Below are 72,089 nucleotides of genomic sequence, written 5' to 3' on the forward strand. Positions count from 1 at the left end.
GCTAAGAATATATCAGACTCCGAGTGTTTGAAGTCTGTGTTTGACCTGTAGCATTTCATATTTCCTGCCGACCTTCTGGTGTAGATCTGTGTTTGCTCTGCTATTTAGCATTTTCTTTTCTTCAGAAACACATGTACGGTTGTTGAAAATGTATATTAAACCTGCTGTGCCGTGATATTTGGTACTCTGATTAATTACTCTGGCTTGTTGATGGAGATAAAAAGCAGCCAATTATGTTTATACACGTGTCATCTTGTACTATACAATGGTAACGTTGTTTCATGTACATCAACGGTATTCGTATATTTCGACACACATCATTAAATTTTTAATCAATGAATTTATCCAAAGCTAGGGAACTTCTAAATGGAATCTTCTCACTCCAGAAAATCTCAACTAGGAGGACGAATTAAATTTTATTGAACTGATTTTCAATTTAAGTATGTATTCCATCATGCTTCTACCTCTATTGGTCAATATTTCAGCGTTGCATCGTTTTACAAAATTCCATCAAAATGAAATTTTGGCCAATAGTTTGCATCTTTAAAATATAAGCAAATCGTTAATATTTCACACGTGTTAAAGCAGAAACTAGCATTGTCTTCTTTAAGCTTAGAAAATTTTTCATACATTTTCTGTCAAAAGAATTGAGAAAGTAACGACATTTACTTGTTAATTTACATCGTTGTTGACCCTTGTGAGAAGTCACGTGATTCCTTACCTTGTCCCTGGCGATTGAACAAACAAACCATGCTCAACAGAAGAAAAAAAACGCCTGGAATGAAAACGTTTGTGTTACTGGTCACAGATACCTGCAATAATGTATATTGTCAATATTCTTGACCTCTGTTGGCATCAATCAGTCAAAGCACTACCTTTGATAACAGCCCTAAATTTTCTTTCTGTTGACCATGGTCTGTTCGTTCAAGCATCACATAGAGCTATTACGAAAATATGTAAATAAGCATAATGGAACACATACTAAAATCAAAAATCAGCATAAAATGCGTACGATAATTTGCTTTCACCAATGTCAGAATACAAAATTTAATCGTCAAATGTTATCTTACGCATTCACTCTATTTTCCAGACACATAAACACACGTATATTATGTATTTACCTCTCCGCTATCTCCCAAAACTAAGGGTTGTTATGATGTTCCACTGGTCATAATCTTTCTTGACCTCTGTTGGCACCTTGCAGTCAAAGCATAAGTAGTGCAGCAGCACATCTCCTTTGATTACAGCCCTAAATGGTACTTGTACACTCGTAATAAAATTTGGATTAGAATTTAAAATCTGCAAAATATAATGCATTTATGGAAAATATTGATAACTTATAACAAGATTGTAACCATAAATTTAATGGCTGAAAACTCAAAAATATTAAATAATTGGTGAATGCTAAAATATTTTCTGCGATCTACTTTGGTCTGATAAGGTAGAAATACCGTGTTTTCTGCACCTTTCTTTCAAATTGAACTCGGTATCCTTCTTAAATACCATTGATTTCGACATTTATACATCCTTTTGGTATATCAAAACAATGATATTGATTGTGTTAAATTTTATTTAGGAGTAAGAAAGCATCTTTAAGTCGACCTTATCTTTGAACAAACATTTCATGTGTATTATTCAGCATCTAACAATGATTTAAATGTGTTCAAGTTGGAGACTCAAAATCTTAATTGTATTGTAAAGTCGAACCCTGTTGGCTCGAACTCGCTTGGCTCGAATTCCCGTTGGCTCGAACCGAATGCAAAGGACCGATTTCTTTATACTGAAGGTAAAAAACATCTCTTGGCTCGAATCTTTCGAGGCTCGAGGTATTTTCGCTGGTACCAGTGAAAGTTCGAGCCAACGGGGTGCGTCTGTCATTACATTATACCAGAGCCTTGTAATTTTATATATATTCTACCTTGTTGATCGAGTTTTTACAACATTAAAGTTGACTAAGACTCCGCAAATTTCATTTGTTTAACCTTTTGGAATGTTTGCTTTGCTGGGTGCTGAATCATCAAAATCTGGGAAGGGGAAGTGGGAAAGTTGGATAGTGGCTATTAGGGGCGAAACCAGGATTAGACATTAGAGGGGCGTAACTTAAGGGCGTAGTCTTTTGACTTTCGCCCCTTCCTCAGAACCAAACTTTATTCTGTTTCTAATCCGAAAAAAAGGGTAAAACATGTCTGCTTGCACAGCAAATAAGGGCCCTGTTTTTGCTACGCCTTACGATTTTGCCAGGGCGCTGTTTTATGTAATAGTTATATTGCATGAAATAAAATATTTATGATCAAGGATGGACGGAGTGTGCGTGAGATTCATCAAATCAGATCATTCAGATTATTCCTCAGGTCATATAACTGACTGAAAATACAACCGCATTGGCTGACAAATCGTCATTACAAAATCTGACACAGGGAATGAGTATTTGATTAGTGGAAGTATGCGAACCTTTTAACACCCATGTTAGTTGAAATTCTAAATGATTAAGCCTAGTACATAAGTATTGCTATCTGTCATTTCATTGGCTGTAAACGGGGGTTGTATTCTAAATTAATTTAAACATTGCGGCGTTTCAGCGAATTACTTAAGAGATCTATAAAAGTTAAAATATGTAAAAGTCGTGCAGGTGACACCCTCTTTGATCAAGTGATAACGTTAGACATAACGGCTTTATACAATAATGGTTTACTCAAATGACTCGAACTGATCTAAATGGCTGCCCCATTAAAAGGACTGAATATCAGATATACGTAAATATTTTGACATTTGATAACAAAGGATATAATCACTGAACAGTCAAACAGTGATGACGAAGTGAATATGTTATCTTGAGAAGAAGAAAACCTTACTCATTGTGTGAAATGACAACTGTAAAAGTTTAATTTTCTTAGTTACATGTATTACATAGTGGCATAAATACTACAGATATTTGTAAGGCCAATATAATTTAAGTGTTAGATTTTCAATATTTTTTTAGGAATTGGGGCGGGGTTACATAGTGGAATAAATAATGGAAATATTTGTAAGGCCAATATAAATAAATGGTCGATTTTCAACCATTTTTTAATTGGGCGGGAGAACATTTTTTTTTCTTAGATGACTGTTTCACCGTTGAATATGTGTTTATGCCCTTTCTTAAGGCATAAGAGACCTTATAAATATGTTTCTAGACAAACCACGAACACGATCGTAACGCATCTCCTTTTTACATTTGAATGTAATAAAGTGACACCGTAGGTATGAATAAACACCTTTTCCGGACAGTACCGGAAATTAACGCCATAGTTCAACAGTTTTATTGGAGTCAATAACAGTTAACGGGCCGCGAACAGGGAGTGGGCGGGGATGAAAATCTAGCGATTAATTTTATAGTCGCCGAACGTAAAACTACTTGAAATTTGTTTGAATCCTGTTCCATCAATGTTACCAAATTAACTCAATCAAAATCAAAATTCACTTAGTTTAAATATTAAATACAGGATTTACCTTGAAATCCGCAAGTTTAAAATATGTTTATATTTTTTTTTGAACACTGTCAATCAAAGTTATCGTGCTATGTACAACTTAAGGCCATCGCATATAATGCAATATAATGCAATTTTATCGACTTTTATTTTATCAGTCGCATTACGATTGTCTTATTCAAGAGACCTTCCCATTCGGATTTACTTAACTTGGGAATGCATCATCTTTGAGTTTATGGCTTATTTTAAAGTACATACATTTCAAAGAATATGATCTTGCTGGCATCTGTCTAAGTATTAGAAATGCGAGTACACGTTATTCACTTACATTCTACATTTCACTTCGGGGTTTACTAGTTCAAATGAGATCTCTATAGAATATATTTACATCAAAATTCGCTTCAAGTAAAATATCAATCTTCCTTATGGTAAGCTTGTTACGCGAAAATGCGTAAAATAATGGTTTTAAGGTTGTTATTTTACGACTTTTGCTCAATAAAAAAGACAATTAAATTGGAAATTGTCACAGTTTTATTTTTATTGCATTTCAATGCATTCCAAAGCAGGCGTGCATAATTTTCGTAAATACTAAAATTGAAGCTTTTTTTTAACACTGTGTTTGTTTCTGAAAATGTGTAAAAGTACGTTTTAATTAAATTTTGAAATTTATATATAAAAAGTAACTTACAGCGATAAATACATAGTAAATGGCTGTTTCTCTTTGTTATCCTTTCACTCAAGACGGAAAAAACACACTTCTTAGCGTTCAAACCTCAAACCCGAAGCGCCCGAAGGTTACAAATGTTTTGTTTAAAAAACAACAACAATAAAGTAGTAAAAACAAAAAAGGGAAATGTTGAAGATTCGCAGCAATATCTTATACTGAAATGATTTCGGACAGGCCAATTACACTGGTCGGTCAAGGTTTTTAATGATATTTCATATCTTGAAGAAACTAGACTGGCTTGAAATGCAGTAAATTGAATGGGAAGTACTTTTTATGATAACTAGATGTTTGTAGGAGACACGCGAGCCATTCACTAGGAACAATTAGAAATACATTCTAACAAAAGCTGTTATTCAAGTGTGACCTTGACCTTTGACATATAGGCATTGGTCTCGTACGCGACAAGCCGTCTTACCATGGTAAACACTTGCACAAGTTATTTATAAAATCCCCTTATGCATTTTCAAATTACAACCTGGTCTAGCCTAAACCCGACTGCAAGGTCGGTTAGAAAACTTGTTTCCGACAAAGCCTTCTAAATACCGGCCGCCAGGTCGGTTAGAACACTTGTGTCCGACAAAGCCTTCTAAATACCGGCCGCCAGGTCGGTTAGAACACTTGTGTCCGACAAAGCCTTGTAAAAATCGAACGCCAGGTCGGTTAGAACACATGTGTCCGACAAATCCTAGTAAATACCGAACGCCAGATGGGGTAAAACATTTGTATTCGGAATAGCATGATGTGTGTCGGCCGCAAGTCGGGGTATATCACTTGTATCCATAAGAGCCTCTCGGTTGCAGTATATCGCACAGCTAAGCGAGATATAAAAATGGTTGTCCCAATGCTTTGTCTGTAAAATACTTTGATATTTACATATGACGTTGCGTACGATGTTGGCGTACATTAGCGTAACCGACGTTATCGTCATTTTTAACCGTTTTTTTAACGTCATATACATTGTACACATTAAATAATAACACTTAATCAGATGACAATCAATACATTATAATCCACCGTGACGTAGAACAAATCTCATCTGATGAGGTTAATGTGCTTACTAACTCTATGTTGTATACCGCATCATTTATAGAGACATACTGGACGTCTATTGATATAAGATACACCTACAAGAAAATGAAGAGACGAGTACATTTAAAACCAAGCAGATATTAAATAGTTAAATGACATGAAGTAACATATTAATGATAAAGATTGGGCGGAGTGAGCGTAGAGTCATCTCACTGACTTAGACTACAGCATCATAAGCTGTTATGGTACTTAATGATTGCCTTTTTGTAATTCCATTGGCTGAAATGAAAATTGTATTCTTAGAACAGAACGACATGTGAAATAAGTCCGAATTCTTAGCCATTAATTTTACGAAAACCACATATATTTTCTTTCTAAGAAAGTCTTTGATAACCTTGAGTTTGGTCAGTTAAAATTAAAAAAAAATATCAATTACATCAATTACATATTCCCCGGGATATAATACCACAACTAACCCTAATTAGTGTAAATTATTGAGTCATGAAAATGATTCTATGCTACCTGTATTGTCAGCGTCATGTTTTATATCGAGAGTGATGAAAGTGTATTTTTTAGTTATTGTCTTCGTTAAATTACGAGTGTTGTTAACCCTTTAACACCATTCAATAATGTTTAATGTTTGATTGCGCTGTTCATATGAGAACCAAACTTACTTTACTTCGGGTTATATGCCTATCGACCATAGGGGTCATTTAAGGTGAAACTGAGGTGAAAGGTTTGATATATATTTTTTACGACCAGTATCCAATATAATAACAGGTTGGCTAGTTTTCATTGATATAGGTTTACGACTTTTCGAAGTGTGCGGGTACATGTATGTGTTTCGTGTGACTAGAGCTGTTCGTATGTAATAAAAAGAAAGTACAACCGCGATTGAAAACGGAAAATCGTGCCAATAAATATGCTCTCCGCATTTATATATCTCACACTGAAATTAATTACTTTGGTTGGCCAGATTAATTAAATTTGATAGAAACATTGTTTATTCTGGAAGATTTCGGGCTAGGCATTGAGAAAACTCTTGAATGCTTTTTGTTATTCTTTATTCTTCATACAGTTGAAACACTGTCACATTAATTTATTTTTAATGACATTCGAATGAAAATTTAATCAGTCGAATTTGTTTTTCATTATAAAATAAGTCGTGTTTCCTTCGTACTTCCATCTAACGTTCCTCCATTGAACTTCCCTCCCTCGTGCTCCCTTTATCTTCCTCGCTATTTCCTTCCTCGTATTTCCTCGTAATTTCCTTCATGAACTTGCGTCGTGTCTCCTTCCCTAGTTCTCCAATTAACTCCCTCGTACATCCCTTCCTGGCATTTCCTCGTACTTTCCTCCATGTACTTGCCTCGTACTCCCCCCCCCTTTACTTCCTTTAACTTCCCCGTACTTCTCTCCCTCGGACATCCCTCCCTTGTACTCTCTTTTACTTCCCCGTACTTCCCTCCCTCGGACATCCCTCCCTTGTACTCCCTTTTACTTCCCCGTACTTCCCTCCCTCGGACATCCCTCCCTTGTACCCTCTTTTACTTCCTCGAACTTTCATCAAGTGTCTTGACTCGTACTTTCCTCCCTCGTACTTGCCTCGTTTTGCCAAAAACCGGCAAAAAAAGGATTTACCAAACAATTATTGCATAATTACTATTACTTGATAAAATCATTTGACGCCCGTTGGCTGTGCGAACGCCTGTCGAGTGAAAGCCAATGACCGTCAAAGATGACTTCATGATAGGGCAATGGCCATGTTTATCTTTACAATATCAAAATATTGTTGCATTCCTGTGCACCCTAAATGATTGCAAATGTGCGTTGAGTTGAGTTGAGTTGAATTGAAAAATGTAATCTTAAAAGAAAGCAAGCAATTATTAATTTACTACACGTTTTATATGCGGGACGCATCACGGGATTTTAGAATTTCTGACATTTTCACATATCTATAGTTATTCATATATATATTTTTTCTTTAATATCTTATGAAGTAAGCCTGAAGGTTTTAAGCCTAATTAAATAAAGATGTATATTTATATACTAGGGTATATTAAGTGCAAAAGACTGACATGAAGCTTGACGAACTATTTTGACGTCATAGAAATGACGGTGCAAATATAATACATTAAATTATGCACGTAATGGTACTATATTCATGACACGAATGGCTAAACATATTTTTACCCGTTTCTAGGTTGTAGGCCAAGGGCCAAGCTTAATAAGTATCTGAAATCGAAATCCGATATCTACAGATCTACTTCATGGCATGACATGTTAAAAGAGTTAATGCGCCGGGATTAGAAAATGGGGCGTTTGGTGTCAGGGTGTTATGCAGTTTAAAAATAGTTCACAAGATTGCAACGTTAACGTGAAATTGAAATCAAGCTGAAGAGTCTTAGATACATGTTCTCGAGGAACTGAGGGGAATAAATAATTAAAAATTATTACGCAGAAATGGAAGTGTGTTGAATAAAAGACCCTGCTTTACTTTACATACACAAATAGTCAAAACGTCCTTTGACAATAACGGGTTTTATTGATTAAACTTTACATTAGCAATAAACTCGCGAGATGAAAGAAATGTTCATATATCCGAATACATATAGGTTTGTCTAACATTGTCTAAACAGCTACTGTTATGAAACTAGATAATTGAATTTAAAAAAAACAACATCAATTTACATTACCTATTAGCTAATGCAATGAAAGGCACTTATCAGTTACAGTTAAGGGCTACTGAAATACTTTTATGGATTCGTTTTTTATTGCCTGTGAACATAAATGAAAAAAACCAACACTCTTGTCGAGTCTACAGTCTTTCAACTCTTTAATCTCTTTTATTTGATAATGAAGACACCGTCTTCATGACGAAGACAATTGAACTGCAGTGGGTCAAATAATAACATGTTCAAAAGTTTACTAAGATCTTCAAAGATACCTATTTTTGTAATAAAGAAGTGTGCTTTTTATTCTTTTGTTTTAAATTTCCTTGTGTTTTGCTGTTGTTCTTAATTGATGGAAATTTCATTTTATTAGATGTTAAACAATTTATGTATTTAATTGGAGTAGCTCTAAAAATCTTGTCAAAAAGATGAAAGATGCAAAGTTTGCAGTGGCGTAGCCAGCCCTCTATGCATGTGGATTCATTATTGTGCTAGTTGGTTCGGGGGCATGCTTCCTCGAAAAACTTTGAAAACCATGGTGCAATCAGGTGCATTCTGGGCGTTTTAAGGTGCTTTATTTAGTACTGGAAAATGGACATATTTAGGATCATGTAGTCAAGTACGCATACTGCAACTTTGGCTGATTTTTTTTTTTTTTTGTCAGAATCATGCGGATTCATCCGCGAACTAGCGTATAGACAGCTACGCACCCTTGTTTGTCCCTCTCACTGCTCTAAATTTAATCATAAATGTATCTTATATGTAAACTAACATTTTTGCAAAGATTAATGCTTACATAGATCTACAGTCACACACAACGTTTAAAATTAACTGATTCTCACTATAACTCCTATACGTAAATAGATAAGAGGCATGAATTTAAAACCAGTTACTTCCCCTTGTTACACTTTTACCATTAACAGTCTGAAGATTATTCAGGTTTGCCGAACAAATTATAATTATACCGGTTGAAAAGTTCTCAGTGATGCACCAAGCCATGGTATGTTAAATGCTTATGCAAAAAATGTTTCAAGAATATTTTATGTAAAAAAATGGCTGTTGGCTTGTTATTTAATCCATTATGAATAATAATGTAAATAAAGAGTTAACAACATTTTAAAGGCTTAAAAACATAAAAATAACCTATTTAAACATTTGACTCCAAACTGGCAATTGAAAATTAGTTAAGAAATAGTGCAACGTGTATTCGTCCATTTTTTCTTTGGGAGAACAAGGTAACTAAACCCGTTATGAAAGGATAATGTGAAAAACACGAGTTGTTTACCATCTCACAGTAATAATTATATTCCAAGAATTGGCAAGTGACGTCAATGTTAATGTTGTTTCCTGGGTATATATGTGACACTGCGGACCGTTTCTCATAAGTTTAACTGATCTTACTCTCATTCTTTTGTTTGTTTTACTATATATATAATTTTCAGAAAGAAACTTTTCAAGGCCAGTTTAAATTCTTTCTGAGCAAGGGCGTATCTAAAATTTCGCCAGAACGTCTGTGCGAATTTCAGCATACGCCGGTACGCCCCGGGTTATCTAAGCATACGCCAGTACGCCCAGTCGTATCTTAGCATACACCAGTATGTGGTGGCGTATCTAAGCATACTCCAGTACGCCTCTGCTTAGCAAAGCATACGCAATTCGCCCGACGTATCTGAACATATGCGAGTATGTCCGGTCGTATCTGAGCATACTCCAGTACGCCTCTGCTTAGCAAAGCATACGCAATTCGCCCGGCGTATCTGAGCATATGCTAGTATACGCCCGGGCGTATCTTAGCATACTCCAGTACGCCCCGGACATATCGATACATGGGCCAGCACACCCGGCGAACTTATTAAATTTGGTTCCCCTGAGAGGCAATTAAGGGCAAAACTATCGAAATCGAGGCTCGGCGAGTGTTTATACATGTATGTAACGTTTAACTGGTAACAGTGTATTGTAATATCACTGAATGTTGGCATTAAGAAAACTTGAATATTGTTCCTTTATTATGTTTTTTTTAGTTTTCCAACGGGAGGGGACACCCCTCCAACTCCCACCCATATAATTCTTTTAGACAACACCAATGAAAACCCCTTTAAACTCTAGTATAGGGGCGTACAATGTACACCAATTCTTTGTTTTCAAGTGTTTATGTTATGGTATATATGCCTCCTTCAGAATTCAACGTTAAAAAACATTTTTAATTATTTTGATGTTGTGGTATATAATGAGTGTTTCAGAATTATTGAACCTTTAGAAGCTGGTTTAAATTCTCTCAGTATTATAGTTTCGACATTTTGGTATATATGCGTATTCAAGAATTGATCTTTGAAGCCTAGTTTTAATTCTCTTACTAGTATTATAGTTTGTATGCATGTGTGTATTTCGGAACGGAACTTTTAAAGCCGGCTTATTTTTTTAAATGTCATAGTTTCGATTTTTAGCTCACCTGTCACGTAGTGACAAGGTGAGCTTTTGTGATCACTCTTCGTCCGTCGTCCGTCCGTCCGTCCGTCCGTCCGTCCGTCCGTCCGTTCACAATTGCTTGTGAACACAATAGAGGTCACAATTTTGACCTAATCTTTATGAAACTTGGTCAGACTGATCATCTCTATAAAATCTAGGTCAAGTTCGATATTGGATCATCTGGGGTCAAAAACTAGGTCACTAGGTCAATTAGTAGAAAAACCTTGTGAACACAATAGAGGTCACAATTTTAGCCTAATCTCAATGCAACTTGGTCAGAATGGTCATCTCTATAAAATCTAGATCAAGTTCGATATTGGGTCATCCGCGGTCAATAATTAGGTCACTAGGTCAATTAGTAGAAAAACCTTGTGAACACAATAGAGGTCACAATTTTAGCCTAATCTCAATGCAACTTGGTCAGAATGATCATCTCTATAAAATGTAGGTCAAGTTCGATATTGGGTCATCCGCGGTCAACAACTAGGTCACTAGGTCAATCACTAGGTCAATTAGTACAAAAACCTTGTGAACACAATAGAGGTCACAATTTTAGCCTAATCTCAATGCAAGTTGGTCAGAATAATCATCTCTATAAAATCTAGGTCAAGTTCGATATTGGGTCATCCGCAGTCAATAACTAGGTCACTAGGTCAATTATTAGAAAAACCTTGTGAACACAACAGAGGTCACAATTTTGAACTAATCTTTATGAAACTTGGTCAGACTGATCATCTCTATGAAATCTAGGTCAAGTTCGATATTGGGTCATCTGGGGTCAAAAACTAGGTCAGTAGGTCAATTAGTAGAAATACCTTGTGAACACATTAGAGGTCACAATTTTAGCCTAATCTCAATGCAACTTGGTCAGAATGATCATCTCTATAAAATCTAGGTCAAGTTCGATATTGGGTCATCCGCAGTCAATAACTAGGTCACTAGGTCAATTAGTAGAAAAACCTTGTGAACACAATAGAGGTCACAATTTTAGCCTAATCTCAATGCAAATTGGTCAGAATGATCATCGCTGTAAAATGTAGGTCAAGTTTGATATTGGGTCATTCACGGTCAATAACTAGGTCACTAGGTCAATTAGTACAAAAACCTTGTGAACACAATAGAGGTCACAATTTTAGCCTAATCTCAATGCAACTTGGTCAGAATGATCATCTCTATAAAATCTAGGTCAAGTTCGATATTGGGTCATCCGCGGTCAATAACTAGGTCACTAGGTCAATTAGTACAAAAACCTTGTGAACACAATAGAGGTCACAATTTTAGGCTAATCTTAATGCAACTTGGTCAGAATGATCATCTCTATAAAATCTGGGTCAAGTTCGATATTGGGTCATACGCAGTCAATAACTAGGTCACTAGGTCAATTATTAGAAAAACCTTGTGAACAAAATAGAGGTCACAATTTTAGCCTTATCTTAATGAAACTTGGTCAGAATGATCATCTTAACATAAGCTAGGTCAAGTTCCATATTGGGTCAACCCAGGTCAAAAACTAGGTCACTAGTTCAATTAGTAGAAAAACCTTGTGAACACAAGAGGTCACAATTTTAGCCTAATCTCAATGCAACTTGGTCAGAATGATCATCTCTATAAAATCTAGGTCAAGTTCGATATTGGGTCATCCGCGGTCAACAACTAGGTCACTAGGTCAATTAGTACAAAAACCTTGTGAACACAATAGAGGTCACAATTTTAGCCTAATCTCAATGCATGTTGGTCAGAATAATCATCTCTATAAAATCTAGGTCAAGTTCGATATTGGGTCATCCGCAGTCAATAACTAGGTCACTAGGTCAATTATTAGAAAAACCTTGTGAACACAACAGAGGTCACAATTTTGACCTAATCTTTATGAAACTTGGTCAGACTGATCATCTCTATGAAATCTAGGTCAAGTTCTATATTGGGTCATCTGGGGTCAAAAACTAGGTCAGTAGGTCAATTAGTAGAAATACCTTGTGAACACATTAGAGGTCACAATTTTAGCCTAATCTCAATGCAACTTGGTCAGAATGATCATCTCTATAAAATTTAGGTCAAGTTCGATATTGGGTCATCCGCGGTCAATAACTAGGTCACTAGGTCAATTAGTAGAAAAACCTTGTGAACACAATAGAGGTCACAATTTTAGCCTAATCTCAATGCAACTTGGTCAGAATGATCATCGCTATAAAATGTAGGTCAAGTTTGATATTGGGTCATTCACGGTCAATAACTAGGTCACTAGGTCAATTAGTACAAAAACCTTGTGAACACAATAGAGGTCACAATTTTAGCCTAATCTCAATGCAACTTGGTCAGAATGATCATCTCTATAAAATCTAGGTCAAGTTCGATATTGGGTCATCTGCGGTCAATAATTAGGTCACTAGGTCAATTAGTACAAAAACCTTGTGAACACAATAAAGGTCACAATTTTAGGCTAATCTTAATGCAACTTGGTCAGAATGATCATCTCTATAAAATCTGGGTCAAGTTCGATATTGGGTCATACGCAGTCAATAACTATGTCACTAGGTCAATTATTAGAAAAACCTTGTGAACAAAATAGAGGTCACAATTTTAGCCTTATCTTAATGAAACTTGGTCAGAATGATCATCTTAACATAAGCTAGGTCAAGTTCCATATTGGGTCAACCCAGGTCAAAAACTAGGTCACTAGGTCAATAAGTAGAAACACCTTGTGAACACAATAGAGGTCACAATTTTAGGCTTAACTCAATTCAACTTGGTCAGAATGATCATCTCTAGAAAAATATAGGTCAAGTTCGATATTGGGTCATTCGCGGTCAATAACTAGGTCACTAGGTCAATTAGTATAAAAACCTTGTGAACACAATAGAGGTCACAACTTAAGCCTAATCTAAATGTAACTTGGTCAGAATGATCATCTCTATAAAATCTAGGTCAAGTTCGATATTGGGTCATTTACCGTCAATAACTAGGTCAATAGGTCAATTAGTAGAAAAACCTTGTGAACACAATAGAGGTCACAATTTTAGCCTAATGTTAATGCAACTTGGTCAGAATGATCATCTCTATAAAATCTGGGTCATGTTCGATATTGGCTCATCCGCAGTCAATAACTAGGTCACTAGGTCAGATATTAGAAAAACCTTATGAACACAATAGAGGTCACAATTTTAGCCTAATCTTTATGAAACTTGATCAGACTGATCATCTTTATAAAATCTAGGTCAAGTTCCACATTGGGTCATCCGCGGTCAGTAACTAGGTCACTTGGTCAGATAGTTAAAAAACCTTGTGACCACAATAGAGGTCACAATTTTAGCCTAATCTTAATGAAACTTGGTCAGAATGATCATCTTAACATAAGCTAGGTCAAGTTCCATATTGGGTCAACCCAGGTCAAAAACTAGGTCACTAGGTAAATTAGTAGAAAAACCTTGTGAACACAATAGAGGTCACAATTTTAGGCTTATCTCAATTCAACTTGGTCAGAATGATCATCTCTAGAACAATATATGTCAAGTTCGATATTGGGTCATTCGCAGTCAATAACTAGGTCACTAGGTCAATTAGTAGAAAAACCTTGTGAACACAACAGAGGTCACAACTTAAGCCTAATCTTAATGTTACTTGGTCAGAATGATCATCTCTATAAAATCTAGGTCAAGTTCGATATTGGGTCAATTACCGTCAATAACTAGGTCACTAGGTCAATTAGTAGAAAAACCTTGTGAACACAATAGAGGTCACAATTTTAGCCTAATGTTAATGCAACTTGGTCAGAATGATCATCTCTATAAAATCTGGGTCATGTTCGATATTGGGTCATCCGCGGTCAATAACTAGGTCACTAGGTCAAAATCTTCTTGTCTGAAAATGCAAGGCCTACGCATTCAATATTTGGTATGTATCATAACCAAGTGGTCCTCTACCAAGATTGTTCAATTTATGCCCCTGGGGAGAAGAGGCCCTATCCTGGGGGGAGTCACAAGTTTTGCATAGGCTTATATAGAACAAAAAACTTCTTGTCTAAACCAACAAGACATTGGCATTTTATATGTGGCATAACCTAGTGGCCCGCTACCAAGATTGTTCAATTTGTGCACCTGTGGTGAAAAGAGGCCTCACCCTGGGTGTCACAAGTTTTACATAGGCTTATATAGGAAAAAACTTTAAAATTTTCTTGTCTGAAGCCACAAGGACTAGGTCTTAAATATTTGGTTTGAAGCATTGCCTACTGATAGGGTCATGTGGGGTAAAAAACTAGGTCAGTGGGACAAATAAAAGAGTGGCCTCTAGGGGCCATACTTTTCATTGGATCTTTATGATAATAGGTCAGAATGTTCACTTTATTTAGCAAAGCTACAGGTGAGCGATACAGGGCCATCATGGCCCTCTTGTTTGGTGTAAGGACATTTTTCAGGAGAGAAATTCTTAAAAAGACAGTGAAAACAAAAGATGCGCTCTTACTCAAACTAAGATGTACTACAATTAATACAATTGATTTAATTGACCAAAATGGATGAAAAAATATCGAAAACAGTGGTTCTTATGTTCATACATCTAGTTGTGTTTGATTTGAAAGAAAGGTGCAGAATACACAGAAGTTCAACTTGATGGGATGATCACTGTAAATATTTAAACACACACCGGTCATTTAATATTTGTGCGATTTCAGCTAGTATACATACACGTTCACAATCTTGTTAGGCCTAAAAAAATATGTCCGTTTCGGGTAACCCGACTCTACCTATAAAAATGCGCCGACCCTAACTATTTTTTTCCGTTTCTGAGCAAAAAAAATATTCGTTAGCGAATAGAGAGTTACGAAGGGCGGATAAATGCAGATTTTAATCAGAATTATTGTTTATATGGTAAAACATAGTCAGGCAATGACAGTAATGTAGGAAAGACTGCCATGTGCAAGAAAACACTCTGAACTTACGACAGATTTAAAAAAAAATCCCTGCCTACCCTACCTAGAAATTTTGGGAAGGTTACCCTAAACAAACATTTTTTTTTGGCCTTATCAGTAATTAATATTTCCCATGAATGCATTATTTAGTAAGTATTTAAAGGTTCATCACTCAAAATTTATGTATGTCACTTGAAGTAAACGCAAGGATAATATAATCTTCGAGGCTATCTCGTAGTCGTATAAGCGTTTTTCTTTATTTCTTATTATAATTTGCGATTCTTCAAGGCATGTATTTACGACTTTTCAATTGGTTTGTTTTCGATTTTTCAAATGCATTTCAGATGACAAAAATAAGATATGTTACTTTAACGTAATATGGGGCAATCTTGTAAAGAATGATATCGTACGATCATATTTTTTTTTCTATTCGTTAATTCGGAACATGTATATCCAAAGGCGTAGCTGCAAACTTTATTCATTTGATTTTTCCAACACCACGTTTAATTTATTCTATAGCACTTCCATAATAGTCAACTTACGATATTTTATAGTACGCTGATAAGATCATCATCATCATCATCATCATCATCATCATCATCATCATCATCATCATCATCATCATCATCATCATAACCACCACCTTCTCCACCATCATCATCATCATCATCATCATCATCATCATCATCATCATCATCATCATCATCATCATCATCATCATCATCATCATCATCATCATCATCATCATCATCATCACCACCACCATCATCATCATCATCATCACCATCACCATCATCATCATCATCATCATCATCATCATCATCATCATCATCATCATCATCATCACAACCACCATCATCGTCATCGTCATCGTCATCATCATCATCACCATCATCATCATCATCATCATCATCATCATCATCATCATCATCATCATCATCATCATCATCACCACCACCACCACCACCACCACCACCACCATCATCATCATCATCATCATCATCATCATCATCATCATCATCATCATCATCATCATCATCATCATCATCATCATCATCATAACCAACACCTTCTCCACCACCACCACCACCACCACCACCACCACCACCACCACCATCATCATCATCATCATCATCATCATCATCATCATCATCATCATCATGACCACCACCATCATCATCATCATCATCATCCTCATCATCATCATCCTCATCATCATCATCATCATCATTATCATCATCATCATCATCAAGAGACTCAGGGCCGTTATGTTTATGAATAATGCGTCACTTTAACTAAACTTTGAAACTCCAATTTGGGCTAGATTTAAAAACAATATCTGAAAAGTTAGTTGAAAGTGATTAAGTTTGCTTCTTCATTCTCGATTTTCAAACAGATCATTTTACATTTTATTTCTGTTCATGCCCCCCCCCCCGCCCATACTTTCCTTGTTTTGTGAATAACTTAATTACTGGAGGGAAAAACGTATTAAATTGCATGGGATTTAATACGTTTAGGAAACGATTCGTCTTGTTTTCATTTGGAAACGTGCATGTCTCGGCATCTGTTTGATATATGCCCATGTGGATAATGCTTTAATGAATTTCGCACACATCTCGAACCCCATCAACAAATCGGGGACAAAACCGTTTATTGCAATCAGATGTGCATTGCAAAGTAGATCTCCATTAATATTTGTATTTCTATTTTTTGTGGAATATCCGCTTGTGGATGCATCACATGGAAATGCCCTTTATGGATGATAAGTTATAAGGATTTAAAGGAAATACGTTAGTGACTGTACGTATGAGTTAAATGCACACATGGTTGTATATTCTATGTACCGGGCATGAGATACTATGTCGAGTTGGGGAGCTACGTTTCAAATTTTAATATTTAACACGCCGTAAAATATTTTAATGATATAATATATGGGTACGGAGTCACGTTTTACAGATTCACAGGTTTGGTGTTCTGTAGTGTTATTGTATTTTTATTTTTAATTATGTTTACAACACACTAAAATCGTTGAATGGATGGTTCTGGTTGTCATGTAGCAGTGTGGAAAAATGGCGATGTTTAAGGTCTCCTTTTCTAAAGTTTTGTTGTCTTCTTACACTATATTTTATGTAATGGTTAACTATCGATAGTATAAACTTACACAACTAAATGGTCTGATGCGACACATTCGCATAACCATTTATTTCTTGTAAGTACATACTAACAACCTTTACGTTGTTTAGTGGTCTACATTGTATTGTGTAAACTACCCACTATCTGATGTCAATCATATGGACACTTAGGATGAATGCTCAGGGCATGAGTCAAGTTATGGCTAGTTTTAACTTACAAAAGTAAAAGGTTTAAATGCGATGCAGCCGCATAACCAATTATTTTGTGTAAGTTCATTTTAACAATATTAAAACGTTTTAGTGGTTTAAATTATATTTTGAAAACCATCAACTTACTTGGCCAGCCTTTATTTATATTTACTGCTTCACCTGATTAAATCAATAACAGCTGACTGCTGATTTACGTTTTGTCACGGTAAAATTAAATTGAAAATATAAAGAGTGTTAATTAAGTTAATTATGTTAATTCATTTATTCATTTCAACAAATCATCTTTCGTGTTTTTTTGTTTGATTTTTTTTTCACCGAGAGCTTCTCAGATTTATGAGGCATAACTAGTATGTTATTTAAGAAACAAATTAATAAAATTTGATATATAAGTATTGTAAAATTTTGTATTGTTACCTCCCTCTAATATATCATATCCTGCTCGTAGCGTCATTATGGTGTTATTCAAAAATCTGATCCATTCAAAAAATAATAAAACGGTGAATCAATATAAATTATATTAAATAAAGAAATAATCTCTATGTTAGAATCTAAAATGCACTTCTTTGCATCAGAATAATTGATGGTTTACCGTAATTGTTATTGAAAATGAAAATTCGTCGTTTCATTCAAGCATGGAATTGATATTCTAGTCCATGTTGTGAAAAGTTGAAAGATATTAAAATCTATGCAAATATGTAAATATTGGAAGCCCGTTGCCACCTTTTATTTTGGTATCATTTGAAAAGCGTTTGTGTGCAAGTTTGTTTTGATTTTCCAAAGAAATTGAATAAAAAAGTTGTTTGGCCTTCAGAGATTACCAATTATGTCATTACGACTTCATTTAAAATAAAGAGCAAATATTCCTATGCAATAACTGTTCAAGTATTTTAATGATATTATTATTTATATATTTATGATGTGTCATTTGTATTGAACTGTATTCATTATACGTTTATTATGTACTCTTCATATTGAAAATTATTAATGACAGTATATAATATACAGTCGAACCTCATTGGCTCGAACTCCCGGGACCGACGAAAATACGTCGAGCCTCGAAAAAATCGAGCCAAGCGGGAATGCTTATCTTCAGTTGAAAATAATCAGTCCTAATAATCCAGATTGAGCCAACGAGAAAATCGAGCAAAGCGAGTTCGAGCAAACGGGGTTCGACTGTTTACTCAAACGTCACTCGTATAAACTCAGAAGTTTGTTTGAATTTAAGACATTTGTATGGGGCAAATGAAGGTGAATTAAGACCTTTATAGAGGTGAGAGATTTCAGAAGGGAGACCTAGCAGAACAATCCGGATTAAGTCTCATTTCTGTATCATACTTTTGACTGCCTGAAGGCCGCGGGTACTACTTGAGCAATCTATCAGCTATCAGCGTCCGCTGTACAAGTACGTGATATTCAAAACATATAAATACTGTGGGGTCTATTCCATGCGTCAGCGTCCGATCCGCGTCCGATCCGTGTCCGTTCAAATCGAACATTTAGGCTTTTTGCGGATCCGTGGTCTAGTGATAACACACTAGACTTTCAATTCAGAGGTTGCAGGTTCGATTCCCCGTCGCACAACTAATACAAATACTAATCGTCTTTTCGGGAGGGACGTTAAATGGGGGTCCCGTGTGACACGACTATACACTGCTACGCGTTGGAGAACCAAGGTAGCTAATCAGGTTTTTTTTTTCAATATAGCATATTTTATGACTGAGTATCAAATTATATCTGTATGTGTACAAAACAATTTCGACTATTGAATAAAATTACTTTAAAATATCAGATGGTATTTCTACATAAATATACTAGGGTCTTTATTGTTCACGTACACATAGGGTATGGTTTTTCTTTTAAAACTCGGATTCGGACTACGTATTTGGACGGTGGACGCGATCAGCAATATAATTGTTTTAATTGTGGTTCATCTTATTTGGGAGAAGTGTGCATCTTTAAGTAATATTTGTTCATTTAATGATTGAATAAACTGTCCGTTTACTAGCGACTCTAGATGTATCCAGTTAATCGAAAACTGACGCAAACTCAACATTATGCCTTATAATTAAATAAATGTGTGGCCCATAACCCCAAGGGACGAAACGGGAGGAATTTCAAGGCAAGCTTTTCCCGGAATATAACGTTCGCTCGCCGATTTTCAAATTCAAGCAATGTTTAAGAGGAGTGTTCTGTTCCATTTATGGAAACTTCGTTAATTGTGGTAGATGAATTTACATTTTCAGATAAGAGAAATGCGTTTTTGATTTGTATGGAAGTATTTTCATCGCAGCACGTACGGTAGTATTTTCATTGTGTATCTCCATGTTTGAGCATATATGGTAGTATTTCCATTGTGTATCTCCATGTTTGAGCATATACGGTAGTATTTCCATTGTGTATCTCCATGTTTGAGCATAAATGGTAGTATTTTCATTGTGTATCTCCATATTTGAGCATATATGGTAGTATTTCCATTGTGTATCTCCATGTTTGAGCATGTATGGTAGTATTTCCATTGTGTATCTCCATGTTTGAGCACATATGGTAGTATTTCCATTAAGTATCTCCATGTTTGAGCATATATAGGTGTATTTCCATTGCGTATCTCCATGTTTGAGCATATATGGTAGTATTTTAATTGCGTATCTCCATGTTTGAGCATATGTGGAAGTATTTGCATTGTAGCTTCATGTTTAAGTATATATTGTTGTATTTTCATTGTATCTCCATGTTTGAGCATATGTGGAAGTATTTCATTGCATATATCAATGTTTAAGCATTCGTTCTTTATTGCCATTTTAATGTTCGTTAGCACTTCGTTTTCTTTTACAAAAAGGCAGATTATGTTGTGGATTACATTTAGTTTTGCAGCAGTAGTTACCACAGTGCAAAAGTGGAACTGCTCCGTAGATTTTAGCAATTCTCCTTTTAATGTGTATTGACCTCAGGTTAAGTTATTGTTAATGGTCCAATAGGCTCCATTTTGTAAACGGGGCGATAACTCTTGTCATGAAAATTCAGATGTTTACATTGTCAATTTGAAGCTCTAGCTGGTCATACAAATTGTTCTAGACGAGTTTTGACAGCTGATGACGTAGCTGTGATTTCTATTTCCGGTTTGTGGAGAAATAGGCATCGCAAGCGTTTTATTTACTCGCGTTTTTGTGCAAATATTTTATGAACATTCATCAATGAACTTTTATTAATGCATTTATACATGACAAAAATAACACTGGCCGCTATTTACTGAGTGAAAATTCGGAATGGTATTACGAGTTGATAAAACAAATGAAAGGAAACACTTGATTTGAAACAGTTTTCAAAGTCTGTTTTATGATATATCGGTATTCAGTCAAAAATTCAGTCTGATTCGCTTGAAGACGGAAGACGGGTCGTTTTCCAAATACATGTATAGAGTGAAGACCACCCTTGGTTGTTGACATTTTAGGCGGGTAAAAAGAAATCATTGAATAAGGAATGCTTTATGTGGTCAAATCAAGTTTAATACAATAAGTACACATTAACTGAAGGAATATGATGATAATATACCCAGTGTCCAAACAAGCTTGCCTATGGGAAACCTGGCATGGGTGACCCCGCGTAATATTTGTTCAGTAGGGTTTTTGCTTACTGTCTGTTTATTTATAAAAAGAAATGACTAAAAATTACATTATTGATAATTTATCGCAGTATGTAATTTTGTTCTTTATTTCAATAGAAATGTGTCGTGAAATGATCCATTTTTATTTAATTATTTCATTAAGTGAGTGTAATACAACTCTTTAAATTATTATTTGATTTCATTATATACACATGATAAGTTGGCAAGCGATAAATATCACGATAAACGTCTGTCCGTAATACGACCGCATTCCACTCGTTTATAAATACAACTACCCCGATCAAATGAAGTACTTATACCCATATTACACTTTTGTACTAAAACTTGAAATGACGTCATTTCGTCCTACTAATAATATAGGAATGCATCTTTTACGCTCACCCCGCCCATTCTTAATCATTAAGAATTCACTTCATCTCATCTTACTATTACTTAGTAGAAAACGTGTCACGCAAACGCATGTTATAAAAGTGATATAAGCGAAAGATAATAGCGACTAGAAGCCATCAATGCGGGGCATTTTAGTAACAAGAATGGGCTATCATTCACTCAGAGGTCCATATTAAAATTTATGGTTCTAATTGCTGCGCTTGACTTAGTTGATTTATTTTTATACATATCTCCATATAAAGAAAAACCTATACATACACTCTAAACTTTACCGCACAGTATAGTCATCGATAAAGTGTTTGATGGAATATAAAGAGACGGGAATTTTAATAATACTCAATTATCATTGGTCCTCAAATAGGACCATACACTAAACCTCGTAAGAAACGATTTTTCAACCACATGCAAAAGTTAATTTTTAATTATATATAAATAGAGTCGAACCCCGATGGCTCGAACTCCTAGGGACCGGTGAAAATACATCGAGCCTCGACTTTAGTATAAATAAATCGGTCGTTTACATCTAGTTCGAGCCAACGAAGAATTCGAGCCAAGCGAGTTCGAGCCAGCGGGGTTCGAATTTATATAAAATACTGTTTCAAATCTATACAAGAAACAGCTATGCCAGGACAAAACACCTTCTTAAACATGTCTTAAAATAAAATACATCGTAATATATTGTTTAAAACCCCACCATATGAGAATAACACGAAAATGCGTCGTTGTATTTGATGTTTCAACACTTGTTAACAAGGATAATGGCACATTTGCCGTTTACTACCGTACTGCATCGAGGACAGAGTTTTATTTAACGTGCAATTATGAGATATATATCCGCGAAACTTGACTTTATATCATATTTAGATAAACTAATATTTGTTTTGTCAATTAATATACGCATACTACTGCTCACTTGTATAGAATATGATTATTCACGGTATTCTTCTATCTAAACCTTAATAAGTAATCAAACACGTCTATTTATTGTGTATGTATACATAAATGGGAAACCTATACTGTAGTTTTGCTTTTAAGAAGGGTAGAATACATTGTGTGATGTTCTAATTTAACTAGAAATGTAATGGTGGATTAAAACACTTCGACCGTTTCAAGCAGTAAGTAGAATCGATTTTTTTCTTCAAATTAATGGTTTAATTATATACAGTGCAGGGTCATTGTAAAGATTCGAGTTTTAAATTAATGCTATAAATTGCCCTAAATCCGAATTTGTAAAGGTCAGTGCGTAATATCATAATGCAATGCGATATCTATATTAATTGTCCAAAAGCCAAGTTGTTATTGCGTAACAATGTTATCTTTAAAGCCGATTAGATTTTGATGCAAAACAGATAATTTTAAAACAAATCGTTTACGAGTAGATAATTTTAAGAGGAAGTTATTTGTAGGTAGGTAAATAAATAAGTTTATTATTATTGTGACATGTACAATTCCATCAAATAAGAGTATGTTTACAAAATGTTTCGCACGACCAGATGGGTCTATAAGTCGCCCGAACTGAGAATATTTCGTATATACATTATATTCATATAGCATCGCATCGTTATATAATATGATATCAAATTATAGTTTGAACAAAGAATTTCAATGTTAACAAATTTGTCACTACGAATAACTAATACTTCGTATTTTCAAATACGCACAGTGAAGAGTTAACAGTAAATTTTGTTGAAAAATGCACTCTTACTCCAACATAAAGCAGTAAGACAATTAATACAATTGCTTTAATATACCGAAAAGGATGAATACATATAGAAAACGATAGTTCTTAGGAAGGACGCCTTGTTTTATTTGAAAAATATATGTGTGTGGAGCTTAAATAGTGTGCAAAGTGTTGGAAATTAAAATGTGATGGCAGAAAGAAAAAACAAGCGAAAAAAGAGCAGTGAAGGTGAGGAACAAAAAACAACAAATTCAAACAAAGAGAGGCGAAAAGCGGGAAAATCACCAGAGGATTATTACATCGAACTTAATCAGCATTTCCCTGCTGGTGAAAACTTGTCAAACCTGGATAATACAGTTTTTCATTCAATGGCTAGCGGTACAGCTAACGGTACATACCTTTGTAATAAAAATATGTCTCAATTACCACAAACACCGGGGATGACAGTTGGACTCAATTACAGCAGTCCACCACAGTACGTCAACATGGCTAACATGGCTAATTTGCAACCCGTTATGCAGCCATGTTTTCAACCCCCCTCGAAGATGCAACTCCACACGGAAATACAAGCTTCATGACATCGACACCGAGTCACAATACACAACAAGACAAATATACCAATCCAAACGCAAGCCCAACTAGCCCATCTAACAGCGATATAATGCAGTTCCTTAAGTCAAACTTTGAAAAGGTAAATACTAGGCTCGATATATTAGAAAAGTTATAAACAAAGGTGAATGAGGTTGACGCAAAACTCTCAAAACTATGGTCAGATTTGGAAAAACGTGTAACAAAAAGTGAAGAAAAAGTACCTTAGAAGAAAAAATCAACGGACGAAAATTCGATGCGGCAACAGAAAATGAAGAAATTGCCAAACTTAAGAAAGACAATGAGGGTATTAAGGCAAATTAAAATTTTATCGAGACACAGGCGCTTGCAAACAATCTAATCATAGGCGGAATACTCACCTGGGAGAACGAGGGGACGGCAAGAAACGATGGAACTTCCGGTGCGGCGGCGCCCACGGAGAACATGGCGGACACCAAAAAGGCAGTGCATAAATTTATTTTGGAAGTGCTTAAAATACCAGAACAGGATGCAAACGATATTAAAATTGAAAAGGCCAGGAGGATAGGGTTCGCGAAAGGAAATAGACCTTGAAATGTGCTTGTTACTTTTAGGTACTTCTCGGATAAAGAAAAGGTCAAGGCAAACAGAGATAATCTCAAGGACACAGAAACTTTCATGCATGATCAGTACCCGAGAGACGTTGTCGAAAAACGGAAAAAAACTAATTCCAATAATGCTGGCAGCACGAAAAGACAAAGTTGATGCGTACATTAAGTACAACCAACTTTTTGTGAATGGTCATGAGTACACCGACGGCAAGTATGGTAAAGTACAATAGGACAGATATGAGGGTGAGTTGAAAATTTGTTCTTGGAACTGTAATGGTCTTACCAAAGACAAGCTAAATGATGACGAATTCCTTAAAATCATACAGGGGACTGATATCGCATTTTGATATGAAACATGGACTTGTGAAAGTAGCGACATTGAAATAGATTGTTACACATCGCATAATTATTTTCGACGCTTCCAACACAGAAACGCAAGGCGTAATAGTGGCGGAATTGCATTATATTACAAAAGCAAGCTACAGCCTGGTATAAATATTGTAAAAACGCATTTTAAATTTTTAATACAACAGCATGGATTCGGCTCGACAAAAGATTTTTTGGGCTGATAGAAGATCTGTACATATGTGGTGCATATGTTTGGGGAAATAACTCGCCTGCATATCATGTTTTTGACCATAACCTTTTTGAAATCATTGAAAATGATATATTATACTTCAAGACGTTTGGAAAAGTAGCTCTTATGGGTGACTTAAATGCGCGGGTCGGTGGGAAGGCCGACTACATTCTTTGTGACAATGCAGTATCGAATTTAGACCCCGACGACTATGTGCCAGATACGCCCCTGGGAAGGGTAACACAAGACACAGTACATAACTCGCACGGTATACAGCTGACCTATTTCAAGCGACAGGCATGCGTATTTGTAACGGACGATTAGAGATCAGTGGATCGGTGACGTATTACTCAACAAACGGCTGCAGTTTGATAGATTATCTTTTGATCGAGGAAAGTAACTTCAGTGTCATAACAAAGTTTAACTGTCCAGTGTTTAATACCTTTTCTGACCATGCCCCTATTATGTTTGCAATTAACTGTTATAACTCGATCACAAATACTCCCGAGGCAAATATGTCACATTCTGTTAAATGGGACGAAAGGAATAAGGACGAATTTCGTAGAAATATAATATCTTCATTGCCTGAATTTAATGCAATACGTAATCGCATTGACAGAAACAGTCAGGATAGCATCAATGAAGGTGTTTCCAAATTTGCAAAATTAATTAACGATGTTGCTTTGCCACTTTTCTATAAAGAACGAAAAAATAGAAGGGGATGCAATGAAATTTATAATCCATCAGACTGGTTTAATGCAGAGTGCCGTGAGAAAAAATCGGAATATAAAACTGCGTTGCACACTTTTAATGTAACTAAAAGTGCAGAAAATAGAAATATATTGAGTGAAAAGAAGAGAGCGTATAAAATCATAGCTCGAAAGACTAATCTTTTTTATCATGAAAATAAAATTAAAGAAATTGAAGGTTTGAAATGTAAACGCCCAAAAGACTTCTGGAAGTATTTCTCCAAGAAAAAGTCGCCGATGGGAGAAAACATTAGCATGACGGACTTAAATACTTTAAATCTCTATCAGAAGAAACTGAACACGGTCATAATGCTGCCGTGATAGAAGAGGACGTGCCCCTTCCGCACGAGGAGTTAGACGTTGACGTCACGGTGGACGATGTTAAACGTGCAATGAAAACATTAAAACGAGGGAAAGCTGGTGGTCCTGATTTTCTTATCAATGAATATTTTATTGAAGCGGGCGACATTTTGATAGGTCATATAGTCGATTTGTTTAATCACATATTACACAGCGGAGTATTCCCTATAGAATGGATGATCGGCATTATAGTACCAGTATTTAAAAAGGGGACCGAAATGACGTCAATAATTACAGAGGTATTACTTTGATAAGTTGCTTCGCCAAGATTTTTACATCTGCTGTTCACCACCGTTTGTCTGTTTACTGTGAGAAGTACAATATTATCACCGATGCACAATTAGGGTTCAGGAAAACATGTCTACTGTAGATGCCATTTTTTGTTTGAATGGGCTTATTGAGCACTATTTACAGAACGGTAAAAGACTATATTGCTCATTCATAGATATGCGGAAGGCCTTTGACAGTATCCAAAGAAACGCCCTGTGACACAAACTGAAAACTTTAGACATTTCTGGGAAAGTTCTGAACATTGCTAAAGCCATGTACGAATCGGTACGGAGACAGGTGAAGCACTGTGGAAACTTCTCCGATTTTATAGACCTAAAACTCGGCCTCGCTCAAGGAGAAGTATGTTCTTCGATATTTTATTCACTTTACGTAGAAGACCTAGAAATTAACCTTGCATCTAGGTTCGAAAGCGGATTATCGTTAAACGACATTTCCCTTATACTGCTATTATACGCCGATGATATGGCCCTCCTTGCGGAGACCCCCGACGATCTTCAGAACTTGATTTAACTACACGAATATTGTTCTAGCTGGGGGCTATACAATACAGACAAAACAAAAATAATAGTTTTTAAGCGGAGAGGTAGAAAATTAAACAATGAACAATGGTTTTATGAAGGTGTTGAATTAGATGTTGTAAACGAATTTAACTACCTAGGTAGCGTGTTTAGTGCAGATGGTACATTCAGTACGAATCAAAGCACCGTGGCAAGTAAAGGATTAAGAGCCATGAACCAAAACACTCAACTTATAGCCCTAAGGTTTGTTGTGAGCTCTTTGACTCATTTGTAGCGTCAATTTTAAACTATGCATGTGAAATATGGGGTCATGTTAAATCTAAGGAGATCAAACGCATACATTTGAAGTTTTGTAAACGCATTTTAGGTGTTAAATTATGGTGTAGCAATGCCGCTATTTATGGAGAATTGCGACGATACCCATTGTATATAAACAGATTTTCCAGAATTATAAAGTATTGGTTGGAAGTGGTTAAGAGTAAAAATTGTGTTATAAATGCTATATATAACTGTTTGTTACAAGACTGTATCGATGGTAAATCAAATTGGTTATCAAAAATTCAAGAATTATTATGCAGATATGGATATGCATATGTGTGGGAAGATCCCCAGTCTATTAATTGCAATCATTTAATTGTGCAATTTAAACAAACCATGATCGACAATTTCATGCAGGAATGCCATAGGGATTTAGAAAATAACATCGTTTTATCCTTATTGTATAAACATATGAAATTAAACTTTGAGTACGAGCAATATTTGGACGTCATTAGGAATTCAGAAAAGAGACGTTTAGTCGTTCAGATGAGAACTTCTACACATCGGTTAAGAATAGAAACCGGAAGATACGGACGAAATCGTATTGAAAGACTTGAACGTGTATGCCAAGTGTGCAACTCAAATGACATTGAAGATGAGTTCCATTTTTTGTTTAAATGTGCACCTTATGAAGAGATTAGACGAAGACACATTAAAACTTTTTATTGGAGAAATCCAAGTGTTTTTAAAATTCTTTTACTGCTTAATTCTAAAAAAAGAAACGAACTTAATAATCTTTCCACCTATATAAGAAATGCATATCGAATTAGAAATAACGTATTAAACAACACTGTATGATTTTTTTCTTTGCATAATATATCCAGGATGTGATGAAATATTATAATTTGTTCTCTTGTTTTCATCTTTATGTGCGCATGCACTGCTTAATATTTAATTATCACTTTGTTAATATTTAGAAACTCATACTCTTGTTTTGCTTATTGTTTAACATTTGTATCGATCTTTTTTGTATATCTTTATGATGAGAAACCGTAATGGTTTAAATCGAATAAATTCTGTTCTGTTTATTTGGAAGAAAGGTGTAAAAAACACACGGAATTTCTACCTTATGAGACGATAGTTGATCACTGTAAATATTTTTAGACCCATCAGTCATTTAAATAAGAAAGAGAGGTAGATATAGGCAGACTTGCCCAGTAAGTGGGTAGTTCATGTAGTCTACACAATATATTTAGACCACTAAAGACTTAAAGCTTGTTAGTATGACATCATGATGCGAATTGGATAGTAATTCGACTGTGTCGCATCAAACCATAAGTTTTTGTACGTACTTACTTAATATCTTTAACCTTTATTTGATGGTCAAATCTTAATATATCATACTTTTTCCATGTGATTATCAATTTTAAAACTTACATGTCGGGGTATTTTTCAGGTTTTATATGAGCACCAATCGGTTTCTTCACCATGACGCGATATTTCATTCTACTGGTCGCCACGACTCTCCTTCACGTTATTCAAGCAATGCGCGTGGAAATATCAGGTATGTCAGAAGTTCTAGTGTTTTATTTTTTGTCTAGGCATCTTGCAAGAAAATTATAATGATTTCAGCTTTAAATATTTGCTCTGGTCCGTCTGTCCGTCCTGAATTCTTGTGGCACGCGCTCCTCCTATAAATAAACATATTGATTTTACTTCGAGACCCATTAATGTCCTAAAAGCTGCACTCTCACAGATTTACCATTTTTACAACTTAACATCAATTTTTGAACTTAAATAGAAAAATATGTGACAATCTTTTTGTCAGCAGTCTTATATGAATGGTTTACATGCATTTTCGAATAAATTTGCTCAAATAAAAAAAAAAAATGTTTTTAAAACGTTTAATCTATGAGAGTGCAGCTTTAACCTAGTACTTACTTCCGATTTCAAATCAAAGAAATGTTCATTGACAATGTGTAACATGAAACGGTGGGACGGCGGAATTTACCGAACAAGTACGATCTAAAAAGTGATCCCTGTCTAAGCAGTTATTCGGAATCAGTAAAAAAACACAGCTTTTCTGTCCGATCATCGTTTTTGTCATTTAAATCTTTCAGTTTTTTTCGACAGAAAATATATTTATCACGCCCACAACATGAATGACTCAGTCCATTAGTCCAGGGGTGTTGATAACGAACAGTCTCAAGTCTGAGTTCAGACTCAAGACTCATTATGGCAAAACTTCATTTCATCGTAACTTTCCTTCAATCCGAGTATTGATGGTAAAAATTGCTGAAATATATTGATATTTGAATGTTTTACTATTATCAACATTCATTTTTGTAAAAGAAATGGAATAAATATGATTTTTGTTCCTTTATAAAAATGTTTTTTTGAGTCTGCGTCTAGACTTGGACTTGGGACTGTTTGTAATCATGGGCCCTGGACTTTATCTATATTAGATGACTAATATTTTTATCGTATCAAAAGGCGTCTTTCTTTTCGATACCGATACATTAATAAAACATTCCCCAAAATTGATCAATGTAAAAAGATTGTCGACATGAAATATACGTTACGGGGTAAGTAGATGACCTGATATGGACTATACGCGGCGCAGGAAACCATATTTAGGTTCGAACGCTCTCACCCGATATGATTTCCATTACCCTGTATATTTAATAATCGGTCACCTACTAACCCCGTAACTTGTTATTTAGTATTTTACATAGACTCTTTAAACTAAATAAGATGTAAGCATGGAAATGTTACATAGTTTGGCCAGAGTTAAGGCCCTTGACTTATTGAAGAATGTTTCGAGTTGTGAAAGCGAAAAGGTTCTAAGTGACATTAAATAAAGAAGCAGATAGAATCTTTTCTCTTTCACCCCTCGAGTTGCCCTTTATGAGGTTTCGTCTTCATTTACGATGATGGTGTAAGTCGTGAGGATGGTGTATATGCGAATTGCAGTGTAATGAAGAACTCTCTCGATTTCAGACTATGCTAACCACCCGTGTAAGCGGAACTGCCTACAGACCCGACATATACCGATGACATGTGAATACAATTTCACGATCGAACACTACCAGACGTTATCACGGGCATGTTTCAACTGTCCCTATGACGCAGCGGACTGCTACCGGCCCCATTGTATCCCTGGAGATGGGAACGTAAGGGCCGTCAAAGTCGTGAATCGCATGATGCCAGGACCAGCACTTCATGTAAGCCTTTTTTTTAAAAAGAAGAAAGTCGATGTATTGTCATAATCTATTATTGTTTGTTTTGGCATAGGCGTGCAAAAACATAAAAATGGCCATTAGTGAAAACCTGTTCATAATATTGACGTGATACTTTAATGTTACACCAATGTAACGAATGACAATGTGTATGATGGTCCATAACCCCGGATTTAAGATATATTGAGTTATGCCCCTTTCAACTTAAAACAGATGAGCATTATTGTTGACTCCGCGGCACTTTTGTTTTGTTTTAGAGTACATGTTCGATTTTGGTAGAAACAACTGTACAGCTGCTATATCTTAGTGATGTTTACTTCGATTGCCATGATTGTGATTACCGCTGAGACCAAATAATAAGTTTTGGGTTTGAATCATTTCAAATAACCTTGAGAATCGCAACAACGGTGAGGAATGTCACTCTGAGTTCGCCATAACGGTGAGGAATGTCACTCTGAGTTCGCCATAACGGTGAGGAGTGTCAATCTGAGTTCGCCATAACGGCGAGGAATGCCACTCTGAGTTCGCCATAACGGTGAGGAGTGTCACTCTGAGTTCGCCATAACGGTGAGGAATGTCACTCTGAGTTCGCCATAACGGTGAGGAGTGTCAATCTGAGTTCGCCATAACGGCGAGGAATGCCACTCTGAGTTCGCCATAACGGTGAGCAATGCCCGTCTGAGTTCGCCATAACGGCGAGGAATATCACTCTGAGTTCGCCATAACGGTGAGCAATGCCACTCTGAGATCGCCATAACGGTGAGGAGTGTCACTCTGAGATCGCCATAACGGTGAGGAGTGTCACTCTGAGTTCGCCATAACGGTGAGGAGTGTCACTCTGAGTTCGCCATAACGATGAGGAATGTCACTCTGAGATCGCCATAACGGTGAGGAGTGTCACTCTGAGATCGCCATAACGGTGAGGAGTGTCACTCTGAGTTCGCCATAACGGTGAGGAATGTCACTCTGAGATCGCCATAACGGTGAGGAGTGTCACTCTGAGTTCGCCATAACGATGAGGAATGTCACTCTGAGTTCGCCATAACGGTGAGGAGTGTCACTCTGAGATCGCCATAACGGTGAGGAGTGTCACTCTGAGATCGCCATAACGATGAGGAGTGTCACTCTGAGTTCGCCAAAACGATGAGGAATGTCACTCTGAGATCGCCATAACGATGAGGAGTGTCACTCTGAGTTCGCCAAAACGATGAGGAATGTCACTCTGAGATCGCCATAACGATGAGGAGTGTCATTCTGAGTTCGCCATAACGGTGAGGAATGTCACTCTGAGATCGCCATAACGGTGAGGAGTGTCACTCTGAAATCGCCATAACGATGAGGAGTGTCACTCTGAGTTCGCCATAACGGTGAGGAATGTCACTCTGAGATCGCCATAACGGCGAGGAATGTCACTCTGAGTTCGCCATAACGGCGAGGAATGTCCCTCTGTGTTCGTCATAACGGTGAGGAGTGTCACTCTGAGTTAAACGGTGAGGAATGTCACTCTGAGTTCGCCATAACGGTGAGGAATGTCACTCTGCGTTAGCCGTAACGGTGATTGATGTCACTCTGAGTTTAACGGTGAGGAATGTCACTCTGCGTTCATCATAACGGTTAGGAATGTCACTCTGCGTTCACCATAACGGTTAGGAATGTCACTCTGCGTTCACCATAACGGTTAGAAATGGAATCGCCACAATGATGATTTTATTAGAAATGTTTCAAACTCAGACTCATTATTTTCTCATAAATGATTATACTAATGACGACAGCGATGTTAAGCTTGAAGCAATGGTATTGTCATTGTTAAATTATTATCAATGTTTCGTCAACGCATTATTTCAAATTCACTGGGACATTAGGCCATTAAGATCTGCACTTTGATACTAGCGAGTTCGTCTCAACCCACATTAAAGAAACGCCTAAGAAATCAAATCAATCCAAACAAATATCTAACCATCACTCTTGGTGCAGTCAGCTTTTTACTAGGTTTGGCAAAAAGGTTACCTCGAGTGCATGTCAATCTGACACTCAAAATTGGCGCGCAAATTTTGTGAGAAATTTTAGTGATATTAAAGCGCTTTTTAATGAAGCTGTTCATACATATTATACAGCGAACTTAATTGGGATTGAAATCAAAGCTTTCTAAGATTCAAACATAAGTTTTTTCCTGTGCATTGAATATAAAATGTACAGTAATTGAAGTAGTATTATAATAGTATTAACGCGTTCATTATCTCTCATATACATTGCTTTTAAGTATATTTTTAAAAAGAGGAGACAATAAAATCAGCCCGCAGACATGTCCTTTACTTGTTAAATTGACGATGGCACATTTTGTAACACAATGGATTATGTAACACATATCTAACACGCGGATCCGTGGTCTTAAGGTAACACACTTGACTATCAATCCAGGGGTCGCAGGTTCGATCCCCCGTCGCATCACTAAAACAAACTAATCGTCTTCCGGGAGGGACGTTAAATGGGGGTCCCGTGTGACAGTGCTATACACTGCTGCACGTTAAAGAACCAGGGTAGCTCTAACCAGGGTTACATTCTGTCTGTGCACATTGCTCCAAAAACCTAAAATGAATAACAATCTTAACGGAGCACTCGCCGAATGGGCAAGGCCCGAGTGCGAGTATAAATAAGTTTACACACCCAACCCACATCAAACTAAGGTCATGTTATTGTCGTAGCCCATATACTGTTTACGCTTACAGTCGAACCCCGTTGGCTCGACGGGGATGGACTGTATTACATATCGAAACATCAGTAGTCAGGGAGTACCCAGATGACAGGGGGTGCCAGCCGTCTAAAGACATAAAAGTATTCATATTGCTATTACTTTGAGTTTTTGATATTGCGAAAATGTGGGATACTATGGTAATTGGGTGTCTCTTACGCCAACTTTTTATCCCGGTCGCAAAATAGCTGATTCATACTGTACATGTCGATCAAATTTCATTATGCATTCATCAAATGAAAACTATTTCAGCTATCTTCAGTACTACATTTCTGAAATTTGATTTTTTTTTGTGCATCATCCTCGGCACTATCATAACCTGGGTGTCGAGGATGAATTTTGTGCAATATAATGTATGCTTCACTGCTAGATAACTGAAACTTGAACACAGTTTGTGCAATATAATTTATGCTACTCTGTGCAGTTTAACAAGATAATTATTATATGAGTCGGTGAAACAGGGAAAGTTATATCTTGCAAATGTTTTGAAATGATGTTCTTATATCGGTACTTCAATATCACTAATATGATTCTTATACCAGCTGGCTTTATTTCAAATACCAAAGTGGCAAAACACAATGGGGTTCTATCTCAAAATTGAATATATTTTTTGTATTATAAGCCATTCATATTTAGAATGAAACTGTATAATAATGTGTTGCTGGATTGAACTACAAACTAAATACGAAAGATATAACACTAGTTTTGACTATTGAAACATTACTTTCTGATTCACCATCTTCAATTGGTTTAAAACTTACATTATTATCAATTGGACAACCTTTCGTTTTTAACCCACAATGACAACCAGGGATGTATAATTATGGACGATTTACAATGTTAGAATCCCTTACATTTATCTACGTTGCATGTACATCGAGTATTAATTTCAGTTAAGCAGTTAAACTTTATGACTTTCCACTTGCGAATCTTAGTAATATATGCAATATTATACCCTTTACTGGCAATCAATTTAACCAAGTTAAACAAAATACACGTTAAAACACTAAATTCAACTTATGCTAGTATTTAAAATTTTACGAACTGCTTCTACATGCGAGGTTGTGTTCGATGGAGTTTCGAATGAGGTATTCAACAATACTTTACACGATAATGTATGTCAAGGCTGGGTTCTTTCGAGGTGTCTTCAAGTTTTGGAAAATAAAACAATATTTGCAAATTACTTTGTACAGTCGAACCTCGTTGGCTCGAGCTCCTATGGACCGGCGAATATACCTCGAGCCTCTGAAGATTCGAGCCAAGCGGGAATTCTTACCTTGAGTATAAAATATGGTCCTTAACATCCAGTTCGAGCCAACGAGGATTTCGAGCCAAACGACTTCGAGCCAACGGGGCTCGACTGTTTATTTAAATTTCGTTATCTCGAGGTTTCGAGAAATTCGAGATAACGAATAGCACATGAAATATTTTGCTTTTCAGGTATGTCAAGGCGATACAGTGGTAGTGAACGTTTATAATCAGCTCGGTGATTTCGAGGGGACAACCATACATTGGCACGGTATCCTCCAGGAAGGGACTCCGCACATGGACGGAGTTGCCATGGTTACGCAGTGTCCAATTCCAACCCATTCGTCTTTCCAATACAAGTAAGTTGTTTAAAATTGCGCTTAATTGGCCATAAAGCCCTTGCGACCTTGGAACGCCTGTTTGAATTAAGCTTGCACCACATATATCCTCACCAAATTTCGTGAAAAAGTCTTCATATTTACTCTAGTAAATGGCGTTGATCTGATATTCTTGATAAAGCCTGTTATTATTCAAACTTCTTTTAATATATTATAGAGAATAATTGTTCGTTTCAGTGTAAGATCGTTATTTATTATATGATCTTCGTTGGTTAATAGAGATTTATCAGTGAAATGACAGTGAAATAAAATTGATGTTTCAGTGTTTGCAACAGTGAAAATATCAAATTGATTGTGTTAACTGTTTCGAAATTTTAGCACGCTCTTAATCCTTAATCAAATGTCAGCGCGCACAGGGCTGGAACACAATTTCAGCGACATCATTTCAGAAATGACGTTATTTTCGCATAAATCGTTACATTTATAGCTGCTTGAAATTGCTGAGTTAAGGCCCGTATTTCTTGACACATCTAAGTTCCTAATAACAGCATCTAGCTCACTGTTATCATTTTGGCATAACTTGAGCAATATTTTCATTGTTTTAAAAATGTTCTAGACTTTGAAAGGAGTTGATGTTATGATAATTTCGATAAAAATCTTTGTAAAATCATGTGTAAGTCAGTAATTTGACTAAATAAAATAACATACTTGATATTGTAACGCTTAATATGTCTCGAGAAATTATTGCCAAAACAATCAATTAGTTCCTCATCAACCATCGCCCTTTCTTACTTTAAATATTTAACTGTATACTGCCTTAGTTTGACACGGGAAATAATTGTCTCAAAAAGAGAGTTACATATTTCGCGCAGCAAGTTACATTGCTACCAATTTCCGAAACATTGTACGCTGGTAGAGATAAAAAAAAATTCAATGACCGTACATCAGCAACTAGTACACGTTTAATAAAAAAAAGATATTGTAAATCACGTTGGTGACGTCAACACAGTTCTTAACAATCGGACCAATTTAGCTTTTACACCTAACCAAGGCTTAGTCTATGATGAATTAAATAGTTCCCTATGTTTATCGACCTAATATATTATATCGTAATTCTCCAATTAGTTCCTGCGAGTTGTCTTTCTCTTACAATTTGCAAATGTTTCTCACTTTGGTATTTTTTATTGGAATAGGAGTTGTTATAAAATAAATGTTCAATATCGCTCCACCCATTTGCATTATAAAGTATTGCCTTATTTTGGAAAGGAAATTATATCCGCTTTATAACTTTAGTAGTTGATTATAATTATAACGACGTGAGACATTTTGGTTTCATCTTTAATTTGTCAATATACTCAACTCATTTGACAGGAGCCTTGTGTCACGTGAATTAAAGCTATGTACTTTAACAAGATATAACAATGTTCAAATAAAACATTCCATAAAAAGGCTCAGAATGAATCAGGTTTAATGTTTACAGCTGAGCTGCCAACAACATCTAAAAGAAGACGCTGTGATTTTCACTTATCTTTCAGACAAACCGATTCTGGCACTCCTTATTCTCATAATTACTTACATCCAATTACCTGCTTAAGCGCCGTACACTCGTACTTTTAGATTGGAAGGCTTTTGTTTGCTTTTATGTAATCACATTTTATAGTTTGCATGGAATAAGTATGGGTTTATTTGCTTGCGTAGCTCCTTAGTTTTTTTCAGAAAACATAGCTATGTGCATGTATTGTGAAAACCTTGTTGTCTTCGTCGGCATCGGTGTCTGAATCGACGCCGTTGTGCAAAATATTCACCCCTGTCCATACCACAAATAAACTACATGATATTGAAATGAAAATTGGTACATACGTTGTTAGCGATAATACGCTCATGTGTAGCAAGGCCAACAAATCCTCCTTCAATAATTTATGCCCCTTGTTGGAATAAAAAAACAACAATCGTGCGTTAACCTTCGGTCCGCGGCGCTTTTGTTAACACTGACGGTTTTCTCATGGTACCATTTTACAGACAATTAGTGTTTAAAGCTACACTCTCACAGATTTACCGTTTTTACAACTGTTTTTAGCTCCACTGGCCGAATGCCATGGAGCTTATGTCGTCACAGATTGTCCGTTGTGAGTGCGTGCGTGCGTGCGTGCGTGCGTGCGTGCGTCAACTTTTACTTTAAACGACATCTCCTCTGAAACTGATAAGCGGATTTTGACAAAACTTCACAGAAATGTTCCTTTGGTGGTCCTTTACCAAAATTGCTCAAATGGTTCCGGTCCATTGCACAATATGGCCGCCAGAGCTAAAAATAGCAAAATCTTTAAACGACATCTCCTCAAAAACGGTTCGGCAGATTTTGATGAAACTTGACAGTAATGTTCCTTGGGTGGTCCTTTATTAAAATTGCTCAAATGGTTCTGGTCCATTGCACAATATGGCCGCCACAGCTAAAAATAGCAAAATCTTTAAACGACATCTCCTCTGAAACGGATAGGCAGATTTTGATGAAACTTGACAGAATTGTTCCTTGGGTGGTCCTTAACCAAAATTGCTCAAATGGTTCCGGTCCGCTGCACAACATGGCTGCCAGGGCAAAAAAATAGAAAAACCTTTAAAGAACATCTTCTCAGAAACCGATGATTAGATTTTGATGAAACTTAACAGAAATGTTCCTTGGATGGTCCTTTATCAAATTTGCTTCAATGGTTTCGGTCCACTGCACAAGATGGCCCCCAGAGGTAAAAATAGAAAAACCTTTAAACGACTTCTCCTCAGAAACCGATGATCGTATTGCAATGAAACTTGACAGAAATGTTACTTGGGTAGTCCTTAACCAAAATAGCCCAAACAGTTCTGGTCTGCTGCACAACATGGGCACCAGAGCTAAGAATAGAAAAAAACGTTAAACTACATCTTCTCAGAAACCGATTATCAGATTTTGATGAAACTTTACATAAATGTTCATCGGGATGCCCTTTAACCAAAATTGCCCAAATGGTTCCGGTCCGCTGCACAACATGGCTGCGAGAGTTAAAAATAGCAAAAACCTTTAAGGACTTCTCGTCCGCAGTCTTCACGAAAAACATTTTAACCTACTAGCCAGTTGGACTAGCATAATGGCATATTTTACTAGTCCGAATGACAATCTAGTAGTCCGACTATTTTGCCACATTATAAAACTGTATGCTTGAGGTAAATACCTATTTCAATTGAGCAGCTTGCAGTTTGAGTAAACATTTCTTTATTATGATGCTCATGCAGTGATAGGGAGTGACATCCTTCTGTTGGGAATAGTGCTCCTTGTTTTTCAGAACCTATGGGTACTATGTAAAAACAAAAGGCATCTTGCTTGAATAGACTGTAATAATATCAACATGGTTAGAAAAGAAATGCCATGCTTTAATAGCTTTGATTACATTTTACTACTGAATTACCTCCCTTTAATAGAAAAAAAAATAATGTCTTAATTTTTCACGTATAGCATCTTTAAATAATTTTTAAACAATAATAATTTATGAGTAAACATATAAGCATAAAGTTCTCACAAAAAGATCAATTTAAAAACCTTACATTTATACATAGGAAAGTATATATAGACTGAACATTAATGTTCGTTTAAGTGACATTCTGAAAGTTTATGAAACAGCTATTTTTAGTAACTTAAATGGCCGAAAAGTGTAAGTGAAACACCAAGTCGATTCTATCTCGTCAGTTCTTGTTCAGGTTAGATATTTGCTTCATAATCTATTCAGATTAAATGTTAACCGATGATCAGATTTTGATGAAACTTGACAGAAATGTTCCTTGGGTGGTCATTAACCAAAATTTGTTAAATGGTTCCAGTCCACTGCACACCATGGCTGCCAGAGCTAAAAAATAAAAAAAACTTTATACGACTTGTCGTCGAAACCGATGACCTTTTTTCGATAAAACTTGACAGAAATGTTTGTTTGGTGCTCCTTTACTCAAATTGCCCAAATCATTTCGGTCCACTGCACAACATGGCAGCCAGAGCTATTAAAGTAAAAAAAATTTTTAAATAAGGATGATTGTATTTCTATGAAACTTGACGAAAATGTTCGTTAGGTGGTCTTTGCTTGAACCTTTTCGCCAGTGGAGCACAGGCACTAATGTGCCTCTTGTTTATTTTTTTGTCTTGGAAAGAGCAATTTTTTAAGATCAGATTGCAGATTTGTATATTTCCGTTCGAAAATCAATATTTTATGGCTTAAACCGTAAAGAAATGGTTTAAGAAAATGCATAAAACATTATTTTTTTAACTTAAATATAAAAATCTGCGATCTAGTTTTGTCTGCAGTCTTATATCACTGGTTTCCATGGAATTTCGCAAAAAATGGCTCGTTCCAAGACAAAAAATAAAAAAGTTGCCAAAACGTTCCATCTGTGAGCTTTAGGAACATTTTTTAACGTGTCAACTCCAGCTACCTAGTACAATACTTTGAAACGACTCATATTTGTTTTATGATTTAATTACTTAAAATAATTCATCCATAATATATCAATAATACATAAACTACAGGAAAAAGCCTAACAGTCGGAAATTCAAAACTAAACCCTGTTTAAACAGACAAAGAAAGGGCAAAAAAACACAAAAGCACAACTTAAAAACACACCACATACACAAAAACAAATACCACTGACAAACCATTACACTCTTAAAATACATTCACGATAATTGATAGGTATACCGCATTGGATGGTTAGTGAACTTGAACACGTGTCTTAAGTGTATACCCAAAACACTTTCCTTTTATCTTCAGATTTAAAGTGCCAACAACAGGCACCCACTATTGGCACGCACACGCCGGGCTGCAGCGCGGGGACGGTATTAACGGTGCCCTAGTCGTGAGGGACACAAGCCCCACCCCCGCTATGACCCATTACGACGAAGATTTGCCGGAACATACCGTTGTGATGCAGGATTGGCTGGACCAGTTCGCCTCTTCTAAGTTTTCTTTGCACCATCACAGCATGGGCCCTAATACCCCCGCCTCCATACTTATAAATGGTACATGTAGATTTTGTAATAAATTGATAACATTTTTTTCGAAGCATGACTTGAATACATCTTGGGCTAAGTATATAAACATTATCCATTTAATCTGCTAAGAAGCCATAGTTAACACACGCAACATCTTATTTTATCCTAGTTTATGGTTGTGAATATTACCTTTAAAAAGGCTTCTGTAGTCAATTACATAACACTTGGTTAAAGGCCTAGTTTAAGAAATGTTTGGCATGACAATATGCTGTGCATCTCCTGCTAATTGCACTGATGTCAACGTAAGGGCCAATTTCCTGTTTATATGTATTTGTTTATTGGCTCAGGGCCATTTAGGGCCCATTTCTATAATAAAACCTCCAAAACTGCACAGCAGGATATTCTGATCAGAGATCTGATAAGACAATTAGGCAATTAGATTGAGATTAATACACAGAGGTTGTAGAAGGATTAAACTTTTGGTTAGGCTACTCATTTTTATGATTTGATTGGTTAATATTAATAATTGGATAAATATTGACCAATCAATAAACTTTTCGACTAACTTTGACCAAACCAAAGAGTTATCCACTTTTATAAAATCGGCTGCTGATGTTTTTAGATTATTGATATAGTATACCATCAGCCATACCAAATGCTTTTTCTTCGAACCAAGGTATGGGGACAGCTTTCGGACTAAGCAAGACTATGGACGGTGACCATGCTATGGACGGCATGGACATGGGGAATAAAATGACCATGAATAATGATACGGATCATCCAATGGGTAACATGGAGACCACACCCATGACCACGTCAGGGATGGATATGCATGACATGGGAGATAACTCCTCAAGCAAGGAGGAGGACAAGAGTTTTGTCCCGCATCAGCTGTTTAGGTACTAGTCGGATCTTTATTTTATATCATTTACTAGGCATAATTTGGTAAAATTTATCTATAATTATATATACGCTTAATCACACAGCATATCTTCTGAAATATCTTGTTGATATCAAAATGAAGTCTTTATATATTATTTTCATACTTTTTGGCGTTTTTGAATTTTTGGACACATATTTAACTGCACTAGTGCTGTGTATGTAAAAGGTTCAATAGAAGAAAATGTGGTTGAAAACAAGACCCAGTCTCAAAATGCCATTTAAACTTATTCAATCAACTACTGTTTGCAAATGAAGTTAGTGTTTCAAGGTTTTGAAGCATTGAATGATCTTACCTTTCACTCTGCCAATATCCACTTAAGTGAATTTCAAATCAAAGACAACATCTATAGATTGTTGATCGTCTGCATACTTTCAAAAGAAACGAGTGCCGCTGTAAGCGACTGTGAGTAAAACTTCACTGCTCACGATGAAGTAACTACTAAATATGCGGGCTTATTCCCCGCATGTCATTCATACGGTTTACATTGGAGTTTTTCATCCGACTTATTAAATCGTAGCGGTTAATTACGCTCCAAAGAACGCCGCGGTGACAAACGAAACTACTTGAAGAGATTTAACTGATTGATTAACTGTCTCTCAGGTGCGATGTGGCATTTCAATCGTGCTTTGTTTGACTGAATGATAAGCTAGTTCTGCTTAGTTTAGGTGAGAACAATAGTAAGAATTTAGTATTTAGTATTTGAAGGTAACGATTTATAAATAAGGCCCACTTGCACTAGCGGCTCAAGTAGTGTGCGTGTGACGCGTGCTCCCTCCCCCCCCCCCCAAAAAAAAAATCGTCCAAGTTCAACATAGGAGAAAACAGTAATAAATACGCCCAAATGCAACATTTTGGACCAGAAATTGTTAAAATTACTTCCTAGGAGAGCACCCCAAACACCCCTGCAAACATTTACAACCAAATAAATTTCGGTTCTGAGGTAGGGGTGAAAGACAAAAGGTTACACCCCTCTAACGTCAAAATCTGGATCCGCCCCTGATTTGGTACTTGTCCTTTCTAGTACTGGGCGGTTTACGAAATGGATCTTCTTACATTGTTCATGTATTCTGATATATAGGTGACCTGGTAGATCATTGTATTGTAAAAAGTAAAACAAAAGTATATTATACCTTCGATATCAATCTAGGTCCTGAACATGCTTTGTACAAACGCTAAAACCGAGTTGTGATACATGATATGTATTATAAACCGGGACCTGTAATTTAAGTATGTCTTTGATAACAGTTTCATCGGCAAAGCAATCTACAATGACAGATGTTGATAACCCAGGTATTTAATAATGAGGTCTTAAATTTAAATATTTAAATATTTAATAAATTAACGTGTCTATCCATTGCTTACAATTAGGACATGTTCGTGTTTCCTCTTTCTAATACACCAGTAAGATGATGAGAACGCGAAATCACGAAACTACAATGGTGAAAACGCGACAGTACGATGGTTTTCATCATCGTATTATCGCGTTTTCACCACCGTACTATCGAGTATCGCGTTTCAGATCAACACATTCATAGGCGATGGCCCTTACGGCATTCCGTACTCAAATCCGTTTCAATATCAAAGATTTATTAAGTCGTAAACCTATCGTGGCATAACAGGGTCGGGGACAAACGTAAAAGTACGGGCAGAATCTACGCGATACATATCCTTACGATACTTTTTTATGCAACACAGTTTAAGGGTTTGTTACGTCATTGTAAATTTCAATTTTGAATTCTAATTGGATATGCGCGATGTCTTTTAACCAATAGTAGACGTCGTTACAATTATCGGCTATTCGCTTATACAAATATGTTGTCAATAACCGTTCTTAAACAATAAACAGATGATTTTATTTAATTTTATTAATGCAGGTAATATTTTATAACGTTATTTTAAAAATAATAGCGTATTCTTGCGTGTTCATACTGCATGAACGCAGTAGGATTTCTCAATCTCAGTCGTAGCGATCTTCATAGAACTTGTTCTAGCATCATATAATTTGTTCGAGCTTCATGAAATTTGTCCGAGCGTATGAAATTGCTCAAGCTTTATGGAATTTGTTCGAGCTTCATGAAATTTGTCCGAGCTTTATGAAATTGCTCAAGCTTTATGGAATTTGTTTGAACTTCTTGAAATTTGCTCGAGTTTCATGGAATTTTTTCGAGCTTCATAAAATTTGTTCGAGCTTTATGAAATTTATTCAAACTTCTTCAAATTTGCTCGAAGTTCACGGGATTTGTTCGAGTTTCATGAAATTTGTTCGAGCTTTATGCAATTTATTCGAGCTTCTTGAAATTTGCTCGAAGTTCATGGAATTTGTTCGAGCTTCTTGAAATTTGTTCGAGCTTATGGAATTTGTTTGAGCTTCTTGAAATTTGCTCGAGTTTCATAGAATTTTTTCGAGCTTCATTGAATTTCTTCGAGCTTTAAGAAATTTGTTTGAGCTTCATGAAATTTGTCCGAGCTTCATGAAATTTTCTCAAGCTTTATGGAATTTGTTCGAGCATCCTGAAATTTGTTCGAGTTTCATGGACTTTGTTCGAGCTTCATGAAATTTGTTAGAGCTTTATGAAATTTGTTCGAGCTTCATGGAATTTGTTCAAGTCTCATGAAATTTGTTCGAGCTTCATGGAATTTGTTCAAGTCTCATGAAATTTGTTCGAGCTTATGGAATTTGTTTGAGCTTCTTGAAATTTGCTCGAGTTCCATGGAATTTGTTCGAGCTTTTTGAAATTTGTCCGAGCTTCATGAAATTTGCTCGAGCTTTATGAAATTTGCTCGAGCTTCATTAAATTCATTCGCGTACCCTACTGCGTTCATTCCGTATGATAACACGAACTAAAGATATCAATCCTAACATGCATTGCAGGTTTTTTGTTTATAAAATATTCACCTCATTTTCATTACCAGCGTAACGCATGGCAAGCGGTACCGTTTCCGACTGATCAACAACGGGATCCTCAACTGTCCGCTCAAAGTGTCGGTACATGGCCATAGTCTCAGAGTCATTGCAACGGACGGAAATGACATTGAAGCCGTGGACGTCGATAGTGTGACGTTGTTTGCGGGAGAAAGGTAAAGTGTTTTTGCCCATTAAATGTATTTGCAGAGATCCGCAACAAGTACAAAACTTAAAATAGTATCCTGTTTCAATCCAATACTTTCGACACACATTCAATATTTAAGACAAATGGCATGCATTTTTGTACATTTATTTATATGCAAAGTAGCCAACAGGTATGCTCTTGGTCAGGGATGTTAGTTCATTGTGAATTCAACCGATCGATAACTGGTTGGCATTTACCATATGCATTGTGACGTCTATAATTATTCACCAATACTAAAACATTTAAATACGACACAGATGAACAATCGTAAAACGGTTTGAATCCATTAACGGAAAAGAAATCTCAAGTTTCCTTAGTTTCGTTCGCACTTTCTGTACGATTAATTTTGCCTTCATTTTGCATGAGCCATGTGCGTTCAAACGGCATGAACGCATGAAAAATAAGAATACACCCTTGATTTGAGATGTGATTCATTTCTAAACTTATCTTTTAGTTTTTGTAATTTAATTTTGTTAACATATACCTTTCATCGTAACTACAAACATTAATTAATACAATATGGTCACACAGATTCGATGTCATTCTCTCTGCCAACCAAACTCCGGGCAACTACTGGATGCACGTAGTGGGGTTAGGTGACTGCGTGCGCAGTATGACGTCACAGACGGCAATCATTCGATACACGGGCCAGATGGTCATGAAGCCTCTGTCAGGCGACAGTTACGCCGATGGGGATAGAGGTGGAAAGGTACTAGATTTGAATAAAAGCTTGCTGACGAAGCTTAAACTAATTTCATTTCGCTCAATTGGCACGTAAGCTTAAAGCTTACGTATCGCTCTGATAACTGAGTAGAGTGGAGCTGTATTCAATATTCAACTTAAGTTAATCTTATGGTCATGTATCAATGACTTCACTCACTATACTGGGCAGTCATCTATATCGAGCAATCCGATTAGCTACATCGTTCTAAGATCCAATTCAGACCAATATTGAATACCAGCCCAGGTGTACATTTTGAGAGGCCATGAGAATGTTGCCCTGATTCCAACCCACAATCTCTTGGATAGTATAATCTTTAAGCATTTGGCCATAATCAAAAGAACATTCTAAATATTCACTTGAAACTAAATGACCTAAGAATTCCTCTTTCAGATCTGAGGCGTTTTATTGTTGTAATTATATCAAATTTATCTGTGCAATCGTAAACAGTATTGTCCACTGTACCAATTGTTTTTATTAATTCGATACGCATAAGTTGTGAAGGCTAAACTATGTTCTTTCCCGAAATTACATTATGACTATTTTCTTTTAAGAATGCGAACCCCTTTGCATTTGTCGGAGACACAATCAGCGTTGCTCAGATGACGTCAGCGAAATCTGCAGAGGACGTGTACACGTCACACAACGTGAAGAAGTTTTATGTTCAACTTGGTTACAACGAAGTTGAAAATTACAGGTAAGTTGTTGCTGGATGTGAGTAATTGTTAACAAATGGTATTTTTGTTGGTGTTCAATGTCTTTGCTCAAGGCCAACGTCTTTGCTCAAGGTCAAGGTCTGTGTTCAAGTTCTTTGCTCAAGGTCAAGGGTCAACACTAGACATTTATCCTGTTATCACACGTTAAATATTTCTGAAAAAATTGAAAGCTTAATTAATAGGTAATATGATAATAAATAAAAATAGGTTCTGTAAATGTTACATAAACATGTTAAGTAGAGAAGGAAAAAATGTAGAAATCATTTTGGCCGGCAGCAGGATTCGAACTCGGTACCTCTGAGTCCGTTGTTAGTAGTCTTATCATCGGCGCCACTCGGTCATATACCCAAATGGGTTTTATAAAGTATACTGTCGTACCCCTTCGAATTGGACCGATTTCTATTTACTGAAGGTTAGCATTTCCGCTTGGCTCGAATTTTCAGAGGCTCGAGCTATTTTCGCAGGTCCCTGGAAGTTCGAGCCAAGCGGAAATGCTAACCTTCAGTAAATATAAATCGGTCCTTTAGACCCAGTTCGAGCCAACGAGGAATTCGAGTCATGCCAGTTTGAGCCAACGGGTTCGACTGTACATGCTCATAACTGCGTCGGGTTTTGTTAACCATTGATTTCAATGTCATCTTTTTTGGTATATTTTTTTAATTTGATTAATCGGGCATGGCACATGTGACTCTCTTGATGATGCAAAACTTAATTCTATCCTTTCTCCAGGTTCCTAGACTCTGTCCACTACCCTCTATCCATGATGACGATGATGAACGCGGGTATGGTACACGGGACCCACTTGATGGCTCTGCAGATGAACAAGATCACCTACACCATGCCGGAGTCCCCTGTCCTTACACAGTATGGCGAGCTGAAAGAGGTAAAGAGATAGATTATTAAATGCCATTGCAATACAAAATTCAACGACAAACGACTCTTGAACATTTCTTTGAAATGTATTGTTTAAGAAAGCCCCGAAAGAACCATTGCTTGTCATGTTTCGGTTCACGTGTCATTTTTACTTCAAATATAACAGTAGTATACCATTATATGACTACGAAATAAAATTATTATTATTAGTTTTGGTTTATCTCCGTTCAGACCACTATGGGACTGCAAACACTCTTGAATGCATTCATTTAGCCCCGTTACTGCATGTCAATACATAAAGCTGCACTCTCAGAGATTGTCTGTCTTGACCTTTAAAAAAAAATACATGGCTCAGAATCGGTTGATTTTGCATCAACGCTTTCAATTCAGTTATATTTTATAACTCACTATAGAACAGATCAGGGTAAATTGGTGAAATGCCAAAATTTGCAGTTAGTTTACAGCATTAATAACGTTTTTGCCATAAAACACCAATCTTCGAACGTAAATATGAAAAACTGCGATCTGTTCTTTTGCCAGTGGTCTTATATCACTCCTGTCCAGGCAGTTATACTAAAAATGGCACATTCATAGACAAAAACTTAAAAAGTTGTCAAAACAATAACTGTGAGCAAGCAGCTTTAAAGCCCGTAATATTAAATATTCTGCTTTTCCCCAGCTAATAAACCGGTACAAACAACATTTCACCGTTTTAAATTAGAAACACTTTACATTCACGTAATCTTGGGCGGACTGTATTTGGAACACCTGATAACTTACCTATAAAGAGGGCAAAAGTGGAGAGAGGCTCACATTCCCGTCATGTTGAATGTCACGTATTTCTGATAACATATGTGTTTGAGTTGAAGATAAAACAAATATTTATTACGGTTTCGCGGTATTAATTACTTATTCTGCTCCGGGGTGCAAATGTTCGATTGTATGAGCGTAATTACCTCAAGATTATCTCGATATTGTCTTAACACCCGAGCGCGCACATGTGCGATTGTACGAAATTCGCCCATGTTTACCAATTTACATGTATGAATAAATATAAAATTGTATTGCTTTGTACCGCAAAATGATTTAATCGTTATTCTTTCCTTTTTGTTGTAAGTTAATTAAAGGCAGGAAGACTTAACGATAAATGGACAAAATGTATCCTCTCGCGATGGAGATGATTTTAGGAAATTGGGACTGTGTGTCAACAAACTTTGAACATTGCAAAATGATATAAGAAAATCAACCTATTATGCACCAGTCAGTTCTAACCACAGTCCCCGGATCCGGGAAATAGCGGGGACTTTGACTTTCAGTCCAGCCAATCCCGGGTAAAATCCCTGTCCTTCGGGGACAAACTGCTGGTAAAATAAACCGCATCCCGGGATACCTAGGTAAGGACCCTTCTATTTTCGGCGCGAAAACAAAACCATCGCACTCACTCGGCACTGCGGGGCCATCTGGAAGGTAAAAACACGGCCCATATTTCCCGCTATCCCCCACCCCCTCCCTCGGACCTGGAGGGGCGTGGTTATAATTGACTGGTGTATTAAAGGGTTACACTAAAGTTTAAGACTTTATATATGTACAGAAGAAATGTACAAATTTTAATGCATCATTATGTCTAACTCATTTGATAAAAAATATAAGGTTTGTGAACAGATGAAAGCATATGTTTCAAAAGTGAACTTTTTGGGACGTACCTATCTATGGAATACCTAATGTATTCAGGCCAATATACCTTTACACAGAACATATAAACCGTTATGAATACGGCCATCAGTACCTGTGTCATGTTCATTTCTGATAATAACTCCAGGATCATAACTATATTCATTCATTGAATTACAGGACGTGTTCTGCAATGAAACCTCGATCGGGAAAGACTGTACCCAGGAGTTCTGCGAGTGCGTCCACCGCCTGAAGGTTGCTGTTGGCGATGTTGTTGAGCTTGTTCTGATCAGCGACGGGAAATACGGGATGGGGAACCATCCGATGCACATGCATGGGTATAGCTTCTATGTGCTGGGTATGGAGAGGGTAAGTGTTCGCCTCATTATATTCAAAATTGCAATGTATATACTTGTATAGCTATTTTTTAAACATAAACATAGCGTGACAAGACTATTGAGAGTCTAGACACTACTAATATTGCAAGCTATTAAAACGTCTTTACAGCAGTTACCTCCCTTGCTGTACGGATATGTCTTAATTGGGGGCTACGTATATTCGTTGGAACTCATCTTTCAGTCAATCGATTTTTGAAACATAAGAGTCATATCTACAACATACGAATGTTTGATAACGGTCTGCAAAAAGTAGTCGCCTATATAGTCGAGTAAAGATTATAAATCTCTCATGGTCGAGAGTGTAAGATACGTTCACCCCAACCCGAACGTAGTCTTTATTGCGGAAACGAGGTTTACCCTGCGCTAGGGTTGGTATGAACCTATCTTACATAAGCGGCAATACAATATGCTTTTTTCCAACCTTAATTTAAAAAATGAAGTAAAAAATCTTGTTGTTTTTTAATACGGGTAGTTTTGTATACTTGCCCGTGCGCAAGGTTATTACTTTCAGCATGGTCACATATTTGGATCTTCTTATCTGGGGTGTGATAAAGTATGTTCGTATCATAACTTTCCACTTTTACATTCTGATTTTGGCAAGTTCAGCTAGTCAAAAACTCTTTGTAACTTGAAAACATATCGGTGAGAAATCTAACTTTCCAGTTATTATTTGATGATTTATTTTTCGTGCTATAACTATATATGTTGTGTTCCTCCGTCAAAGAGGAAGGCCACACGAACAGGTTTATCATAATCAAATGCTGCTTTAATGTATATGCAGTATAGTTGGTCACGTCCAGGCTGTAACTGATCCATGCACATATATGTTTTAAGATTGCTTTGCAAGGCGCTTGTCCCTACCATCTTACATCATTTTACGACATTCAAAAGGGGGCCGGCAATTGCTTATACATGTAGTATATGATAGCTCTTCCTGAATTTAGTCATATTAGTAATGGCATAATCCATTGATTATAAAACTAGATGACTTTTTGGGGGCATCCGTCACTTACTGTGACAGCTGTTGTTTTCTTATTACTTGCGCTTTTACAGGTCATTTCCAGGGATGAGATATCCTCTCATTGTCAGGTGTTGGAATTATTCCATCTTGACCTACCACAAATCCTACCCATACATTGTTCACTTGCCAAGTAATCTTCGAGTTATGTCCATTCAGCTTCAGTTAACAAAAGATATGAATACAATAAAAAGGGAGAATACGATATAAAATGCCAATTACACAATGCTAAATTTGCGGTGTACTTTCAGCTGAATGACACTTAATTTGCATTGTACTTTCAGTTGAATGACACCGTAGACCGGTCTCTGATTGAAGAACTGGACTCAAGAGGGAAGCTGAATCGTAATCTTCTGTACCCTGTACAGAAAGACACAGTCGTGGTGCCAGACGGAGGCTACACAATTATCAGATTCAAGGCTGATAACCCTGGTAATAATGCTTGTCCATTCATAACTGTCTAAACTGGTAACGTTTGGTTTAGACTCGATATAATCATAAAAAAATAATTCAGTAATAAAATATTTGAGCATAAGCAAAATAAGCAATGACTAATATGTAATGTTATGCATGAATAGAAAACATCTGGATTTATAATGCACAAAACGAATTAGTGTATACAAAATCAAGAAGACAGCCTTGAAGCTTATGTAATGTCCGCTTCTGTAGTTTTCTTTTTTATACTGACTGTGAAGAAAGTTAAAATTACTTATGGTTGACACGGTGTAGCGCGAGAGTGTGGTCTTTTGTTATGGGTGAAACCCAATTTGTCCGGCTTGGTAACCACGAACAAAACCATCATATGCCCAGGCCTGGTATCGAACCCTGAACGCTGTGGTGAAAAGCAATTGCGCTTTCCATTGCGCTTACTGGACAACCTGATATACTGTTGTTGTTTTTATCTTGTCATGTCTTTTTATGGCCTTGAATGTTTTCGACAAAGGTTTTAAACTGAACTTTTACAGAAATGGATATGTACTTTATTCGTTAAGAAAATAAGCATATTTGCTTTTGTTAATTTTCACTATGTTTTTTGTTCTGTAAAAACTCCATTAACATGTCAGTTATGATCGAAATATAAATTAAGTAAAAGGTTAGAAGTACCTTAACTATTGATGGTAAACACGACGCCTTCATAAAGCTTCTTTCCATAAAGAATGAACTTCAAACAGAACAAAACCAAAGTACACATTTTCCTTTACTACAGGAGATAAAACTATCATATACACAACCACAGAAGTACACTTATTTTTTAGGAAACCATAGAGATAATCATTGTAAAATTATCCATTAGTCGAAGTACAACAAAGTGTCACATTGTTTTATGTTATACCACCTCAGTTAGAAAAAATTGGCATATTTTCACAAGCTTATTTTTTTACCTAGGTTCATTTTATAATACAACAGATTATTGTTGATCGTACATGAACTTCATGTCAATTCGACGTTATACCAAACAAGGTTTTTGCTGTTGTTGTTGTTGTTGTTGTTGTAGTCCTTCGATATATTTCACACAGTATCTTACTTATATAAATATGTCGTAGAATAATAATTCCATATCGGGCATCCGTATGGAGCTCGCGTAATGACCGCAATGCCATCAATTGTATTGTTTTAAGTGTTGTTGTTTTAAACCAGACATTGGAAAGTTAACCGATTATTATGAGAACATAAGTAGAAAATACGAAAATAACATTTTTGCAGGTTTCTGGCTGTTTAATTGTCACATGGACTTCCATGTGCAACTGAGGTTTTGTGTTGCTGTTGCTATCGCCGTCGTTATATAAATCAAGACATGGGAAATGAACAGAAATATCTAATATAAAAATATAGAAATATACCACAATAAACATAATTGCAGGTTTCTGGCTGTTCCATTGTCACGTGGACTTCCACATGCAACTCGGGTTGGCGATGGTCATACAGGTAGGGGAATCTCATGAAATGGCGCCTCCTCCTCCAAACTTTCCACGCTGCGGGTCCTGGAGCTTCTCTCAAGCCGCCGGAATTTCCGCATACCAATGCACAAACGCTGCCTCCGCAATATCGTCACGACCAAATGGCGTCGTAATGATTCTGTTGTATGCGTTTGCGATTTTCAGAATATTTGTAAAATGTTTATGACTTAAAGATACCTCTTGAAACACTGACTTACATGTACATATGTTACGTGTAAAATGAAGCTTTAAAAGTTTTCATGCCTCATTGACTTACAATGTATAGATATACTCTGATATCGAAACTTACATTAAGGTAAGCCATCCACCATGGATGCAGGATGCAAATATGGTGCATTTTAGATATTAACAACGAGGTTAATCTATGTTTATTGTATAATGATGAACTATGTAAAATATATACTAATTTTGCATTGATTTCATTTTTGAATAGCACCAGAATGACGCTACTATTATGATATGAAATATCAAATGGAGGTTATAAAATAAAACTTTACTATGCTTGATTGCATTTTTTATTTAAACAATCTTAAATAACATAACGTGTATGTAAAGAAAGCTCTCGATAAAACTTAAAAAGTTTGTTTCTTTAAATTGTTACTTTACATGTAACGTATATTTGTAATAATGTTGGATGGATTACCTTTAACCTTTGATGAATCTGTTTTACACCACAAATTCTACGTATCTTTTGAAGATGGACTATCACGATGTTAACATAAAATTAAAATGGGAAAGAAAGATGAAATATGCGATCTTGAATGTTGACAAATATAAATCCAAATTTCTGATCTAAAGATTATTATGTGTCATTTGAGATTCTTCTTTCCGAAAGTGGGTAGAAATAATTGTAGGTGTCCGACCGTCAGCTCCGACCCCCACCAGTCCGGGAACTTTCCCATGACTGCCAAAAAATGTCACCACTACTGGTTTCTATTCTATCAGCTATCAGCCTTCGTCACAATTGAGTCAAAAGAAATTATGTTCAACTAAACTTATTATAGTTAAAATCACTGATTAAGCCTTTTTCTATATGTTTAAAGAAATATGTGTTCAGTAGAAATCCTAACGTTTGTTGAATTTCCACTTTTTATAAATGCAACTTATCATGATTTTTTTCAAAAGTTATTTATCTGCTAGTTTAATTGTTTGTGTTATTAAAGGGACTAGACACCAGATATTCCCAAAATCGACAAATGCAGTATTTCCTCTAAACAAGTCCAGAATTGTTAATGTGAACTAATATGAGACCGATAATACATCACTTCACATGATTAAAATATTTTTTTGTCGCTGTTTTAGCTGAATTTACCCGTTTAAAAATAGCGCTTTAAAACGGTTCCCAGTTTACAGTGTGTATATGCATGTAAATGTCATGTGATAAGAACAGAAGCATATACCAACGCTATTTTTTAAGTTTACTGGTCTCTCGTGGTAGACATACCCAGTAATTTGTGGAATTGTAAAAGTACACAAAAACTGCTGCAATTCTTGCATTTGAATCATCTGGTGTCTAGTCCCTTTAATGAATGATCGTGAACATAATTGTATGGAAATTTGTATAATATTGCCTGAAAGCCAACGGAAAATTTGTTGTTCATGTTCTGTGTATAACTCGTTTTGTTTAATTATTTGAATTTCAACTAACAGTAAAAGCATAAACAGTTACAGTACATTCAATAGAACATCAATATCGTACATTATTTTTTGTTATTATATATTTTCGCTAACAATATTCGCATCTTCATAGAGTTTTTAACGCTTTACTTTTTAAGGAGTTGAGTTTCTCCGGAAATTACTCTAAGAATGTGCTAGGAAACTAGAATGGAATAATAATTATTGTCAGAATATGTGGTTTGTTGCATGTGAAAACACCTGACATACAAAAGCATACACTCGTACCGTACACTTGCATGACAAAATCAAACAGCATGGAAAAGCATTGCATTTATAAAATGATATGAACGGTAAAATGGTTCTTTAAAGGCCCAATATATAGGATATGAGCAGTAAAATGGTTCTTTAAAGGCCCAATATATAGGATATGAGCAGTAAAATGATTCTTTAAAGGCCCAATAAATAGTTTGATGCATTAATATATGATCTAGGTACAGATAATTAATATTCCTTTGTTAATATTTTTGTTTTATTTGAAGCTACGTAGCCACAAATTCTACAGTCAAAAAAGCGCCACAATATCGCCATGCTGTTTTTATCTGTCTCTAAATCAAGTGCAATTTTTGTTTTGATCATTGGAGTCAAATCAGTTCAACAGGATAATGCATTAAAATAAAAATAAGTCAAGTTTTTTTAATGTTTATGTTTAACTGAAGTTGTTGTTATTCTTTCAGTCAAACTGAATTCGCTTTATTATAAAGAAAAAAATATGTATTTTTGGAACTTATATTTACAATTATGTGCTTTATGTAAACAATGATAACATTCTGTTCCATTCGATATGTGTTTGTTTTCTCCATTTAATGGCCATTGAATAAATAATACTCACTACTTTCGTATTGTTGCTGTTATTTGGTTTCTTTTATATTAATGTTGAAATCCCAGGCGATGACTAATTCTTTTAAGCTTTTCGATGATATATGAAGTTTTATCAGTGAAGTAAAAACAGTGAAAATATTGAATTGATATTTTCACTGCAAACAAAGGCGTGAAAATATCAACTTTAACTACATTTTAAATCCATTGTAGTTACTTCCCCTTGATCATTGAAATTAACTTCGTCACTCGTGAAAATATGTTTTGTCTATGAAAATCGTGAAACGATCTTACACTAAAAAATACAAGTATCCTATTTTTCTTTTATACCAGTATCAAATATCAGTGATATTGAGTTGTTGATGCATTCCAAAACAAATGAATTTGAATTGGGATGTCTCTAAACAATTACTTGCATTAGACGTCTACTCATTATGCGAAATCAGAGCCAAACACATTTGTCGTTAACTTCGAGATGCCGTCAATCTAATACATTAATGTCAGACTGAATGCAAATAATAGTACCTTCGTGGCGGTCAGTTGTGGTCAGTCGGTCTGTCTCTTCTGAAAAGAGTGTGAAAGGCAGGAATTACCATTTCTGATTATTCAATGTTAGAAGTCAGCCATGTTTAAGTAAAAGCTATGACGCCAAGGTTACGTCAATCAGCATACAAAATGTTTTTTCACCGTCCGTAAAAGCTTTGTACATTGTAATCGATGGACTCAACTTAAAAGGAGCTCGCTCAAGGTTAGTGAAATTCACGTTTTTATTATAAAAGAAAGTGTGGCAAATCATAAGGAGTGTTTCATACTGACAGCTAAAACCCTTCAGCAAATGTTGATAGTTGCTCTTATATCGCCTTTAAAGACCATTCTTTTTAATAAATGTATTATTAAATTGTCAAAATGTCCACAGTGTTGTATAAGGCCTTTTGTCCTTGTGGATAAGCCGTCGATTTAAAAACAAAACATTGACTTGACCGGCACGTGTTCGCATCCCACTAATACAAAGTATACTTTTTCATTTCTGCACAATTTTGATATCACAGATTATAATAATGATACAAGAAATTTTTCAGATGTATAAGCTGGAGAACTATTTTTGGTACTAAATGTTTTAAAAGCGAGTCCTTTAATAACCATCAACACCATTAGAATGAGTGGGCGACAGAGATAGGGTAGGACCGGGATGTTCACGCACTTCTCCGGAAAGGAGTGGAAGCATAGACAACACACAAGTAAATTACAAGTGAGTTATATAGCAGAAAACGCATACCCTCATTCGATATGCGCCTATTTCAATAGGCATTTCAGATCAGGTTCTACCAGGATAAATCAGTTTTATGCATGACGGGAATCTATAGGAGTAAGTTGCAAATCACTCACTTCATTTGGCCAAAACCAGGATTGTTAGTCGTAATAAGAAGAATGGAAGAAATCGAAACATGTCAATAAGATATTTCGTTCAGACATACATTTAAATATAAAGGTTAGAATTGTAGATTGTATATAGAAATGAGTTTTAAAAGTCAATGTGAAAGAAGAAGCAGAACGTTACTCGTTATTTTAATACAAGAGTACATCGAAATATATCAATAAGACATTTCGTTTGCAGACATATAATTAAATTAGCTGAAGGTGCCAATTGAATAGAGAAATCAGTGCATGATTTTTGTCATCAAAAGTAAATGTTAAAGATTAAGTTCCACGTAATTTCAAAACAAGAGTACATCGGAATATGTAAATAACACATTTCGTTGCAAACATATGTTTAAATAACCTGAGAATGCCAATTGAACAGATAAATCAAAATTCCACGTTATTTCAAAACATGGGTGCAGCGTTTATTTTTTAACAAGAGTGTGTGCACTATAAAAGAAAATACATTAGTGATGCAATGGATTTTCAGAGTCCCCAGACACATACAAGAGGACACACAAGTAAGTGCACATAGACAAACCGGAAGACACACCAGTGGACACACCAGTGGACACATCAGCAGACAAACAAATAAACACACAAGTTGACACACAATTAGACACACAATTAGACACACAAGTAGACACACAAGTAGAAACACCAGTAAACACATCAGTAGTCATACAAATAAACACACAAGTTGACACATAAGTTGACACACAAGTAAACACACAAGTAGAAACACCAGTAGAAACACCAGTAGACACATCAGTAAACATACAAGTAGAAACACCGGTAGACACATCAGTAAACATACAAGTAGAAACACCAGTAGACACATCAGTAAACATACAAGTAGAAACACCAGTAGACACATCAGTAAACATACAAGTAGAAACACCAGTAGACACATCAGTAAACATACAAGTAGAAACAACAGTAGACACATCAGTAAACATACAAGTAGAAACACCAGTAGACACATCAGTAAACATACAAGTAGAAACACCAGTAGACACATCAGCAGACAAACAAATAAACACACAAGTTGACACACAAGTTGACACACAAGTAGACACACAAGTAGACACACAAGTAGAAACATCAGTAGAAACATCAGTAGACATACAAGTATACAAACAAATAGAAACACCAGTAGACACATCAGTAGACATACAAGTATACAAACAAATAGAAACACCAGTAGACACATCAGTAGACATACAAGTAGAAACACCAGTTGACACATTAGTAGACATACTAATAGCTACTCAAGTAGAAACACCAGTAGACACATCAATAGACATACAAGTATACAAACAAATAGAAACACCAGTAGACACATCAGTAGACATACAAGTAGAAACACCAGTTGACACATTAGTAGACATACTAATAGCTACTCAAGTAGAAACACCAGTAGACACATTAATAGATAAACAAGAAGAAACGCCAGTAGAAAAACCAGTAGACATATAAGTGAACACAATGGTAGACATACAAGTAGAGTAGAAACACAAGTAGAAACACAGGTAGAGACACAAGAGGACACGCCAGTAGGAACACAAGTAGAAACACCAGCAGAAAAACCAGTAGACTTTTCAGTAAACACATTGGTAGATTTACAAGTAGAGACACAAGAAACACTAGTAGAAAAAATAGACTTTTAGGTACACACATTGGTTGACACTCAAGTTGAAACACGCGCACAGACAAAAGTAAAAACATCAGAAAAAAAACTTTTTCAGTATACACATCAGTAGACAGACAAGTTTAAACACAAGTAGAGACACAAGTAGACATACAAGTAAACACAGCAATAGACATACAAGTAAACACAGCAATAGACATACAAGTAAACACAGCAATAGACATACAAGTAAACACAGCAATAGACATACAAGTAAACACAGCAATAGACATACAAGTAGAAACATAAGTAGTCACAAATTCATCTGCTAGCGTATCTGATTTAGAAACACCACAACTTCGATTATATAGAAAATGAAGCTATAATAAAAATAGAAAATGCAAACATGTATTTCTGTGTTCACAGGTTTTTAATGTCGTTTTGTTATCTCATAAAATTAACTTCCAATGGGGGAAGAATGCTGTCAGAACAATTAAGTGGTGACGCGCTCTTGAAAAAGTAATTTTACAACTTCGCCTCTATGGTTGGACGACGTCATATCTTGGATAGTTGACAAATTGACCCCTTACCCTGGATAACTTTGCCAATGAGTTCAAAGGGTGTCAGGTACTGGTAGCGAAACCTCTCAATTGCAGTTATATTTTATGTAGGTCATTGCGTGTAAAAAAACTAGTTCACCTGGAAAATAGCTGAATTCGACACAGGAACACAGCAATACAGGAACACTCTAAACTATCGTGTTTAATTTAATGTTTAGTTGTTTAGACATGAATTTTCCGTTAATTTTGTATTCCTGAATTTATCAAGACAACAAATATTTAAAGCAGTCTTATTTGTTATCTTTTTTATTTAACACCAAAGTCCGAAAAGGGTTAAAAACATCCTTAGGACGAATAATACGCGATGTGGCTTGTGAAGTTACGGCTCCTTAAGAATCATGGGCACTAATACACTAACGACTGGAGTCTGTGTTTGAGACTCAGAAAAAGCAACATACTCATTGTGTTGTTAAAATGCCATTTTAGGAGCAAAGATGCGAACACTTGTTGTACCTGCTTCATATAGTCAGCTCTACATTATACATAATTAAAAAAAAAGATTTTAATTTTCTAAGCCGGAGTCTCAAACTTTAAAAGGCAGTAAAAACTGACCCTTATAACGCCTCCTTACTAACCCATAAGTCAAACAACTTCAACAGTTCTACAATCAAGCGAAAACCTTTTGTGAAAAAAAGTTAATATTATAGATAATTTGAAAAAGATAGATATCAATTTTCTGAGCCTGGGTGGTGGTGTAAGTAGTTTATACTCCGGACCCCGGTGTGAGCTCATTGAAGGGCGCCAGTGACAGTTCAACCACCGCACACCTATCCTGTGCAGACTATCAGGCGGTTAACCAGTACTAGGTGCCTTCACCTCTGCAAGGAATTGACAACGTCTGTACATGCCAGAGGAGTGGTACAGTGCGAATGGTCGTAGAAAGGATTTCATAACGAATCACAGCAGGGGTGACCTATTCGCCCGGGAACCGAACCCGGGTTGTCCGATTCAAAGTCCAACGCTCTACCAATTGAGCTAACCGGGCGGACTGCTATCTGAGCCTGGGTCTCAAACTCAGACTTTAAATATAAGTGAATACGGACCCAAATAACGCCACCATATGTACCTAAATGGTCAAACGACATCAACACTAAGGCGAAATGACCCTACCGAAATTTGGCTGTTTGACTCAGATAAGGTCAAATTGACCCAAATTGACTGACAGACAAGAGCCATTACAACAAGTCGACATCATTGATCTTTAACTATAGAAACAGTAAATGAACGACCTACGCCACATTAAAAGAGAGTAAAAATGTAAATATCGAGGTAAGCGCGATTTACTATGATTACCGCGTATTGATAAAATGTTTCTTCCCATATTTTGTTTTAAAAAATATTGTTGAAGGCTATTTTGAAGCTATCCGTCGTTTTTCATAATATCTCGATTATTTCAAGTGGAAATTTGTGCTTTTTCTAGTAAATACCCCAAATGCCACTAATTTCTATCTGAATGTAACTTAGGTCATTACCTGTAAAAGCAAATGTCTTAGCCAATTACTGCTATGTTAAATATTAGTTACGAGAAAATCTGGATGATACACGACCTCAAAGCCAATCTATTTTTGCTAATGAGGGAAAAGATATTGCTGTTTTGGAAAAGCAACGTCATTTCAACCGAGATGATCAAAGAAGATACAATAATCAGGAGTAACTTTAAGATGGACTATTAGCAGGCAAGCGTTTATTATTTTCGGAGGACTAGATGCCATTCATTGATATAGATAGCTGGTAATCGAACCGAGAGAACCTTTTATCCAGTTTTTTTTTTCCAACACAGACAAGTCTGATGCACGATAAAAAAAAGTTACGTAACACGAATGTAACATAGTGTGTATTGCTCCTATTAGGGTATGTATTGTCTGAAACAGCAAGTCCTCATTTCGATAGCAGTGCATCGTCTTTAACAATCGGAAGTGAGACTTCTGGTATAAAATTAATCACTTTCAAGTTAAATTACCGTAAGTTAAATGCCATCAAACATTTTCTTCTTTTCCAGCCAAATACGGCATCTTCCCACACACATAGACTGCGTGCCAATCCTCGCCGCATATGAGAGAAAGGAAGATGGATTCTTCATTGAAAAGTTTCACTGTAAACATCAAATGGATGTTCTGAATTAATACCTTCTTATTGAAATATATGGTTGATATATAAATAGTTAAATATATACTACTTTGCAATAGACATTACTATCAATTGCAAATAGGCCAAATTCATTCTTATAATATCACATTTACCAAAATCTAACTTTTCGTTGATAATTTACTTACCAATACAAACCATTGAAAACGTCATAAATATTGCCATATCAAGGTCTTATTTACATGAATCTTTTTAAGATAAAAATAAAAACTTCATTACAATGTGCCATATTGCGCGCCAAAATTCTAAATCTTCTTTCGATTTTAATTGTATTGACTTGCCGATTGGCATGTATATATGGACACGTATTATTAATTGTCAATGGTCATTTTGATCTATTTTATTGTAAAACATAAATGTTGAAAGTTTGAACTGAAATAAATTTATGTTTTGTAGTTTAAAAGTGTGAATATTGTTGAATAGAGATAGTGCAAATATAATTAAAACCGACAAAGAGCTAGCATGCTTTAAATTACCATATATTGGATTCCACCGACCTTCATGTTAAAACAACGCAAGCAAATGCAGAGCCTGATGGAATAGTGCGTGTCATCGACACTGTTTTCTTTAATTCATTAAGCCTTTTATATCTCTATGGACAGTTGCGTCTTCATTGCATGTCTGCAATGGCACTAATAAAAAAAGAAAAAAAACATCAGCAAATTAAAAGAACTTGGGATGTGAAGTTATGTCGAAGAAATGGCTCCCAAAACGGACCCAAATGCACTTTTTCATTAAAATTAGTAAATAAAGATGTTGGAAAAGACTGATATTAAGTTGTTAAATAGCTCGTTAGTTTCATTAATAGTTTACATAATTGCTAAACGTGATTACAAAGCGTGTCGTTTCGTCCCTTCTCAGTATTCCCTTTCCACCTCGTGTTGAAATGTTAAATTGGAAAACTATATGTTGATGTCTTTTTTATTTTAATGCATTATTTTTATTATTATTATTGTTACGACAATGAACAGAACAAAAAAAAAAAAAAAGCCCTTTATAAATAGGTTTTATCAATTATAAGCTTGGTGACCATAAATTTCCCAAATTCAAAAGTGCCCAAATATAGCAAATATGTGTTTATTTGTACACAAAGTTTATGGGTTTTTTTTGGTTTTGATCATTGAAGTCAAAAGGAGTGCAATATGGTTATGCATTTAAACACTTTTTGGCATCAACCTAAACCTTTAAACAATTGACAGGCATTTTCGTTCCTTTTCTGTTTGTTAGAATTTTTGCTTTAGTTTTAAGACTAGCCTTTATAAATCTCGTTTAATTGAGAACCTTTACCGCAGTTATATAGATCTGCGTTTGGTTATTTTGAGCGTTACAGCATAAGGGCGAGAATTTTCAATGATAATAAAATATATATGACCTTGCAGAAAAGCATTGGCACACATGAAATAGCGAATGTCGTCTGGGAAACAATGATCCTGCAATTACGGCTAAAATATTAAAAAAAAACCATTTGCATATCCCTTGTATTATTTGTCATTGGATGAATGCACAATGTATTCTGGAAAACATTAAAATCAAAATGATGCAGCTATCAAGTAGGATTGCAATTATGCGAAAAGTTTCCTCGCTAATGTAAATAAAGGGATCATGTTATTTAATTATACGGCTGTTTATCAATAATATATTTTCCTGGATTTTTAAACCGATATTTTAACACATGCCGGATTAAGAAAGAAAGTTGTTGTTATGTAAACTACAAGACAGTACACCACTGAGCTTGATTTAAAGCACAAGGACTAACGCCCTACATACACTATACGGAGAATCAAGGCCTTACAAACACTCGACTGCAGATCAAAGCCTGTCACTCTCGACCAAGGATCAACGCATAGCATACACTCAACGAAAGATAAAAGTTTAGCACTCACTCGACCGGGGATCAGAACCTAGCTCACACTCGACCGATGATCAAAGCCTAGCAAACACTCGACCGAAAATCAAAGTCTAACACACCCTCGACTGAAGATCAAAGCCTATCATACCCTCAACGGAGGATCAAAGCCTAGCACACCCTCGACTGAAGATCAAAGCCTAGCATACACTCAACGAATGATCAAAGCCTAGCACACATTCAACTGAGAATGAAAGCCTTTAACACACTCGACCAAGGATCAAGGCCTTCAACACTCAGCTGAGAAAGAAAGGCTCACTCGACTGAGAATCAATTCACAACATGCTGATAACATATTTGTTAAGTGAGAAGATAAAACGAATATAATTACGGTCTCGCGGTATTTATTACTGATTCTGCTCCGGGCTTAAAATGTTCGTTTGTATGAGCGTACTTACCTAAGATCATGTCGGTATTGTCTTAACACCGCGCACATGTGCGATTGTACGAACTTCGCCCATGTCTACCAATATATGAATAAATATAAAATGTTATAGCTGTATGAAGTTAGCTCAACATACGCCATTGGACATTGGACATTCAAAATCGAATGTTGTGCTGGCAAAAAATCGAATGTTGTGCTGGCACGACATTGGACATTGTACATTCAAAAGTGAAAATCGTGCTGGCACGACATTGGACATTCGAAAGTGAAAGTCATGCTGGCATGACATTAGACATTGGAAATTCAAAGATGAATGTTGTGCCAGGGAATTGGACATTTAAAATCGAATGCTTTGCTGGCACGACATTGAACATTGGACATTCAAAATCGAGTGTTGTGCTGGTACGACATTGGACATTGTACATTAAAAATCGAATGTTGTGATGGTACGACATTGGACATTGGACATTCAAACGTGAATGTTGTGCTGGCACGACATCGGACATTGGACATTCAAAAGTGAAAGTCGTGCTGGCACGACATTGGACATTTAAGAATTAATGTCGTGCTGGCACGTAATTTGACATTTAAAATCGAATGTTGTGCTGGCACGACATCGGACATTGGACATTCAAAAATGAATGTCGTGACAGCACGTAATTGGACATTTAAAATCGAATGCTCTGCTGGCACGACATTGGACATTCAAAATCGAATGTTGTGCTGGTACGATATTGGACATTGGACATTCAAAAGTTAATGTTGTGCTAGCACGACATTGGACATTGGACATTCAATAACCGTTATTGAGGACGGTATATATGAAATGGTGCAGATGTTAGCACAAATAAATTGAAATATTTATCACTACATATTGAACATTTACAATGATTATTTAGTAAACTTACTATGAAGTTTTATTTGTCGGAACGAATTGTTGAAATCGAATGTGTTTCTTCTTTTACTGTTAATTGTGTTGTTTGCTATTATTGTTAGTGTACAGCGTAGTACTACTTCTTATGTCAATTTTGAGACTCTCATAACATGTCAACTTTTATCAGGGTGTCCATTTCTTAACAGACATTTTTTGGAGGGAGTATTGTTTTGGGATTTCGATACTTTAAATCCCTTAAAGTTGGACACCCTGCTGAGCGCCCATCGTAAGACAATGAATATTAGCCATTTTATCACGCAAATATTCTCCAGAACCATTTTAACAGTTCAAAGTTTCGTCGTTCAAGATGAGATTGGACATTCGAAACGAAGCTGGAATATGTTTAGTAAAGGTGTTATATTTTTATTGCTCAATATGTTTAATACTCCGCTGAAACAATAACGCTTTAACAACCTCTTTAATTTCACATTATATTACTTTTATAATCACCATAAACTTTGCTTTAAAAAAAAATATATAAATGGTAGGCATAATTTTGGTAACCAATCAAATACCTGGTATTAAAAAGGAATCGGTAGTTTTGTGAACAGATCTAAGTTAACCTCATAGAATGAATTGTTGTCCAGTGCACGACTTTAATTTTTGATTGTCCAATGTCCAATGTCGTGATGGCACGACATTAATTTTTGAATGTCCAATGTCCAATGCCGTACTAGCACGACATTCATTTCTTAATCTCCAATGTCGTGCCAGCAAGACATTCATTTTGAATGTCCAATGTCGTGCCAACACGACATTCACTTTTGAATGTCCAATGTCGTGCCAGCACGATAGTCATTTTTAAATGTCCAATGTCCAATGTCGTGCCAGCACGACATTCAATTTTGAATGTCAAATGTCCAGTGTCATGCCAACAAGACTTTCATTTTTTAATGTTCAATGTCGTGCCAGTTTGAATGTCCAATGTCGTGCCAGCACGACTTTCACTTTTGAATGTCCAATGTCGTGCCAGCGCGACTGTCATATTTGAATGTCCAATGTCCAATGTCGTGCCAGCAAGACTTTCATTTTTGAACGTCCAATGTCGTGCCAGCAAGACTGTCATATTTGAATGTCCAATGTCCATTGTCGTGCCAGCATACACCCGCTTAAGTTGAAATCCTTAATGATTAAGTCTATTACTTGATGATCTGCAATTTCATTGGCTTTAAATTCAGGCTGTATACACGTTGAAAGCAAATTTCATGGAAAATATATATCATCCCGCGATGGAGAAAATTTGGATCGTGTCTCTTCAACTTTAGTACGTTGCAATTGATAAAAGAGAATCAACCAATTAAAAACAGTTCATCTCTACCTAATATTTAGATAAAACGACGACACTGTTCTTAGAAGAATTGTTCAGCAAATATGCATATTGTCGACCAGGACTAGGGAAATATGAATTTCTCATTCATAGATGCACAGTTTTAAAAGAAGATACACATAGCTATTAATTGAAAACCCAATATATATAATCTAATATAACTGTACGCAAATCATATCATTTTTCGATCACTAAAAGAAATATGTTAAACATAAGAATGCATTAAATTAATGCATTTCTTATGCACCTATCAAATGTAAAACTGTATTTTCTCCATTTAACGATAGAAGTACATCAACAATAGATCAAACCATATGCATCTTAGATGCACATTCCTTGGTCAGTATTCATACAACATTGTAAACCATTTCGGGTCTTAAGTCATTTGTCTAACTCAAGTTATTCGCAACATCATATGATGTAATAACTTGATAATATCTGAAATACTTTATTTCCAATTATTTTATCAAAAATACCTACTTTTATGATTAAAACACATGTACTTTTCTTTTAATTTGACTACGACAATTTTAGAAAATTGACTTAACTTACGAAATGACTTAAGAAGTTTTATGAATACAGCCCCTTGGTACCTGTTTCTTGTTCATAATTCTGATAATAATTGAAGGGGTGGTATTCATAAAACCTTTGAAGAAATGTCCTTACTTAAGACATTTTCCTTAGTTTTTATCTCGCTTGTCATATTATACAATGACCTAAATCTACCTAAACTACTTAATTTCACATTAATTCAATTTAATAGACACATTTGTATGTTTAAGTCACTGGTTCATTTTTTTTTTCAATCACACTTCGAAACTCTTTCGAAATCGACTATAGATAAGAATTGAATTAATATGTTTCATGAATACCGGCCCAGGATCATAACTCTATTTATCTTCTTACAGGACGTGTTCTGCAACGAAACCTCGGTGGGGAAAGACTGTACACAGGAGTTCTGCGAGTGCGTCCACCGCCTGAAGGTTGCTGTTGGCGATGTTGTCGAGCTTGCTCTGGTCAGCGACGGGAAACGCCCGATGCACATGCATTGGTATAGCTTCTATGTGTTGGGTATGTAGAGGGTAGGTGTTCGCCTCATAATGTCAGAATTACAATATATTTACTTGGTTAGATTTTTTTAAGAACAGCATTCTGTGACAAGACTGTTGAGAGGTTAAAAGCTACTAATATTACAAGCAATAATAGCGCTTTTACAGCAGTTACATCCCTTCTCTATGCAAATGTTTTGATTGAGAGGTATGTATAATCGTTGGAACCCTTCTTAAATTCCATGGAATTGTGAAGCACAAGAGTTATATCCTATAATGTCGAGCTTTTACCTGATATATTCTGCTTTTGACAAGCTCAGTTAGAACTAAAACTAATTGTAACATGCAAACGTTGTAAAATGTTGGCGCAGAAAACATACCCTCATGAAAGTCATTTGATGCAATTATACCAGTGCTATCACTTTATATATGCAATTATTTGTAAGGCCTGGTAACCTTTCTATCGCATCCGTCCGCTCATGCGTCCGAATGTACGTCCGGTTTTCCGTGTCCGGGCTGTAAATTTTTCATGCAGGGAGGGATTTTAAAGTTACTTGGCACATGTAGAGAGTACGTATTTAAAAGACAACAAGTTGCGTGACCCACATCCCTACCTGAAAGGTCAAAGTCACACTTGCAGGTTTATCATCATTGAATGCTGCTTATATGCATATAAAGAATAGTTGATCTTATCCGGGCTGCAACTGTCATTCAAGCAGATATTTAAAGATTACTTTGCAAGGCGCTTGTCCCGTCCCTCTAACATAATTTTACTACAACAATTAATGGGGTCGGCAATTGCTTATACATGTTGTATATGACAATATAAGTAATGGATTATCCATTGATTACAAAACTGAATGACACTTTGGGAGCATTCGTCACTTACTGTGAAAGCTCTTGTTTTCTTATTACTTGCGCTTTTACAGGTAATTTCCTGTGATGAAATATCCTCTCATTGTCAGGTTTTGGAATTATTCCATCTTGACCTACCACAAATCCTACCCATACATTGTTCACTTGCCAAGTAATCTTCGAGTTATATCCATTCAGCTTTAGATAACAAAAGATGTGGGTACAATAAAAAGGGCGAATACGATATAAAATGCCAATTACACAATGCTTAATTTACGTTGTACTTTCAGCTGAATGACACTTTCAGCTGAATGACACCTTAGACCGGTCTCTGATTGAATAACTGGACTCGAGGGGGAAGCTGAATCGTAATATTTTGTACCCTGTACAGAAAGACACAGCCGTGGTGCCAGACGGAGGCTACACAATTATCAGATTCAAGGCTGACAATCCTGGTAATAATGCGTGTTTATTTTGAGCGGCCTTGAATGGTTTAATTTTGTTTAGACAATATTTATTTCGATTTTATAATTAATTCAGTAATACATTATTTGGGCATAATCAAAATAAACAATGACTAAATATGTTATGCATGTAAAGAAAACATGTGAATTGTGAACACAACATCAAGTGGAGACAGAATTGAGAAGAAAGCCTTGAAGTGCATGCTATGTCTTGCTGATGTATTTTTAGTAGAGTAATTGGGAAAGCTAACATTTTTCCGAAAACACACACCATTTAATCTTAATTTGTTTTAGTAATGGTTATTTTTTTAATCTACTTATCTGGGGTGGGAGAAAACTAGGTATATTGTTGTTCTGTTTTTTGTCTTGTCATGTATTCTATGGTTTTTAATGTTTTCGTCTTAAAGGTTTTAAACTGAACTTTAACAGAAATGGATATGTACTTTATTCGTAAAGCATTTTGCGTTTGTTAATATCACTATGTTTTCTGTTCCGTAAAACTCCATTAACATGTCAGTTATGATCGAAATAAAAAGAAAGTAAACGGTTGGAAGTACCTTAACTATTGATACTAAACACAGCCTTCATAAAGCTTCTTTTCATAAAGATTAACGTTCAAACAGAACGAAACAAAAGTACACATTTTCCTTAATTACAGGATATGAAACTATCATATTCAAAGTCATAAAAGTACACTTATTTTTTAGGAAACCATAGAAATGATATTTGTTAGAGTCTTCATTAGTGAAAGTACAACTTTGTCATATTTTTATAAATAACGTAACTCATCAATTGGATATATTTTCATATTTTAATGGCCGACAACACACCAGCAGTATGCTTTATCAATGGTCAATGGTTCCATTTCTGTTAACAATATTCTCGTTCACCAGAGTGATGATGTTATGCGTACCACATTATCATTATCAAACCTCTGATGAATGAGAATGGTTCACAATGGAGTACCATGTTTGCAATTTATTCGTGACACTACCTCAAATAGGCAAATTTTAACGTCCATATATTTTTTCACCTAGGTTTATTTATAGCACAACAAATTGAATCTGGTATCAAATGAACCCCATGTCAAATCGCCGTTATAGCAAATATATGTCTTTGCTGTTGTTGCTCTTGTTGTTGGCGTTTTCGTCATCGTCGTCGTTGTTGTCATAGTCTTTGGATATATTTCACACAGTGGCTATGAGCAATTTCTACGTTATATTATATCAGTCTTAGAATAATAATTCCATATCGGGCATCCGTACTTTCTGGCTGTTTAATTGTTACATGGACTTACATATGCAACTTTTTTGTTGTTGTTGCTATCGCCGTCGTTATATAAATATAGATATGGGAAATGCACAGAAATATTTAATATAAAAAATATACAAAAATACAAGAATACCTTAATTGCAGGTTTCTGGCTGTTCCACTGTCACGTGGACTTTCACATGCAACTCGGTCTGGCGATGGTCATACAGGTAGGGGAATCTCATGAAATAGCGCCTCCCCCTCCAAACTTTCCGCGCTGCGGGTCCTGGAGCTTCTCTCAAGCCGCCGGAAGTACCGCATACCAATGCAAAAACGCTGCTTCCGCCATATCGCCACGACCAAATGGCGTCTTAATGAGTCTATTGTTTGCGTTTGCGATGTTCAGAGTATTTGTAAAATGTTTGTGACTGAAAATACCTTTTGAAACACTGACATACTAAACATATGTTACACGTAAAATGAAGCTTTAAAAGTTTTAATGCATTATTGACTTACGATGTACATGTAAAGCCTTAATTAGAAACTTACATTAAGGTAAGCCATCCACAATTAGATGCAAATATGGACAAATGCATTTTAGATATTAACATTGGGATTAATCTATGTTTTTTTTGTATATTAATGAACCATTATACTAATTTTGGATGCAATACATTTTTGAATAACACCATTATGACGCTACTTTTATGATACGATATATAAAGGGAGGTAATAAAAATAAATTTTACTATCATGATATATTGCATTTTTATTAAAAAATCTTAAATAACATAATATCTATATAAAAAAGCTCTGGGTGAAACTTTAAAAATATTCAAACATAACATTTTGTAACTTCAAATTGTTACTTTACATGTAACGTATATTTGTAATAATGTTGGATGGATTACCTTAAATCTTTGATGAACCTGTTTTACACCACAAAAGTATCTTTTTTGATCGACTATCACGATGTTCAGATAATATTATTAAATACGGGAAAGAAATCTGAAATATGTGATCTTGAATGTGGCAAAAATAAATCCAGATTTCTGACATGTAAAAATTATAATGTGGCATTTGAGATTATTCCGTCCGAAAATCTTGACATGATGGCCTAGAAGTATAGGTGGCCGACTGTCACCTTCGATCTCCATCAGGGGAACTTACTCATGGCCTCTTCTCAAAATCGTCACCAGCATGGTTTCTTTGCTATCATTCGGAACTCCTCTACCATTTTTATCGAAAACAACCTCGGATGTATGCCGATACATCAGTTGAAGTAGTTTGTATTTTTTTTAATTATATCACTAATTAAATGTAGTGTTTTAAAGCTGTATTTATTGATCAAAGTTTAAATTGATTGCCAGTGAAGTGTATTATTGCAAACATAATTAAGATTTCCAAGAGATAAGTCATAAAGTTTAACTGTTTTGAGTATGTAAACCGTCCAAATACATCCGAGGTTGTTTCGATGAAAATGGGCGAGGAGCTCCGAATGCTTTTCTATCAGCTATCGGCTTTCGTCACAATCAAGCTAAAAGAAATTAGTATGATCTAAACTTTACATGTTATTATTCAAATCACTGATTCAATCGGCTATCTCCATCAAAAACAATCTCGGACGAATTTGGTCGATTTACAATCTATTATTTTTTATGTTACTACGCAGCAAGCAGATTGCGTTGTACTTTCTACTAATGCATGAACATACATCCGAGGTTGTTTGCAATGGTAAATGCCAAGGTGATCCGATTGATTTCTGTTTATGTCGTTTTTCTATATGTTTAAAGACATATGTGTTCATGAGAAATCCTAAAGTTTGTTGAATTTCCACCTTAAATAAATGTAACATATCTATGAATTTCTCCAAAAAATAATTATCTGTTATTTTGTTAGTAATGAATGGGGTGTGAACATAATTTTCTTGAAATTTGTGTAATATTGCCTGTAAACTGACGCAAAATGTGTTGTTCATGTTTTGTGTATAACGGTTTTTGTATAATTATTTGAAATTCGTCCAACAGTAAAAAGCATAAACAGTTTAATATATTGTCCATACAATTCAACATCAATATCGTACATTATCTTTTATATCATATATTTTCGATGACAACATTCGCTTCTTCATGGAGTTTTTAACGCTTGATGTTTTGAAGGAGTTGAGCTTCTCCGGTAATTGCTCTAAGAATGTGCTAGGAATGTGGAATGGATATTTGTTATTGTCAGTGAAAATACCTGACACACGAAAGCATACATTCGTACTGTACACTTGCATGACAAAATCAAACAGCATGAAAGAGCATTAAATATAATATGATATAAGCAGAAAATGATACTTTAAAGGCGCACAATATAGGTTGTGCCAATAAGTATATCAATGCATGAACATATGATTTAGGTACAGTTTGCAATAATAAGCCTTTATTAATGTTTTTGTTTAATAAGTAGCTACGTGGCCACAAAATTCACATTAAAAAAACGCCAAAATAATCGCTAATATCTTTTTATCTGTATCTAAATCAAATACATTTTTTTTTGCTTTGATCATTAGAGTCAAATAAGTTAAACAGGAAAATACATTAAATTAAAATAAATAAATCGTTATGGACTTAAATCATAATGTTATAAACCAACGAATAAAGATCAAACATTTATAATGTGTAAAACTAAAGTGGTTGTTATTCTTTCAGTCAAACTAAATTCGCTTTATTATTAAAAAATATATATTTACAATTATATGGTTTGCGTAAACAGTGATAACATTCTGTTCCATTCGATGATGTGTTTGTTTTCTCCATTTAATGGCCATTGAATAAATAATACTCACTTCTTTCGTATTGTTGCTGTTATTCGGTTTGTTTATATCAATGTTGAAATCCCAGGTGATACTTATTCTTTGATGCCTTTCGATGAAAGTTTTATTAGTGAAATTAAAACAGTGAAAATATTAATTTGATATTTTCACTGCAAACAAAGGCGTGAAAATATCAACTTTAAGAACTACTTTTAAAATCTATTGTAGTTACTTCCCCTTGATCATGGATTTAACTTCGCCACTCGTGAAAATATGTTTTTCTATGAAACTGATGAAATTAAAAAGGATCTTACACTGAAATCAAAAACGTCCTCTTTTCTCTTTAAACCAGTATCAAATATCAGTGCTATTGAGTTGTTGATGCATTTCGAAACAAATGAATTTGAATTGGGAGGCCTCTAAACCAGTACTTGCATTAGACGTCTATTTATTACGCGAAATCAGAGCCAAACACATTCTATGTCGTTAACTTTAAGATGCCGTCAATCTAATCCATTAATGTCAGACTTAATGCAAATAATAGTACCTTCGTGGCGGTCAGTTGTGGTCAGTCGGTCTGTCTCTTCTGAAAAAGAGTGTGAAAGGCAGGAATTACCAATTCTGATTATTCAATGTTTGAAGTCAGCCATGTTTCAGTAAAAGCTATGATGCCAAAGTTACTTTCATCAGCTTACAGTATGTATTTTTACTGTTAAAGCTTTGTACATAGAAAGTAATGGACTAATCTTTAAAGGGACTCGCTCATGGTTAGTGAAATATACGTTTTTATTATGAAAAGTGTGGCAAATCATAAGGGGTGTTTCAAACTAAGATACTGACAGCTGGAATCCTTCAGCAAACATTTTGAATACAACACTTTTCAATAGTGTTACAAAAGGCTTTGTAAAGATCTGTGGTTGCTTTATTGGTTGAGTGACATTATTACGTGATGTTATAAATGTATTGTTAAAAGGTCAAAGTGTCCACAGTGTTGTTTAAAGCCTTGTGACCTGATGGTAAAAAAGTCGATTAAAAAAATTCTTAACTTGACTGGCATGAGTTCGCATCCCACTAAAACCAAAGTGTATTTTAAGCTTTAATTGTATTTTTCAGTTTTGCAAAACTTCGATATGATAGATAAAATAATGATAGATTCAAGAAGTGTTTTCAGATGTTTTAACTAGAAAACCATTTTTTGGTCCAAAAACTTGAGCGAGTCCCTTTAATCACCATCAACACCATTAGAATGAGTGGGCGACAGAGATGGTGTAGGGCCGGGATTTCCACGCACCTCTCCGGAAAGGAGTGGAAGCATAGACAACACAAGAGTAAATTGCAAGTGAGTTATATAGCAGAAAATACATACCCTCATTCGATATGTGCCTATTTTTATTTACATTTCAGATCAGGCTTTTCCAGGATAAATCAGTTTCATACATGACGTGTATCGATAAGAGTTAGTTGCAAATCACTCACTTCATTTGGCCAAAACCAGAATTGTTAGTCGTAATAAGAAGAATGGAAGAAATCGGAACATGTCAATAAGATATTTCGTTCAGACATATATCTAAATCAGTTGAGGATTGTAGATTGAAATGTA

At 35.7% G+C, this 72,089-nt stretch overlaps 1 protein-coding gene across 4 annotated transcripts; it reads left to right on the top strand.

Annotated features, from left to right (window-relative positions):
• Nucleotides 1-17,026: 17,026 nt before the first annotated feature.
• On the top strand, nt 17,027-53,726 carry LOC128242308 (uncharacterized). Of its 4 annotated transcripts, none has more exons than XM_052959406.1 (13): nt 17,027-17,064; nt 28,687-28,794; nt 30,231-30,454; nt 34,659-34,825; nt 39,586-39,833; nt 40,483-40,705; nt 43,663-43,827; nt 44,391-44,568; nt 45,135-45,277; nt 46,026-46,179; nt 48,021-48,209; nt 49,541-49,688; nt 51,118-53,726. In XM_052959406.1, exons 2-13 carry the CDS (start codon nt 28,719-28,721, stop codon nt 51,378-51,380), a joined length of 2,178 nt encoding a protein of 725 aa, XP_052815366.1. In that variant the 5' UTR covers nt 17,027-17,064; nt 28,687-28,718; the 3' UTR covers nt 51,381-53,726. The 4 variants fall into 4 exon arrangements, with proteins under 4 accessions (XP_052815366.1, XP_052815367.1, XP_052815365.1 ...); XM_052959407.1 differs by lacking the exon at nt 17,027-17,064 and adding an exon at nt 19,881-19,899; XM_052959405.1 differs by lacking the exon at nt 17,027-17,064 and adding an exon at nt 22,580-22,733.
• Nucleotides 53,727-72,089: the final 18,363 nt, after the last annotated feature.

Source organism: Mya arenaria, chromosome 8, assembly GCF_026914265.1.
Source record: "Mya arenaria isolate MELC-2E11 chromosome 8, ASM2691426v1".
NCBI lineage: Eukaryota > Metazoa > Mollusca > Bivalvia > Myida > Myidae > Mya > Mya arenaria.

What these genes read in the sequence shown, in the direction of transcription:
- LOC128242308 (XM_052959406.1), top strand. Translation starts at nt 28,719, where the DNA reads ATGACGCGATATTTCATTCTACTGGTCGCCACGACTCTCCTTCACGTT. An exon ending in CATTCGTCTTTCCAATACAA is followed by an intron (nt 34,826 to 39,585) that starts GTAAGTTGTTTA and finishes TTTTATCTTCAG; the next exon opens with ATTTAAAGTGCCAACAACAG. An exon ending in ATGTGCTGGGTATGGAGAGG is followed by an intron (nt 48,210 to 49,540) that starts GTAAGTGTTCGC and finishes TTGTACTTTCAG; the next exon opens with TTGAATGACACCGTAGACCG.